This window comes from Zophobas morio, unplaced genomic scaffold (assembly GCF_036711695.1).
Source record: "Zophobas morio isolate AGI-343-1 ecotype UQ-CSIRO unplaced genomic scaffold, CSIRO_AGI_Zmor_V1 ptg000216l, whole genome shotgun sequence".
NCBI lineage: Eukaryota > Metazoa > Arthropoda > Insecta > Coleoptera > Tenebrionidae > Zophobas > Zophobas morio.
In genome coordinates, this window is record NW_026972320.1 from 176,537 (window position 1) to 240,650 (window position 64,114).

At 27.7% G+C, this 64,114-nt stretch overlaps 4 protein-coding genes and 1 long non-coding RNA gene across 5 annotated transcripts in view; 1 reads left to right on the forward strand and 4 right to left on the reverse strand.

Moving 5' to 3' along the window:
• The window catches only part of LOC135146244 (uncharacterized), a 3,996-nt gene extending 2,342 nt beyond the window's left edge, over positions 1-1,654 (reverse strand). The window contains exons 1-6 of the mRNA XM_064078403.1: positions 1,254-1,654; positions 1,032-1,119; positions 854-980; positions 730-791; positions 272-396; positions 19-100 (exon numbers count right to left, since the gene is read on the reverse strand). Coding sequence (XP_063934473.1) covers positions 19-100; positions 272-396; positions 730-791; positions 854-980; positions 1,032-1,119; positions 1,254-1,654 — 885 coding nt within the window. The remainder of the gene's footprint in view (positions 1-18; positions 101-271; positions 397-729; positions 792-853; positions 981-1,031; positions 1,120-1,253) is intronic.
• Positions 1,655-19,250: 17,596 nt separating this feature from the next.
• On the reverse strand, positions 19,251-20,113 carry LOC135146236 (large ribosomal subunit protein uL1-like). Its single transcript, XM_064078398.1, has 2 exons — positions 20,026-20,113; positions 19,251-19,936 (listed from the first exon to the last, which is right to left on the reverse strand). Exons 1-2 carry the CDS (start codon positions 20,081-20,083, stop codon positions 19,341-19,343), a joined length of 654 nt encoding a protein of 217 aa, XP_063934468.1. The 5' UTR covers positions 20,084-20,113; the 3' UTR covers positions 19,251-19,340.
• Positions 20,114-29,922: 9,809 nt separating this feature from the next.
• Positions 29,923-33,444, reverse strand: LOC135146246 (uncharacterized). The gene is made up of 8 exons (XM_064078405.1): positions 33,219-33,444; positions 33,047-33,156; positions 32,909-32,967; positions 32,721-32,844; positions 32,372-32,413; positions 31,368-31,464; positions 31,129-31,241; positions 29,923-30,008 (listed from the first exon to the last, which is right to left on the reverse strand). Exons 1-8 carry the CDS (start codon positions 33,364-33,366, stop codon positions 29,934-29,936), a joined length of 768 nt encoding a protein of 255 aa, XP_063934475.1. The 5' UTR covers positions 33,367-33,444; the 3' UTR covers positions 29,923-29,933.
• A 4,382-nt stretch (positions 33,445-37,826) lies between these two features.
• On the reverse strand, positions 37,827-41,670 carry LOC135146245 (meiotic recombination protein DMC1/LIM15 homolog). The gene is made up of 16 exons (XM_064078404.1): positions 41,584-41,670; positions 41,398-41,490; positions 41,263-41,341; positions 40,494-40,510; positions 40,336-40,432; positions 39,819-39,869; positions 39,672-39,766; positions 39,604-39,611; positions 39,451-39,531; positions 39,302-39,386; positions 39,166-39,226; positions 38,869-38,954; positions 38,353-38,413; positions 38,208-38,290; positions 37,969-38,011; positions 37,827-37,869 (listed from the first exon to the last, which is right to left on the reverse strand). The coding sequence occupies exons 1-16, from the start codon at positions 41,668-41,670 to the stop codon at positions 37,841-37,843; spliced, it is 1,056 nt and encodes a 351-aa protein (XP_063934474.1). The 3' UTR covers positions 37,827-37,840.
• Positions 41,671-43,863: 2,193 nt separating this feature from the next.
• On the forward strand, positions 43,864-44,580 carry LOC135146227 (uncharacterized). The gene is made up of 4 exons (XR_010283749.1): positions 43,864-43,996; positions 44,052-44,172; positions 44,243-44,320; positions 44,517-44,580. It is a non-coding gene; the product is annotated as an uncharacterized LOC135146227 (long non-coding RNA).
• Positions 44,581-64,114: the final 19,534 nt, after the last annotated feature.

Below are 64,114 nucleotides of genomic sequence, written 5' to 3' on the forward strand. Positions count from 1 at the left end.
TCACCATTGCAAGTGTACCAGAACTCCTGAGACAAGAGCAATTTCAAAAGCAGTAGGGACAATGTTGAACAACACCGAATTCAATAAAAACTGTATACCTCTACATAAGCGGCACATAATAAATATATGAGGTTAACGTTGGTAATATGAGTAAACAAAGCGATTATAAGAGCAAATAAACATAACTAACCTTTCTAGCTCAATAATACTAAATCTTACTGACTCAAAGTATATAAGAAAAGGCGAGTATACTTCAAAAAAAAGAGAGCACCTGGTCCCTCGCTCGATTGCACGGGAAACGGAACCCGTCTGGCGGGACAGATGCCACTGCAAGTCGAGAGAATGCAAATGCAGAAAAGCATCCTTCGATAGTCTTCGAACGCTGTTTTGAGCCACCTTTAGTATAGCAAGTAATTTTCTGGTGTATAAAATTAAAAAGTAGACCACAACTATTTAGAGTCTTCACGAGTTAATATACATCTGGATGAAATTTTTAAAACTCACAAAACTTTATTACTTCAAAACTGCAACCATCACAAAGGAACTGCCGCATAAATAAAAATACCTAAAAAACTATAACAACCGTATAGAAAGTAAATGTTCAACTATTTAAGTTGTAAACAATATTAATATTTAATACTGACAGAAGAAACAACTGCAACTAGTTCCAATAACAAAGTATGTATTTTTATACTTTAAAAGTTAGAGAAGTATTATAATAAACTACACCTTAGCAAAGAGCGCATTCCGAAGTTCGTTAAAAAAAGAAGCAAGTACACGAGCAATTCCGTCTATCAAATATACCGTTAGGACAAAAAAGAAAAAAAAAACTTTCCATATAGTTTAAACAAACATCCAAGTAACAAAGTGCCAGCTCCGGTAAAAAGAGAAAGGCCAATTTCCAGATTCGGGGTTTCCTCGGGATGGTTTAAAGCATCCACAGCCTCTTTAAAAAAGATGGGTACTTGAATATTGAGAAGCTGTAGAAGAGTAATAAAATAAAGTTCTTGACAAACACTTTAGTAATTAACCTTGGCCAATATTAAGCAACCTAAAGCAAAGATGATTCTGACCTTTAAAAGTGGCTGCCTTTTAGGCCATAGGTAGCCAAGAATAGAGCTATGGATAAATATAAAGGTAACAAGGTTATAGGAATTACATATTAGAACATAACAATTCGAATAATCTAATAAAAACTTGTGAAGATGAAATATTCTTTAAACAAAAAAAAAGGTATTATAAAAAAAGATAACCGTATTACGTCGAGGTCTTTCCGGCTCTTATTTTGGTCAAGACGATCAGAGTGGGTAATATTCTCTTTAATATCTAAATGGGTAACTGGGTAAAAGTGAGGGCGAGTAACTATATCTCTTCGACAAACTTTTATTGATTTTAGTTCAAGTAAACCGAAATTGTCGATCCTATATATAATGATAGGGTGTACTGCGGAGGAAACTTGCAGGCTACTTATAGAAAGGCTTCTACTTTTTAAGTCTATTTTAATAATTTTAAAGCCACGTTTAGTGTTATAAATACTGGGGTTGTTTATAAAAAATATGTAGGTCCTTTTAATACTTTTAAATTGTAGAGGATTATGTCTCTGTAAAAACTTAATATAAGGAGCCAGATATAAAGTCTTATAATTTACGATCATTGCTATTTAAAAAAATCTAACGACATATAAAACGTCTACACGCTCTAAAATGATAGCAAAGAATAAATATCAAACATGAACGACACACAAGTGGGCTACCAAACTTTAGGGCCACCCACAATGAGCGTACCCTCATTGAAGTCAGCCTAGTGTGTAGTGATATGAAAGAATATATCATGTATGTATTCTTTGTAAATTTGTAGTGTTTTTACATAGTTAAGTAATTTTGTTAAAACTTCTTTTAAATTATTGGAAAATATTGCGTCTATATATTATTGACACTGGAAAAAAAAATTAATCCACAAAAAATTTCAAGCGCTTGCTTTAAGGCTTCTGTAAGAATTTTTTTTTATCAGGGTGCGCTTTTATATAGAACACAAAGTTATAAAGCAACGACATGAAAGAATAAATTCACCAAAAAAGAACGAAGAAAAAAAACTCTATATGTATGAAGTTAAATGAAACAAAGCTACTTAGATACAATTTATTTACTTTAAAAAAGATGTAGAAGCCCTCAAAATTTAAAACTATCTTTTACTTAGAAAACCTTTTCTATCTACCACAAATTATTTTAAGGGATCTAGGGCGAATTAAAAGTATACTAGGACAGTTAACTTCCTTTTTTATGCAACTTTGAAATTTGTTGGTATATATTTTTTTTAGCTTTATTCGTTAGGTTAACTTTGGTGAGATTTTCTATTTTGTCATATTACTCTAAAATTTTCAGGTTAGAGCATCGAAACTTCTCTTATAAGTTAAAGGGACAGTAATCATCCAATATTTGTTACGACTTAAAAGCCGTTAGGGTTCCATGAAGTTTACAAAGCACTCCAAAAAATTCGAAGTATAATAAATGTGTAAAATAGACTATTGAGTACAATTTATAATAAAAGAAATAAAATGTGACAAAGTGAAAGAATTAACCAATAAAATTACCAAAGAAAACCAAAAAAAAAAACAGGTTAAAAAACCCGAACCGACAAAAGGGACGCAAGGCGCGCCTTTCTTTAAAGAGTATGACAAGACAGCAAAGCTCCCCACCGGGAGCAAGCCTTTTATCTAAGAGTTGACTTCAGGGTAGGCGGAATTAGGTGCTCAAGATAATGTGTTTAATCGTAACAATAATGCAATAACGTGTTATAATTATTTAAGATCTATTTTAGTAAGTTATAAGACAGAAAATTTAAAGAATCTAACTGATGAATAGCTATTTCTAGAAACCACCGTCAATTTTATTTTTTATTATATAATATAGGGTCTTATAATTCCGAAAAAAAATAATTAAAAATTATATAAATTAACTGAAAAATTAAACTTACTGTTTAATATAGTAAACTCTTTTCTTAATTATTGAAAATTGCTGAGCTATATACTCTATAATAAAGTATTTAGAGGTATTATTACTTTTGCGGCTGCTCGAAACGCAAGGTAGTTTATTAATTTAAAAATAGCGCTTATGTTATGTAATATAATCTCAAATTCCTTATGTACATCTTGTCTCCAAGAATGTGACAAGTCGCCTAAAACTCCCGTGGCTAACTCTAATATGTCTCCTTTAAAAGAAACCGTACCATTTGTAATTAGTACCAACTCTTCAAGTGAGACGTGTCAGAAGTGATGGAATTTAATCTATTAGTTATCGAAATAATGAAATTTTAGTGACTTAACCTTTGTTACTTTTAAAATAACGAAAATAAACAAAATTCGTGCGTAAATTAAGCACTGTTGGGAAGAAATTTCGTTCAAGCTCAGCAATGGCTTGAATAGCGTTTTAAGGAATCTGCTCCATCGAAAACAACGCTTTGGCGGTGGTTTGCTGAGTTAAAAACGAGTCCTATGAACTCAAATGCTGAACGCTCTGGACGTTTAAATGAGGTAGAAAGCATCAAAAAATACAGAAAATTGTAGTTAATTATCGTAAAGTGAAGTTGCGGAATTAGCTAACATTGCAAAGCTATCAAGGAATGTGCAAACTATAATTTACACCAACAGTTAGGCATGAGAAACCTACGTTCGAATGGATAACCACGGTTGCTTTGAGAGAACCAAAAACAAGCCAATTAACAAGGTTTTTATTATGCGTAGTGACAAGGGTTGAAACCTGGGCCCTTCATCACCTCCAGAGTAAACTCGGCAGTCAGTTGAGTGGGAAGAAAAGGGTAAAACCGCTCAAAGCGAATATAGACGCAACAGCCTGCCTGAAAGGTTTATAGCCTCCTTATTTTAGGATGCGCAAAGTATAATATTCATCGAATACCTTAAAAAAGAAAAAACAATGAATAGCGAATACTACATAGCACTTCTGGTTTGATTGAAGAAGGAAATTACAAACGGCCCTAAATGAAGGAAAAAAAAAATAGTGCTCTTTCATTATACACCGTTCACAAGTCGATAGTTATGATGGCAAGAAATGAAGCTCGGTTTGATTCCGCACTCACACCCTTGGGATTGTCCCCCATTGACTATTATCTCTTTGCAGACTCAAAAAATTGCTCCAGGAAAATAGATTTAAGTTAAATGAAGAGGGTTATCGCCGAAAAAGACCTTTCTAGAAATAGTTCCTTAAGAAAGGTGTAGAATTGCCAGAAAAGCGTTGGGCTAATTGTATCGCTATTGAAGGAGGCTATACTGAATTATAAGGTTAATTTTACAAAAAAGGTTTTGTTTAATTAGCTAGCCTCGGGACTTTTCAGGCGACAGGTTAGTAAAGCACATAAGTTATTACGACTGCGAAGGTAACACGCGCCTTTTAAAGTTTTAAATGCAAGTTAAGATGCTCGGTGTTAGTTGAGGTATATTTCGACTTACCGCGCTTTAAAAAAAAAAATTTGAGTTGTGCGATACTTATGGTTGCCTAGTACGATAGCCCAAGTCATTCGTCTCAGTAACTTTTTATTTTATTTACAGTGCTGCCGCAGTAGTTTTTCAAATGACAGTCTCTAAAGTTGGAGTAGCAAATTAAGATACTTAAGTAGAAATAGTGAAACAAAAGGTGCAATATGATTTATTTATTAAAGATCATGTAATTGGTAGAGAGGATAAAGTATTAAAAGGACAGTTTTAAAATTTTAATACTAGGTTTTTTATTTATTTAATAAAAGGTTTTGCCTTTCCATTTGGAATATTTTACTATCACGAGATGTTTTTTAGGTCAAAATATCGTTATAGCACATATTAAACGACTGTTCAGAAAAAATGGCTAACACCGGATCAAGTAGCTGTTTTCACTGAATTAAGTAAAAATGAATCCTTTCTTCCGTATATATAGTAAAATTACTAAGATTTAGGATATAACTAACCCTGCTAATTAGAAGCAGTATTAATAAGGCATTTAAAGTGAAAAAGATTGTTCAGTTCCCGTTCTTAAAAAGTATTCATAAACTGATAGTTAAAATAAAAAACCTTCTAACACGTAGATTTAAAAAAGAGACCAAGGTATCACAAAAACTATTTTTATATTAAAATGGAATTAAGAATTAAATTCGTATACCACTACGATATGACAAATTTTTTATAATTTTGCCCTCAGCGACGTTTAAAAGCTTTTCCGCAATCCACTAAACTATTAACAGTATAAAATATTAATGTAACAAGCTTTTCATGCATTTCCAATATCTACATCCACTACATAAGGTCTCATTGTTGAAAACCGAAGCTACTCAAATCTCAATGCATAGTTAGATCCCATCTCGTCATGAGTAATTTTACACAATTAATTTTTTTTAAGAACGCGCCCCATGGTATGATCATGTAAATTTCTTCTTCTAGCGGAATGGTAAACGAATCGTCAATATCTAACTAATAAAATTTCCATTCCTAAAGCAACGGTTTATTATAATTTTATACTCCTCCGTCTCTAGCACGAAGTTTAAAATTAAAGCGGTCATTGCCCCCGTGATGCTACTTTTAACTGTGTCCTTCTTCGAGAAGGTTAACTAGAACCTAAGTCTTCTCTCCGTATAGTAGCTAAAATCCTAGTTATTCGCTCGAAGTCAGTCATTTTTATTCACTTTCTAGAGCTTCTTTAAATATGCATGCCGAGGTTATATCTAACGCGTATAAATTAAGGGTATAAAATGTCAAAACTCTATAAACGCATAAGTTACACATTTTAGAACCCCGAACACTCTCTTTGAGATCTCCAGCCGGTTTCCTACATTTTGACAGCTAGAAGCTGAAGCGATCTCTTCATTTTACATGTTTCTTCATCAGCATGTTTACTGTTTTAGTGTGTGTATATGTTTATTCGAGTTGCGGTAGGCTAGGGGCCTAGAGTAATTCGGTTTGAGGTTTTCTTTTAGCTGCCTTAAAGACAACGTTCTCGTCAAAAAAGATCATATCTGCTGTAAGTAACTTAAGATATTGAAAAGACCTTATACCTTATAACAGTATCTAAAAACACCAAAGACAATAAAAACCCAACTAGGAGTAAAAAAAGAACACTTTGCAACCAAATATACGTATAACCTCTATATCAGATTTTTTAGTTAAAAGTTTTTGCGCTATAGTACCAGGGCTGAATTCACCGCATATATATATAATACTAGTAAAAGGCCCTATTCAGTATACCATAGACAAGCAGATCCGAATTTCATGGCGGATCGAATAGCCACAGTACCGATACAAGTTCACACAGCTTTCTGTAACTGTTTTTGCAGCTTCGGAAACAAAGCATAGGTCTTTAGTCATCACTCATTGCATAGTTCTCGCTTCAAACGCTTCCGGTCGCACCTAATTGCTGCTTTAAAGTAGTTTACTGTGCAACTTAGCATGTTTTGCCAAATTTATCATCAGTGTCTCCACATGATCTGCTTGATTACCTCTAAGGGGAGATAACTACTACAGGCGATGCCAGCATTCATCGCGTAAAAAATAGAAAGAGTAGGGAGCTCTTTGTGCTTTACTTTTATTATTAATCTTTTTGACAACCAAATCCATCTTTGAATGTCACGAGTTAAGTCAGTCAACACAAAGGCGCAATGCATAGAGTATTTCGCCTACGATAATGTTGCATCCAAAGATACAGGGAAGTTAGCACCTGCCTCAAGGCTTTAGTCAGTCTCGGTGTATTTACCAAGTTTAAAAGCAGGTTTTTCGATCGGCATCGAAGCACCTATAGCTTTCTGAAGTACAACGTAACCCTCAAAACAGAGCTCTTTCAAGGAGGTACTATAGTCACGTTTGGAGTATGATAATTTCTACGGAGCTGTATAAGCAACATTAGCCTAAGTTCTTTCGAGAACCTGTTCAACAGTAGAGGGAGACATGACCCGAGACAGATATTTTTGCATACACCAAGACGGACGGGAATTATATATTTAGGTCCGACCATTTTCGGACACTTTACAACCTGCACCTAGCGGCAAAAAGCAGCTCTTACTTGCATGAAGAATGTACATTGCTATCGCGAAGGCTCACAAGTTTCAAGCAACTGTCGTACGCACCTAAATGTTTAAGCGGATAATGCTACCATTAATAGAAAAAACCTGCAGAGCAGAGGTATAATGTACCTAACTTTAGATCATGACCTGTGAAATCAGTCTTGATAGCTGTGGTTGCAGCGATATCAAAGATTGCTTACGAGTCTCCGCATAAATGTTAAAGTATAAGTCGCATGCAGGGACAGCTACAAGCATGCAGAGACGCTAATCGCATATCTCTCATACATCATTTTCAAAATACTTAATTATTATAGTTAAATGCACTTTTTTTTTAAATTTAATTTAAAAAGTTCAATAAAATACGTTTCAGAACATCAAAAAATATGTTTAAATTATATTTAAATACGTTTAAATATGCTAAAATAGGTTATGTTAAATTTTATTTTAAATTATGTTTAAAATTATAATAAAAACTATTTAAATAATTACTTGAGCGTCAGTGTGTCAGCTTTTTGATAATTAAATATTGTTTTAGGTTCGCTGCATAACGAAGCTTAACTTAATGATTTCAGTTACGAAGTTTTTATAGTACTTCTTAGTAAAGAATAATTCTGTTGCATAATTTTACATAACGATGACAGAGTACGTCATAATTAATACTAATAGCGCCTTGAATGGATGCAAATAAGACTGTTAGAGGTATTTAAAATGTATATATACAAATAGAAAGCTAAATAGTTTACCACCTTAATGAAGGTGAGTAAGTTAGTGATAACCCTTTAGACCTAAATCGTTCATGCTCCTTAAGAAGCACCAGGTTACTCCAAGTCAGGAGTAGAGCCTAGATTTTAACTATGATGAAAATGAAGAAAAAGTTCTACTTTAGTAGAACAAAATAACTAATTAACTAACAGTCTAGAAATGTTAGTAATTAAATGTTCTACTAAAGGAAAAAGGTAAAGAATAAAGATTAATATATTAGAGAATTGCACTGTAAACTTTGAGCAATCTAGAATCATACAACAGGTCCTCATGGTATTAAAAGCGGTCTAACTGTTTCTTTCATAACCCCATTTCTCTATGAAGTGTGCACTGTCTCCAATTTTGCTCAGCCTTACCACTAGGAATAGGCGCATGTATATATAACATACTGGTAGATAACAGTATTTAGTTTTTGTCCCTTGTCAGAAGTTAGCTACTCTCCCAGCAAAGTACATTTACTAACGCTAGTGAGCCCGATCTCGTTCTCTATAGCCAATACTATTTTTAAGTGTACAAGCCAACAGATGCTATCTGTCATCATTGACGCCATGCCGCAGACATGCTTCACGCTTTGTTAATAGTAATGAAAGGCACCGAAAAACATAGCACTTAGCCAGTCTTGCCCGTGTTTCACGAAAGGCACACAAGGCTCTCTCCTTATACCACGCAACGAGTGTGTATCCTAGTACTTCAGCTAAAAATTAATGAACCTATTCGCTTTCATAATTATAATGCAATAAAAGTCAATCTTAAAGCCGAAAACAGGACACGTTTATAAACACGAAGGCACCAGACATAAGGCATGTTAATAACCATATTGTTTTACTCTAGGATACAGGTAAGATAAAACCTACCACAGGGCTAACGCTATCGACGCCTTTTTGTCTACTTTAAGAGTAGTTCTTTAAAACCGTGCGTCACCCAAATTTGAATCTCTCCTCGGTGTAGACCCACCATAAATTTAGAGCTTAGCTAAGGAAGATGCCATAGTCACCTTTCATTGGGTTTCATAGTTAATTAGCTACTAGTGTCATAAGGGAATCAAATTATTGAAAAGATACCAATCATACCTTTCTTAGATCGCCGAGACAGAGAGCTTCCTGGTACGCCCATGACCCATCCGAAGAGTAGAGGCAACACTTTTAAAGCTAAGATAAATTTACATTGAGCCTACCTTCCATTTGTGGATGGGAACCCTATTGTCAACCTTAGACCGTAGTCAGTGGGAACTCGCCAGGGTTAAGGAGCCGATTGACCGCATTTTATATAGGGTCAATCTTTTTCGACCGCTTTACAATGACAGGCTGGGACAGAGAGCAATCATCGCTTTGTCGAAGAATGTACAACATTGGACGAAAGCTGCAAAATATAGCTAACAATTAAATGCAACACATGCTGCGTAGTGCTCCCACTACGAGCTTTTAACTAGCTAACATGTCTAGACTATTAGTTAGTTAATTATAACTTTTACGAGGTGAAACAACCTGTTTACTAACAGGAAGATACTAGTAATGATATCAAAACTAGGAAGTAATCTTGGTTTTAACCATAGTTAACATCTAGACTTTGCTACTAACTTAACGTATAGTAATCGAGTGCTTGTAGCATTAACGATGGTTAATAGATCTGGACAGGGATCTGTCGCCTTTTTAAAGGTGACCTGAGCCATTGCCTTTTTTAAGGTCTTGAAATGACGGCTGACGCTACATTGCGGTGATCAAAGCCCAATGAAGGGTACTCTCTCGAGTCAAGCTTCGAAGATTCAAATATTAAGGGTATAGGAATGTTGGCACATGCGCGAGCACCGAAGAAAATTGAATTTTTATTCTTTTTCAACGAGGTTTTGAAGTCCTTAATAATTAAAAATTAATCCTTTAGAGGTTAAAAGAGTGTTATTACCTGATAAAAGAACGACACCAGGCTAGATTTGAACTAGCTTTTCTTCTCTAAAATGGTTTCAGCAGTTAAACTACTACACCGAAGAAAAGAATCAAAATTAAATATTTTCATAAAGTTTAAAGTCCCCTAATTGATCAAATTTGTTCATTCTTCAGGCATGGTAGGATAAAAATTTATGTTTAATGATTATAGTACAATCCTGGAACTCAATCGTGGTTATGGTTATCGTGCTGAGATAGTCAAAGAGAATCCCCCTTCTATAAATCAAGGTTAGCCTATCGAATAGTACACGACCGAAATTGTCAGCAAAGTCTGTACATCACCTACTCTTTGAGGTAAGACACGAGACGATGAATCAGTCTCTAATGACAGAGGTTAGAGAAACCTGTCTCAGGACTGAACTCAACAACGATTTTTCACCATTTTTAAATAGTTCTTTCGAACCGAGCGTAAAGCTTTCTATCACTTGCCTAAGCAGCGTTCATCCTTAAATCTAGAGCTTAGCTAAGAAATGCGCCACAATTTCAACCCATCTCATTAAGTACCAATCAATTATATTTCATAATCAGTTTCAGCTAGTATATCAGCATCTGCCGATACCACTGGTATTGTGGAGCATCCTCATCATGTCTGTGTTTCACCTTAAACTTTCAGATCCACTTACTAAATACCAAGTGAAATATACGCCATAACTTAGTAAATCATGCCTATACTGTACCCTAGATCTTCGAACAGCCCTATAGAAAGATACATCATGCTACCAGTTAAAAACTAGTTAAAAAAACAGTCAATGCCAGTATACAACGCGTCAGCTTCTAAGCTCTGAAGCTGAAGGTTATTTAGACTTTTCGCTCCACTAGTCAAAATACAATAGAGTAGGTAATTTTTTTTCTATTTACCTGCTCAGCGAGATCCTCATTGGATTAGTACCAATCTACAGTACTTCATTTAACTTGCTACATTAAGCTTGTTTTATTAAACTTCTTACATTCAATGAGAAGAGAGTAGTATACCACCAATTGTCAGTTAGTTAAGTAGAATACACTGAAAACATAACCATACTGCTCTGAAAAATATTAATAGCATAGAACAGTTACAACTAGTATATCATCATAAATGAGAGGTCCCTCGTAAAGGTAGGCATCTATTTTTTATAAAGCAGTTTTCTCGAAATAGTTAATCTACTTATTATTAACACTAACCCAAAGCTTGAGGAGAGCTCCTTTGCTAAAGATTATAAATTCTAAGTTTATTAGAGAGTTTACTGGTAAATAAATATAAGCGCTGCAAAGTATGATATAGAATCCTACAACGATCCTCAACAATAGTACTAAGAAGTCAGGGCTCATGATAAAACTCTCTTCGTTATTGTACTGTGGTAGCCAACAGGTTTACCCACCTTAGAAGGAGAATTATTTCATAATATTAACTTGATGATGGTTTGCATAAATTATTACAACTAAGGTACTTCAGTAGTCTTCATGTGCCTTCTCTCTTCTTAAAAGCTCTCTTTCTAATCATCCTTTAGTACTGTATAGGTTTAATATTTCTCTTTTTTTTCCTTAGCCAAAAAAAAGTAAAATGATAAACCCTTACTTGGCTGCTAAAATGGTTGAACAGATTATGATCCCTTGTTCTAAACGTAAGAAGCCTAGGACTTCTTCGTTAGTTAAGAAAACCTATTACCACCCTATCGAGTTTTACCCAAAATCAATCCAACCAAGGCACATGGAACCCTGTATCTCTGGCTTCTAACTAGAATTATTCCACTTAGTTATTTTCCTTTTTAGGAGGGTAATGTACTAAAATTGCTAATGTTGACTAGGATTGCACTAGTTTAAAAACCTTCCCTCCATTTAACTACAAACCCTAACGCTATATTTCTACAACACTAGGTTAAAAGTAATTTAGTAGAACAAAACTAATTATTTTACCACTCTAGAAGTGATAGCTAACTAGCTTGTCGTACTAAAGGAGAACGAAAAAAAATTGGAGAAAAGTTATATTTCTCCTTTTTACGACCCTTATTTCTTCAACTACCTGATAGTGTGAGCACCCCAAACAGTATAACCACTAAAACACATGTAAAACACATAGCGTATACATAATCACCAAACGCACGTAGTTTATGAGGGTAACTTTTTCATTTACATTTTTCTTGAAAGCGACCTCTCGCTAACATTATTTATGAACTGAGCTTTTAAAATACAATTGATATATCCTTAGCAACTATTAGCTTATACGCCTATCTTCTGAACGTAAGAAAAGTTAAATCATTACCAATTAAAATTTTCCGTAAAGTATGAGGTAGTTTACCGCTAAAAGGAAAAGCTAAACTATCATGTCCCACCCACAAAATCCCCAACCTGACCTCTTTCTCCAGAATACTGCAACAGCATTTTTTAAATTGAAGGGTATTTGATTAAGACTCATGCGCCGATAACGTTTATATAACAGTCTGGAAGTCCCCTTAAAAAGGTATTTATTGACAATATATTATATTAATTAATGAAATACTAATCATCGATTTATTATTATCTTTACCTATAGTACTAAATAATTACTATTAATTACTATTAACTATATTAAACTATTAATTATTTATATGATTCACTGCCTATAAGTAAGCCATATATCTTTGTGTATCCAGACCTATAGTTTGGGGACCACGGAATAAACAAAATAACAAACAAACGCATGACTGAAGCGAGAAAAAAATCTTTCTGCCATATTTTTTTAGGCACTGATATATTACAGCCAGTCTGCCAATTTTATTACAAAAATTGCATTATTTATACTAAATTAATGTTATGTTTTAAATTAATCCTGAACATTGTTTGATACAATAAATATTTAAAATTTCACTATATGACTAAAAAAAACCTCAAGAATATAAAACAGCTTTTATAGTGGACAATTTACTAATTTTGCGGTTTTGATTTGCTTGCTAAGCATATCGCATGCTGCGAGTGATCGCCCTTAACTCTTATCCTTATCTAATATCGTCTCACTAAAGAAATTGGCATACTGAATACTACCCTATCTATGCTCGGTAAATATCATGAGAACCTGTATAACCATCAAGTTGTAGATATTTTCCAGCTATATTGTACAGACACCATATCGTTTTTGCGTAATGTATCTCCAAGCTTCTGTTCTGTGATAACAACATAGCACGGAGGCTTCGCTTTTAAAGACATGGCTAGTGTATTATGTGCTCTTAATCTTGGTATTTAATGAACAACTGGGTCAGAAAAAACAGGTTCTTTTTCTAGGTAATCCCCACCACAACTCAACTCGAGCTCTAGGGTCAGAAATATAGTTTCAAACTTAAAAATTATCGCCCTCAGCTCATCAAAATTTATTTGTTAATCAGTTATACAAAATGAAAAAAGAGATATAAAAACAATAAAAAAGGGTAGTGGTATGTACACAAAAATAACAAAACGGAATTTATAGGCAGAAAATTTTCTTTTGGGTCACTTGCCTTTCTTGAGTGTGCCATGTGTTTTATGACGCTAAGCCTTGATCAAATAATCGGAATCACCTAAATAATGATATTTATGATAGATACATAGTAACATATTGCGCACTACATTTTTCGCTACAAGTTAATATACGAACTTTTATTATTTTTCAAACTCTATATAATTACTAGTTTTTTAAAGTAACAGAAAATTTGTTTAGGCAATAAAATAGCTATTGCTGTGACCCAATTATTATAAGTTTTACTCATTGTTATTACAAGTATTAGTGCTATCACCCTCACGGCTGTTGATTTTATAACCTACATCATTTTTGTAAAACTGTTAGAATGGGTTTTTAATTATAATAAATTTAATTAATAGCATCGAGTTATTTCGTTCTTATTACCCATATTGTTTCGTCAGTTACGATAACTTAATAGCCGGGTGGTGGCCAATAATATTTAAAATATATTTTGAAAGATAGATTTAAAATCTTATTTCTTCTATTCCCCATTTAAGCTAAAATTTCACTAGAGAGTTAGACTCCAGAGCTAGTTGTTGCACCTTACTTTTTTTAAGCTTTAGCACTTTTTAATGAAAATTTTGTATCAGCTTTTCGAGTTTTAATACATTACTCAAGGGTAATTAATAGTTAGGCACCATCCAAAGATTGTTGTTTTTCCATGATAGTGGTAGTTAATATATACCCTAAAATATCATAAGAATTACAAAACTAGATTTAGTTTGTTTCCGATCCAATTCTGTTTCTTATTTTTTCCTTATCAGCTTTAATTCTAAAGGAGGGGTGAAATGTTAAAAAATTACTCGTAACGTAATAAAAGTAAAAAATTCGAGTATATTAAAGTTATTTTAATCGACATATAAGTATCAAGTAAAATATAGTTTATAGAGTCAATTGGCTAGAGGAAAAATGTAGAGTCGAACTAAAAGGGCTCCCTTCATCACGAGATAATTTAATTTTAAATAAAGTCATAAGTTCCTTGGAATAAATCTACTTCCACTTATTCGAATTAAACTATATACCAGTGTTTACGTAATGAGCCCATATTAGAATAGGCGTTATCTGAATGGGTCATATTTACATGAAGAAATAACAAGGTTATAAGTAAACGCACGAATTAAAACGCTAAGTATTTAATCTAACCTAGATATTTCTAGCACATATACTTCTCAACTTTAACCTAATAGTAACGTTGTTTTTCTCTGCTCTAACCCTTTACTTAGGTTATTTTAGATAATAATAAAACTTAATATACACATATATAATTGGGTTGACATTTATGAAGAGCTGTAAATAAGGGAACAGGTAAGGTTTAACCAACGCATTAATGAATATTAACACTAACTTCTACTTACATAAATGAAATGTAGAATGAAAACTAAATTTCGTTAATGTAAGCTGAATTAAGCCCAGTAGCAACTTATTAAATGGAGCTGAAACACGAAACATACCTGAAGAGTTCCAAGACCTCCTGGAAGACTGAGATTACGGCTAGCCAAAAGCTAACAGCTTTTTCGATAATTTTTATTTGAACTTGTAAGTTATCATTTACTAGCACTTTCCTATCCCACTGAATATACTACTTCTGACTTCTAATATCCTCTTTATGAGCTTACTTTTAAGTGTTACATCCAACCCCTACTTGTCAAAGTCGTATCTATCCGTTTTAAGTTTAAACAATTTTTTATACCTTTAAAGAATACCTTACAGAAGCAAAAGGGAACCATAAAACTTACATAAGACCCGTTGTGACAGATGCGACAACTGTTAGAATATACTCATCGGTTGCGTATGCAAAATTATCAAACTACACAAGTAAATTGAAAAAAAATTCAAGGACTTCATGTTAGAAGTTTAAAAAGTGAATCACTATTAACTTTTTCGCAACCACATAAACGAATTGTAATCAGTCAAGACGTAGTTACACTGTAGCTTTTATACAAAGAACACTATGAGCTTTTTTGAACGGGGTCAGAATGTCGCTTTCTTGATGTATGCAATTTTATGTATTTAACTCCCGACAAACTGGAGCAAGTCGATTAATTAGCGTGTTCTACCAAGTAGAACGAAAAAAAGTAAAAAAAGTAAATAAATTTAAATCCTGTATTCGCTGCTAGGCCAGGGTAAGCCCAGGCGACTACGTCATCCGATTTATACGAACCACGCAGCGCAGATTTCCCATCCATGCGGTTAGTACCTGGACGGCAACGGCGCCCTTCCTGTGTCTTAAACATGCTTACCTACTAAATTGGACCTCAACGAACTAACTTTGGCAAGTACTTCAGCTTGAGAACGAAGTCTTATTTTCTTCCGCACGGTTATAGAGCATCATCCTGGTACGGGCTTAGAATATAAGAATAAAAATCATTGAGAGGTGCCTATTATTGAGGAAAGAAAAATTCAGAGCGAATGGCTGCGAAAGAATGATCTTGTGTAATCCTAATCCAAGTTGGTATCTGTAGGCCTTTATCGAGATCGAGGCGACTCAATTAAAACATGAATATGGAAAACTACTGTGAAGTGCATGTGAAAATAACCCCTCAGAGGATGAAAAGATTATGAACCCTAATACGTAAATATGGCTAAGCTGAGCTCTCTCAGTTTAGCAATAAAATTAGTTATAGTAATCTGTGGCTAACTTTCTTAACTATGTTTATACAACTTAGCTCTTGTATATCAAAAGCAGCAACTAGACATCACAAGGTTAATCTAAGTTCAATTATAATATACTTTATAGTCAAGGTGACGTAACGTATTCACTAAGGTTTTTTTTATTTAGAAAGTTTGTTTAATTCTTCTTTTATAACCGAGTAGTAACATTCTTAGCTTTCGTTTGCAACTATTACCGTAAAGGAGCAATTTTAATAATGTGCTGTTTATTTCGAACCTTATGTACTTTAGTTTTTTGAGGAGTGTTAGCTTTAGATAAATTAAAAAAAACACTAAATACTTCTATGCTAGCTTTCCGTAAAAAAGAGCCGTTGTATTGAATCATCATATGTTAGACTATAGCAGGTATTCTTCTACTTGGCTAATTAAAACTGGGTTTCGGTTATAAAGTTTTCGTTCCAGTAACTTTTAGGATGCTTTACTATAGAAGGATATGTTGAGTAGTGTTATGTATGCTTTAGTAACATTCTTGACTTCAAGGAAATGATCAACCCTTTCCCCACATGAAGAATAAGCAAGTTTGAGTTCCAGGTCGTTCTTGGGTTCCTGGGTCTTAATTTAAATCTAAGAAAGGAGTGATATGCAGACGTCTAGGACGAGTAAACCTGCTAAGTTAATATGATAAGCAGTTATCCAATGCGAGTAACAAAGATCAAAGCAACTGAGAAGATGGGCATACAAATAAGTAATAAAAGGAGCGTTGTGTTCCTTTCCTGTACCACTAGTGCAGTTAGGTTCGAAATAATTGTACACTGGGTTTTGATTGGTGCTGGTAATATAGTCCTGGTGGATATGGCAGGAAGTTGAAAAATGAAAATACAACTCTAGCCTAATACTCTAAAGTATACTAATTTCAAAGTTTTCTTTCGGCGTAGGAGTCGAGCAACTAAACCTCTTTCTAGGATGAGCGAGTTAAACCCAGGCTCCCTATTTTTGACTCAACACTGATTTTGATTGAAGATCGATGAAACTATTAATTTAAACGCTTTAACACCTATGCGGGGCAGCATTTATTATTATAATTATTATCCTAAGAAGCTGGTTATAAACTGCAATATCGTATCCAACACCTTGATGCTTGCCTCTCTCCCCATCCTCACCTTAGGAAGGTATTTATTTTAGTGCTTCTTATCCCTAATTGCAAAACTTTACACTCGCTTATGCTATCTTTATCTGAGTTTAAGCTTTGTTTTTCAATTATTTGAAATTTACTTTTTTCCTATAGGTAAAAGCACTTTTTAAAAATAATTAAGGACTCTGAAAACTATGTATAGTAAAATGGTAATTTAGTTCAAATCGATGCTTTTTATTATTTAGCACGTCCCGTGCGTTTTTTTCCTTTAACATTTATAACATTTATCTTGACTTTGCGCGGGAGGTGCTTGGCACTCTTAAATTAGCTGGGATCGCAGCAGGTAAGACCTTTCGACGCTACTTTAACCGATCGGCAACTGCATAAGTTGGGTTATAAATGGTAGCACTTTGTCAAGCAATTGGCATGACTCTGACCGTTAGCTTTATCTTGTGGCTTTCGTCAAGTTTCGTACACTCTCTAAGGGAGTGAGGGTTGCGTTTTGTCGTAAGCGTTCGGAAAAGATCAACCTTGTACGGTGCGCGTCTCGATCTGTGGTTACTCCACGCGGCCTCTGGTAGGTAGAAATAACAGTGGTTGCCAACAGGTTACGGTTCAGAGAAGGACTAGCGTACGCATGTAGGCTCATCTGCCTTGCGTCATGTCAACCTCTGCTGAGGTTTACTGAAGATTCCGCACTTATGTTGCTCAATTAAGTTCTAAAGTAATACAAAAACTGAAAAACCGTGATTTCGGTACCTTCGTAACTCTAGCAATGGGCTCAGGGTCGTACGTTACTTGGAGAATTACATGAGGTTTCTGAAATATGACTTGATAGCTCTCGGGCAAAAGATGCTCTTAAAATTGGTAAAAACCCAGAAACAGCGTAAGCATAAAGACAACTATCTTCCCTGTATTCGAAAGGTGAAAGCGATCGCTATTCTTGGGCTGGTCCCGCTGAAGTCATAGTACTAGAGGAATGCTTTGTAAGAGGGTTTATGAAGTATTGATTCTTATTTTCGATGCTTACGCGATATACTAGGCATTGCCTTCTGGTTCTGTTTCTTCTTAGACATAGCTGAAGATGAGCTGGTCGAGTCAGTAAATCGAGTCATTCACAAGATTGGCTAAGTTACATCAAATCCTGCATCTTTTAGCCACTAAGTGCGTCTGAAGACCCACGGAGGCAAGGGTGACATAACGAGTGATGGTTTGCTGAGTCCTAAAGCTATCTGTATGGTTGTAATAATAAAAGTAGTTTGACTCATTAACTAAACTATAATAAAGACTGCGGCGCGGGTATGTAATAGTCGTATTCTACTATAAGCCTTACTTGGTATAGTGTACATTGTTATGATTGGAGTTAGTACCGAGTATGTATGCTTTATGCTGGCGGGGGTCCATTCTAGGTACCAACCCAACTAAACGTAGTTCTAAAGTGATAATTACGAAAGTAATTGAGGACACTACATTATATTCGTCTCCATTAGTTACCCTGAATCACTTGGAGCTCCTCCTATGAGACTACGGTAATCCAAGTGTACAAACGACTTCCGCAACAGAAACGAGCTCTTCACGTAATGCACGCACTAACAAGTTTAGTGTGAATCTATTAGACCGAGAACTGAGTCAACGGTGAACAGCAAAGGAATAAATATTGTAAACGTTAAACTTTTGTTTTGTTTTACAATCCCTCCAGTCATAATTCTTCACCCAATTTTTAAGAAACTAAGTTAGGTTTGATAAAAGTAGGGGTTAATGAGAATTTACGTTAACTCTCACAGGCGCCATACCACTTCTACTAGAAAAACGAGTTGTCGTATAACTTTAGAAAACTCTATATCTCTTAGAATCGTAGTTTACTGCAAAATGATAGACTACAGCCAAAAGGGGTTGAGACTCTTAAATCCTTGATTGCTTACCAACTCGATTACAGTACTTTATGAGCTAGAAAGTTGTAAGATATATTTATTAGAATTAACTTTGGGTGAGTCACTGGCCACAACTGTTTTGAAGCTTTAAGCCTTTCTAGCGGAGTTCTCATATTAAGTATACTTTGATACCATAATTATTAAGTCTTATACCTTCTATATTAAGTGTGCGAAGTGGAAAATTTATAAAAAATCAAATCAGATCTTTAGAATTATAAACATTAGTATTAGCTTTTATATGCTGCAGGGAAGTAGCAAATATGTACCAGATATAACAGAATAGATAACGGATAAGAAAAAGTTTAAATAGCTGTTTAACAGAACAAATGAAAATGCAAAAATGTTTTTAATAGTTAGAAAGTTAAATAATAAAAAGGAGCAGAAATAAAAACTGAAATAAAACCCACCGCTGGTATTTATTTTAGTTATGTCTGTGCAAACCGCTTCCAAAATAAGCGATGTATAATATATGAATGACAAGCTTAGAAGAGTTTGAAAGGGGGACCCATCGTACTTTTTATGTAAATAGCCTTGACGTTCTGCCAATTTTTCTTAAGAAGACCTACAAGTGTGTTGACGGCCATAATTAAATTTCTAAGAAGCTCTTCTTTACGCATATTAACGTTGCCAATAGCAACATGCATGCATAATACTTTCTTCATTTGAAATTTGATGGTACCCTTAATTTCTTCAATTTTGGTTAGCAAGTTGTCATTATGGGTCAAAAGTGCGGGAAATTTGTTAGCCTTAGTAAACCAAGGGCCCGCATACCTGGGTAAAATTTTTAAAAGACTTTCTGAAGCTAAAAACGCATCGAACTTTTTAACAAGTTGCATAACAGCCTTTTTGTTTTTGTTAAGCTTCTTTATATCGGAAGAAGTAACGAAAGGGACTTCATGCTTCGTGCACTCAGCAGCGTGCTGCTCATCAGCAATTACGCAAATCTTTAATTGTGGCCTTGGAACATATGGCAACCGCACAGTTCCTGCAAAACGCTTATCACGAGAAGGATCAAAGTTACGCAAGCCAACTTGAAGCTCAATAGTTTCAACAAAATTTCGCTTCTTAATTTCCAAACCTAGATATTTGATGAAATTAAATAGTAAACTAAAACTGTTATAAATGGTAAAGCTATTATAGGGATAAAGCAACTGCCAAAAAACATACTGTGGTGCAGCAAATTAGAAACGTGCTGTTCAGTTTTAGCGCGGTTCAGTTTGGACATGGTAAGGCAGAGCCCAGGTTACCAAACGGAAAAAAGTTCGCAAAAGGAGGAAGTTCGGGTATGTACTCTGGACCTTTTATACGCGTGGTTATGTATTAAGATTTACAAACTCATGTGGTCAGCAGGAAGCCCCTTAACTTTTTCTCCCGTGCGACCCCTCGCCGTCTTTTAATGTCGTTCTCGCAACTCAACTGTTAGCAAAGTGTCCGTCCGCTCATATATTTTTATTAGCATATTTGTAAATACTTGTCCTTCCATTCCTTTTAGTCTCCTTTTTCCAATTTTTTTTATAGTCATTTTATATAGCCTTATTATTGTTACATTGACTTTTACTTAATTTTTATCTTTTTAAGGATTGAAATTAGGAGCTATTGGGTTCATCAAAAATCTGGTCTAAAATTGACCTTTTAAGCTAAATCATTTTTAATCTTAAAATTTAATAATAATTAACACCGACAAAAACACATAGAAACTAAAGAATAAAAGCTTGCTGGTATTATGGGATTAATGAGCACTGACTGATTCAATTTTGATAATTATTTTAGATATTTGTTTACAAAACTGATCTTCGACTTAAACCCTTGAGTAATAGTAATAATAACTTAAGTAAACTCTGCGCTACTGATTAAAATAAGAAGATAATTTATAAAGTTAGCGTTAAAAACAGTACTGGTATCTTTAGCACTGTTTACAACTAAAATTTTTATATATATATAATATAAGATAGGCAAACCACGAAAAAGAATTTTCGTCAGGCGCAACTAATTTTATTAAGAATATTATGGTGTAAGCGTTCACTGCCTAAACTGCCTATATCATAAACTGCTTGTGCTTTCCAAAGTTTTTTTTGGTATGTCAGGCATATTTTTAACTAAAAAAATAAGCAAAAAAGTTTTAAGGTAGCGTAAATTACGAAAATCCAGTCGTCCTGAAGCGGATCGTAAGATTATGCAAAACGGATCTCTCGTTTAACCGAGAAATTCCGGTCATATCAACAAAGCCACACTAAATATTATCACTAGAAAAATTTCATAAATATTTTTACTTTCATTGAGTTTAGCTGGTGAACGACCGCAGTGTTGTGATTTCCTGGCTTGACTTAAATACAGGATTCGACACGGCAAGTAATTAACCAAAAATTGCAATTTTGCAGTGGGAGAACTATTGGGGCACTGCTACTAACCCCTCTAGCGGACAAGTAGGTTACTGTAGTTCGCGATTACATTGACTTTTAAGAGGCACTACGTATTATTCCCCTCGGGTGGCCCTCAGTGGAGTTTAGTTTGGGCTGGACAGCAGAGAATGTCTACACATGGGTTTTGTATCAACAGGAAATTTTAAAGTTCGATGTTGTAGATTTGATCTATCAGATGTGTTTTTTTTGTCTTACATGACCCTTTTTAAAATCTATATATTTCGTTACATGCTACACCTTTTTTTATTCAGAGAGCAGTTTTTTGTCTCCTCAACTAGTATGCAGTCTACAGAAAAATCTGTGAGTTTTTTTAATCTTTAAAAAGGAATATTGCACTACTCGGTTTTATTTTGTTCACGGTCATATCTTTTTATTCTATTAGATAGATCTTTGAGTTGAGTCTAACTTATTTACTTAAGCCGTACAAAGCAAAATTAATTTTAAGCGCATTTTCTTTGTTTTATAGTATTCTTGAAAAGAATTCATGAAAAATAGTTGACTTTATTTATATTAGATTTTGCATCCTAAGTGTGTAAAAACGCTGTAGTTATAACTAAATGGGCTAGTTTTTTAATATTAAAGCTATCAGTAAGTAATCAGATAGCTTCTTGAAATGGACAGGGAAAAACTTAATTTTTATAGTTATTGGAAACCTCTTACAGTCTTGCTTTTATTTGACTATCTAATTAAACTTGAAATCTCCATGCAATTGTAATAATTTTCACATTTTTTAGAAAGTTTGTATAGGGCCAAATAAAGATTCAATTTTAAATAGCTAAATCTCAATAACTATCTTGGTAGCCCGATTGCACACATTATGTTGTAACATGTAAGAACTTTGTGTAATAAAAGTAATAAGTTTTTATTTTTTAAATGCTTGTTAACAATTTTGAAAGTTCTTATTTTGGCACACTTATTTATTTTTTAAAAACATGGTTTGCTTATAGGAGTAGCGCTGAGTAATAATTGCAAAGTTTAAGATCGTCCTAATTTTCGTAAACATTTTAATTTAATCTTAAAGGTACCCTTCTCACAAGGATTATACTTTTTGTTTTATATTTTAAAGGCCCTTTAGGTTTGTTGGAGTATACTTTATGTTAAGTTACCACCTAATTACCATTTTTACCTTTTTTCCTGTGTTTTCCTTTAAGTTTTATCCTTGTTAATTTTAAATTTCTCTTAATAGTATGATCTGGACATACCGTTTATTTAAAAACTATATTAAAAGCGCCTTTTCCGGTGTGGCATTGTGAGTGTATAACTATGGCTTGAGAGGAGTGTTCTTTATTGGTATTATTATTACTACTACTACTATTGTTTCTACTCTTGCGATTATTACAACTATTGTTGTCGATATTTTAGTTAGTTTTATCTATTGTCCCTTTTATAATGTTTCCCTGTAAACTGCTTCCGGTCTAAGTTGAGGAGGTTGCACCTAGTTGTTGTTTCTTCAATGCTATAAAGTTAGGTGCAAGGCGCCATAGTTGTGTCAATAGTAGTACTCGGAAGGTGTTGTGGTGTTGTTTTTAAAATGATATTTCTCCTAATTTTGCGCGACGGATTATAAAAAGATGTCAAATAAGGACAAGCCCGTAAAACATGCTAAGTCTTCTGATCTTACTAATTTTCCTGTCAACACGCTGGGTATTTTTGTACTCATCTTTGGTAGCGTCTTTAGCTTAGAAAAATGGATAATATTAAGTCTAAAAGATGGAAAACTCGAAAATTTTCATTCATCGAATTTTGTTCTTTTTTTTGGCACGTTAGCGCTTCGGAAAGGGCTTCATTACATAATTTTTTTAGAAGTTGAAACTATTTTATGGTATAACTTCTAATATTAGGCAAGGTGAGGATGCTTCTTTCGTTCAGTATATATTGTAGTGTATCTTTCAATAATGATTTGTCGCCTGCGATGTGAAGACCTTGGAATAGTTTGTCATTAATAAATTCAACGCTTCTATCTGTTTAAAGTTCCACGCAATTCTTTGTTTGAACGAATAATTAATAGGCACTCTATAATCAATTTAATTTCCGGGTTTAAGGGGTTTGTACCAACGAGCTACTTCGAAGTGCCCGACTTTTTTTTACCTTAATATTTGCATGTCTCCTTTATGCACAGACTCTGTAATTATACATTTAAAAACTTATAAAGTTTACTTCTTAAAGTTAAACTGTGGGTAACTAAAGGTATAAAAGAATAAAGCAATTAGAGTTGTTCATGACTTTGTGTTAGTATTCGGCTTACAATGATGTATTAAGAACATACTGGTAGTTAAGGTTTCCTTGATAATTGCTATAGTGCTGCTCTAATTAGAACATCTTACTAGAATCCTTCTCTTATCTATGGATACGGGCAAAAAATCTTATGTAGCTTGGTAATTCCTGTATTATCTTAAGTTCCTTTTTGACCTGCGTTGTCCCTCTTTGACTAGAAATGAGGCCCAGACAGACAGTTGGCATATTGTTGGATAACGTCTTTCATTCTTTTGCATGTTACAGAGATTTTTATTTTGAACGCATTCTAAGCTCTGAAGCAGTCACTTAAAACTTCACTTGGTTTAATTCAATGTGGGGACGGTTCATTCCGTTGTATGCCAACAACCCGAAATAATTTCAGACCTGTGGTGCTGTCATGGAGCCTCAAGGTAGTTTAACATATGTTTGTTTAAAACGTCCGATCTTCTCTCTTAGTGTTTAACTATAGGGCCTATAAAAGGTAGCGAACAACAACCAGGATTATAGATATACAACTTTATTGCGTTGCTCGCCCGATATACAAACAAACACGCACTGAATCGACTATCACGCAAAAACGCACCCTCGCGCCAGCTTCAACGCACACGAGATGAGGCTTTTGAGCAGTCTTCCCGGCTAATTATATCTTTACATTAAGGTACATGGTAGGATTAATCACGGACATTCGGGGACTTTTCTACTACACTTTATGGTAAAAAACCTTATGAGTTCACGTTTAGTCTTCAAGGTCAGCTTTTGGGGCTATTGAATAATTCTAACTCGTAGAGCTTATTTCCTAATCTTCGTAAAGCCTTAGAAAACTTGATATCACTAACAGAATCAATCTTCAGCTGGTTCCGGTGTCTAGTCAACGTTTTTCCTTCATGTTCTACCAGGTACAAACCGTTGTCTAGCACCTTAATAATGGTACCGGGGCCCTCCCAATTTTCACCATCTAATTTACTACCAAATATTTCAATAAAACTGTTTGGTCTGACTCTAAACTCTTTCCATTTTTAACCTTCTTATCATATTGTAACTTAATATTCTCTTCCAACTGTTTTTATTTGTGCAATCAGCCTTTTTTTGGGTTCTTTAACTCATCGCTATCGATGTGAGCTTCCTGTAATTTCACGCGCCCTTAGCATCGCAATTAACTTATTAATAAACTTTAGGCGTGCTTGTCCAGTTAAAGCTCGTACTCAGGCTCCAATTAAAACTATAAACAACGGGCTGACGCCTACTATATTTGGTAATCTGTTGAGCTTGTATATGTAGTTCTCTATGATTGAAAGCCACTCAACATTTTCCTAAGCACATGCTTTTAACAAGGAATTTTGGATGATTCTAAGCACCCTTTTAGCCATTCCATTGCTCTGATGATGGTTTGTATTGACAAAATGGGCTTCAAAACCTTTTTCAACCAGAAGTCGAGACAGGGCTTTGCTCACAAAAATTGATTCCCTATCGTATGTTATTTTCTTAGGGACTCGCCACTTGAACACTTCTTTAAGGTAGTTTTTCACCTCCTGCCGTAACCTTTAGAGGGGAAAACGTCCATAAAAACCTTGACTATCTATCCAAAATCGCCAGGACAATGTCCACACCCTTCTGAGTCTTCGGCATTTTCATTATATTGTCCAGATGCTCCATAAGTTCCTCCGCTCTATCGATCAATTTAAGTTTCTTTCTAGGAAGTACATTTCTATTGCTAAAACGTTGGCATACATCACACCTGTTGACAACTTTTTCTATTTAAGTATAGGGTATGTCATTGCCAACCAAGTGTTTCAACTTCTTTATTACCACGTGAAACCAGTTTTCGTGAATTTGCTTAATAACATCAAAATTAGCTTGGTTTTCATTAGTTAAAGTAAACTTTACCTCTTCAACAACTAAATTTTCATCGGCTGGGAGCCTTGAGAGTAAATCTGTAATGATATTTTTACCATGTATGCACTTTAGTGGTTAATATATATTACTCATTATATATTTAAAACCTGTTAATTCTTTTTCCCCTCAGTTTCAGCTTCTTGCTCACTATTAAAAACTCCAAGAAGGTATTTATGGCCTGTTTCAACTATAAATCTCTTTTTCATTTAAATGAATATAGTCTACTCATTGGTTAGTGGGCCAAGCAACAGCGAAGACCTCCCTATTTTTTACGCTATACTTTCTTGGAGCTTCATCTAATTTAGTACTCATAAATGTTATGTAGTGCAAGCGGTCATTGTATCTTTGAGATAAGACACACCCCATCTCTGTAACACTGGCATCTGTCGAAGCAATAAGTCATATTATTTATATACTCGACGCATACTTTCCGATTTTATAACTATAAGGTTTTGCTCCACGAATCTTCTTGCTCATTGCTCCATACAAATTTTACCTTTTAACTATGCACCACGAGATTCCGTGATTACTGCACAATGAGGGGTGTAATTACTCAAGAAATTTAAAGACTAAAAAACTAGTTAAGTTACCTTTTAATTTTGGTTTTGGCATGTTTTTAAACGCTTGAACGCGATCTCCCCCCATTCTGTTTCCCGAGTTGGTGAGTTCTCTCCCCAGCCACCCTACTCGCTTCGAACAAGCTTGCATTTTTCTAACCTTATCTTTACATATAATTTTTCATATCTGGTCATTAGATCACAAAGTGCCTGATAGTGGTTAACTACGTGGACTAAGTATTCTGCAAGCCAGTCCTTGTTACATGCTTTTTTGTATTCGAAGGGTGCACTCACGTAACTAAAAGGCAACACAGCCCACTGGACCCTCCTGCCCGCTAGAAATAGTAAAAGCAAAATACTTTGAATGAACGTCTATCTCTCCTGGTAAAAACCCTTCATGTAATCAGAAGTGTCGAAGAATTTTTAATTCCTTACTGTCATAATAATAACTCATCCACTCGGGCTCTTCTGTATCTCTACTACGCATCTCTCATTAAGAACCTGATGAGCATTGCACATGTGCATATATTTCCGGCTCTTTTTTCACCTCCTCAATGCTTGCTGCTTTTATGTCCTTCAATTAGGTTATCTTGCTGTTCCTTTTAACTAAACAAACACTCAACCCCATTAGAATTACGAGCGTCCGATTTATGTCAGGTAACTAAATAGGAATACCTCTCAAAACTCTTATTATTTCTCTTTACCGTTTTTACAAAAACGAGCATAATGGTTACCATAGCGTTGAAAGCAACCGCAAAGTTACCGGACGAGCTCGTCCAACATGGTGGTCATCCACTTTACCGCTTCAAGCTATTCTTCAGTGGGACTCCTTGGCTTCCCGTTGAGTTTTACAACGACAATCTCCTTGCAATGCTCGTCGACAAACTCGCTGCGTTTAAAGAACCGATCCAAGTGTCTATCATCGATCATCAGTTTAATATTTTTTGCTGTTTCCCACCACACCAGGCTAAATGGCGAGAGCCCGAGTCGATAATTTTCTGATGGCCTCTCAGTCCTTCGAGGAGCGAGCTCATTTACGAGTTATGAGTTTAGACACGTTATCCCTGTCTACTTGATGCGCATTAAACGCTAGTCATTGTTTAGTATTAACACCTGAACGAGAGCTCGAGTATTCAAAGTTTATGACTCTCTTAAATTCAAGAAAAAAAAAACCTTCGTATATAAATTAATAAAACGAAATATTAGGCAATTAGTAAAAAAATTTTAGCCTGTTTTAGTAATGCCTTCCTTTGATATTTAGATATAGGCATAAATAATTATTTTACGCCTTTTAATTTTTAATCTGAAAACTATGTGTATAGTACTATTTAGTTTATCAAATTTTCTTAAAATTTATTTTTTTTGTAACTTTAGTCTTCGTTGTTAAAATAAGTATGAAGGAAAATTTTATTGATTTTGTTTAAAAATCGTAAAAGTTTAAGTAACTACTTAGTACATCTTTTAATATTTTAACGTTATTTTATTTATAAGACTTAGATTAGCGCAAGAAATGTAAGTTTAATACACAAAATTATATATTATACTTGCAAGCTAAAGATATTTGTAAATTACCTTACGAAAAAATTAATTCTAAACTAGTAAACTTAAATAAGAAAGAAATACAAGTTGATAAATAACATGTAAATTTAATAAATATTGGTATGTTATATAAAATAATGTACTAATACCAAGGAACAGATCCACATATACACAACCTAACTTAAAAAACTTTTAAAGCCTTATTCTTACTTATCAATTGTCTTTGCCTCTTTGTTAAATATTTCTCTGCCTTGGCATGTCATTTTTGACAAATTTTTTGTTCAGATTAAATACTTTATTGATTCTACAAAGATGCTATAAATACATCTTTTAAGTATAGCATTCTAATATATGAAAAATTTTATATATTCTCTTTTTGTAGAGAGCACTGTGCTGTCGTTGTGGTGTCCATGAAGCTATAAAAATTGTCTTTCTAGTTAGAGACTGAAGCTATTAACTTTTTGTAAAAGAAACCGATTTGCAGGTAACTTACTGAAATGCAAATGCAACTCCGGCTAACATCAAAATAAAAAAGCAACCTTAAAAGGGAAAAAATTGCCTTTAATTTTTTTATATCCATAGAGTATATAGACTATCTATTCATTTTTATTTATGTACTGGTTATCACAGGTTTGATATATAATCAAATGCTGCTTGTTCTACTTTCCCTCTCTCAATTGAGTGTGCGAGAATATATGACTACCTTAATAAATAGTAACACCATCAACTAGAAAGGATGCGCTTTATCACATCCTTTTCGACAAACCTCATTCCAATGGCATTTTCGGCCTGCTATTTCAGAAAGAACTTTTAAAGTTTTGAATATCCAGCCAACAAGATAATGGAGGAACTGTCAGTTACGAGCGCCCCTAATTAGCATGGGAATTTAATTTTTTCTGATCTTTGTTTCCTGCTTGGAATCTACGCATTTATAGGCACTACAAGGTAGTGCCATTCTAGGAATAACAGAGCCGCAAAAAGTTTATTAACACCAAATTTATGTGGAGACCTAATGGGAGACTTTTAAGCTACAATTATTTTAATTCTTCCTATAATAGAGAGCTCTAAATCCACGACAACAACTTCTAAACTACAAGTTTTAAAAGTAGAGCGCTTGGAAGGTAATATTTCTTTTATTTTTATAAAAAAATTAAAACTTTCAGCAGAAGTATTTAATAATATTTTTTAGTAATTAAAAACTTCTTATTCATAAACTATACATAAAACAAAAACTTTTAAGTAAAAATACTATAAGGTATACGTCCAAGGCTAACCCTCGACACAAACCCGCTTCAACCCAAAAAATATAGTAAATTTGTTCACTTCAACATTGCAGAGTTGCCGAGTTTATATAATAAATCGGATATGTTGTTTAGAATAGTTACTTTTAAATAATATTTTTAATAAATTATTATTTTTTCCAAATTCCATAAAATTATTTAAGATTTAGTGGTTTCTTTATTATATTATTAAATTCCTTTCTATTCTTCCAAGATGTTGGTTATAATTATAAACTAAAAATTCTAAATAAATATACCAGACAAACGACATAAAAACAAAGTAAATATAATATTATCAAAAAATTTTCTAAAATTTTAATTAATCGACTAAAAAAGTAAAATACGAAAAGTTAAAAACTTTTATAATATATAAACAGTTATTAACTATAGACCGCAATTAAAAAAACAAATTTAGTCTTTTCCAATCCTCACAAGACTAATATAAAAAATATAAAATACAAAAATGTATTAAACTTATATAATATTTAAAATATTATTATACTGTAAAAATAAATATAAAAATAAAAAAATTTATAATACAAAATAACGTAAAAGATGTAACATTTTCATAATTAAATAGTAAAAAAAAAAATTAAAAAAAAAATATTAACATATAAACATTTTCTTTAATAACTTTTTTAGAAACTTTTAACAAATAGTAATCACTTACCTAGAAAAATTATAATTTTATATGTAAAAATATTATAGACCTAAAAAAAAATTAGTGATAAAATATAACAGCTATAAGTATAAAAATACTAATAAAACAAACAGACAAATGAAGAGACGGACGGGAATAAAAAATTTAATAAATTTAGTATAAAAAAATTTAAGACTTTTCGTAACAATAATGGATGTAATAATAAATGTATAAAAACTTTATCCCAAAGCAACTATAATTAAATGAATTAAAATAATATTTTGAACTAAAGGAATATTAAAACTTTTCTTTTTATTTAATAATATAATTAATAATAAAGGATAACGTGAAGAAATAAATAAATAGTAGACTTTTATTAATTATTACTTTTATATATATATAATTATAATAATAAAAATAATAACATATGAAAAGCTTTAATAAAAAAACACTAAATTGTCCATATATATTTTTAAAAGCTTTATTATACAGAAAATCGTAAAGTACTAAACTAATGACTAATAAACTTCTTCAGACCTTCTAACCAAAGTAAGTATTCTCGCTTTTCCTTTTCCTCGCGAATAATCTTTAAAAATAATGTTAGCGAAAAAAGTTTTACTTATAGTAACTTAATTATTTTTAATACATTTAAAAAAATTATATTAATCTACTATTAGTATAAATATATGGAAGTAAAAAGATATTAGAAATAAAAATAATATAAGAAAAGTAAAATATTAAGTTTATAGATATATATTTTATAGAAATCAAAATAATTAATATAATTATTATGATAGTGTAAAAGTATATAAAAAATATTATTAAATAGTATAAAGCTTAAGACAAATAATTGAATGCAGAAATAAAATTATTATAACCAAAAAAGAATTATAACAAACTATTATAAAAATATGAGAAAAAGTTGTATAAACATAAGAAATATTTTACAAATAAACTACATCAAGTATAAAATAAATAAAAGCAATGAAGCACAAAAAAAGTAAAAATAATAAAAACTAATAGAAACTGAAAATATAATTTATGATTAATAAAAAATATGATAATAAATAAAACGATAATATAATGAATATAAACGTATTATAATAATAAATAAAAAATAAAAAATAAAAAATAATATTAAAATTTAATAATAAAGATTTTTTGTATATAGGAAAGTCTAAAAAAAACAAAACATAAAAGGTTATTATACGAAAATATAAAAAACATTAATCATATAAGTAACTCTATAAATTATAAAAATAAAAAATAAAATTAATAAAATTTAGTAAAATATATTAGAGCCAAAAAGTTCGAAATATTGAATTTAAAAAAATCTGCAAAAATTTTATTGTGAAATAAATAATTAAGAGTTTAGAAATATACATAAAAAAGTCTGCTTTATAAGAAAAATTATAAAATAATAAACAAATATATTAAACTATCAACAAGATAGAAAAAATATATATAAATATAAATATAAAATTAGAAATAACAATAAATGAACAAAATAATATAATTAATTCAATTTTGAATCCTTAAAATTATATTTAATGTATAAAAAAGTGCCACAAAAACTATTTTCAAAAACAATATAAAAGCTCCCAATAAAATACAAAATACAAATTCTGCAATTAAAGATTTACAAATAAAAACTACTAAAAAAATGATTTCTTTCTTATAAAGGCGTATATTGAAGCAAAGCTTACAGCTATGGCCCCGGCAAGATCAGAGTTAATTCCAAGAAAATTTAAATATTTCACGAGTGCAGAATTTAAACTTTCGTCCAACTCGGTAAGTTTTGGACCCCGATAAGAATTTTCTAATAAATGACAGTAAAAAGTTAATATAAATAAACTTATCAAAATAAATTTTCGTACAATAAAAAATAATGAAAACTATATAAATATATAAGTAAAGAAAAAAATAATACAATATAATAGCAGACCTGAATCTTCTAAATTTTTAACGTACTGGACAGAAAACAATTCAAAATCTTCGCTGTGTATTTCAAGAGAGCATATGAGTATTCCAGCTTCGGGTTTCTTTATATAAATAAAACTTTTAAAAAAAAATGCAAAATAATAAGGCATAAAAAGTTTTTTATAATAATATACTTTATCACTTAAACACTTTTGTAAAATTTAGGAGCGATTTATCAAAAGTTATTAAAAATTTAAAGATGACTTAATGATATTGAAAAAATTTAACAGCAGCTTATAATTTTCACGTAGAAAGTGTAAAAAAAATGGACAAACAAAAAAGAGTCAAATTTTTATTAAAAAACCTATCATACTTATCAAACGAAAAAAGGCGCAAATTATTTATAGCGGGCAATATGATTCCGCAAAATTAGTGCAAAGAATTTTATGAATTTAAAAATATTTTAAGAAAAAGCTGATAAACTTTAATTATATTTCTTGAATAAAAATTGTTGAAAGACATAATTAAGCAAGTAGACTTTTCATTCTTTATTAGTGAATTAGAGGGCAAAAACAATTAAGTTTTTCTATAAAAAAATAGAAATCTCATAAACTTGCATCCAAAAAGTATAACTTATTCGTATAATAAATCTTTATATAATATAAAGAAATCAAAAGTTCTAAGCTAAAAGTTATAATAAACAAAGAGTTGGTTGAACACTTTATAACGATAACTAAAGAAAAATTCTTTCCTTAATTTAAATACTTTAAACAATAATAAAAGAATAAAGTAAAATAGTAAATCTTAATCAGTCACCCTTTAACCTTGCAAAAAAAAATTGATCAACGAAGAAAGTGAAGATGTTGTATTACACATAAACTTTGTAAAAGAAAATTAATAAATTAAGAATTTTTTGTAATAATTTTTCAATAATAGTTGGAAATATAGATATATATACAAAACTCGTATTATATTTCTAGTTTCTCCCTCTATTCTATTATTTATATATAATAAAAGCATGAAACTTACGGAAGGTTTGCTGATGGTAATATCGCAGGAAAAAGAAGAAGTCTAAAAAAATTAAATAAAAAATTTCAGAAATTAAACAGATAATATATTATATAGTAATAAATTTCTGTAAAAATTTTTATATATGACGGAATAATTTTCCAAAATCTTATTGTACATAAAACGAAAAAATATTAAAAATAATAAAAGAATATATTAAGTGGCTGTAAAAAAAATATAAATATTTTAGTTTTACACTATTTTATAAAATGTATCACTTAAAAAAAGTATTATCTGAATTATAAATATATATAATACTATTAAATAATTTATAACAAATAAAAGTATTAATAGATAAATGGTGAATCACCGAATCATCATAATCTTTGAACTGAGCTTCATTCTCGCCTTCGTTTTGTCCCTCCATACCCATATCTTCATTCTCATCAAAAGGTTGAGCATAGTCATCATCTACGACAAACTCGACAACAATCCTAATTATATACAATGAAATGCAAAAGGTAATTAAAAAATAAATTAATTTTATAGTCAGCGCACAAATGATCGTCGACTTTTCGAGTCAACTTGACCGTCTTTTCTCCATAAACATGTTCCACCTATAACACAATGTATATGGATTACAATATTAACTTTGTTGTTTAAATAAATTATTTATTTTAAAAAAGTAGTCCATACAGTATAGTTTAATTTCTTTGCAAACTGTCCAAGATCGGGGAATTTTTCACCTAAGTGTTCATTTTCATGTTTAATTTCGCTTTCAACAGATTTTTTTAGTTTAGCAACAGCTACAGGATAATGATATAAATAATAATTTAATGAGGCAAAACTTTTTAAAAATTTTGACTACCATGAGAATTATAACGAAGAGGCAAGTAGCTTAACTTAGTATTATAAGAACTAAGAATATTAGCGCGAGAGAAAGATAATAAGTTCCGAAAAGGAGACCGGAAAGATTTGCAACCAAGAGAAACTAATCGTGGTAAACGAGCAGCCATCGCTAGAAGCAGTGGACTTAAAAATTGAAGAGTGAAACAGAATTGAAGATATTTGTGAAAAACCTGTTAGAAGTCATGTGAATGAAATAAAATGCACGTGAACTATTTAATGGATAAGGATGCTTCATTTAAAAAGGGGACCCCCACTTTGGCGTGGTAAAAAACTCAAACACCGTTAAGTGCGAGCATTATAAGCATTAATTCAACCAAAAAGGTTTTGTCTTTTTATATTTTAAGGGGTAAAAGATAATATTTAATGAAAAAAAAAGAATGATATATTTTCTTTTAAAAATGGAATCACCTAACAGCCGCCTTTCTGAACTAAAGAATTGCCATTTTCAACCCCTTTTATTATTTTAGTCTAATATTGTAGCTCGCCTCAATCACTTTTAAAAAAATAGCAGCTTAAAATGCATACTGATACATCAACTTAGAAGTATTAATCATACATAATTAATACTGATGGTGCAGTAAAGCAGTAGCAATAAATATACATGAAGTGTACACCAATATATAACACTATTTAAGGTTCATTTCTCTTGTGCTTTATAATAAGTAAAATAACTTTAATTATAATTACAGGACTAGTTTTAAAAAGCAGTTAAGATGATAGAGAAGTGGGATGTTGCAATATCGCGCGCCCTTAATTCATTGCGGGAACTTTAATAGCCAGCAAGTAATTTATATGGAACTGCCGAGGCAACAACTCAGCGGGAAGAGATTTAAAAAATGCAGTCCACCGTGACATGCAAGTGCTTGATCAAATAGGACAATATATATATATGTACATAGCAATTATTTAACAGTAAACCTAGAAAAATTGCGTTCTGGTAGGATGTACCTGTAACCTCCAAGACCAGAAAGTGTGGGCCGCACTGACGGAAATTGAACTCGCCACATTATGTTTGCGAGTTAATGCTCTAACTACTGAGCTACTGTGACAACGCATTCTGCCTGACTTGAATATTTGGTAATTTAATAATTAAAATTTTGATTTTTGAAACACCTTGAAAGACATGATGGGTGTAACACCAGGTTAGGGTTAAGAGCGGGTATCCATATATAATGGGGGCAAGAAACACATAAATTGTCTTGTTATTTGTTAGATCTTAGCGTGAACACTGGATATCAAGTGATTGATAAAAGTATAATAATAGTTTTTAACACTATATATATATCTATTATTAAACCATCCCGGTTTACTTCTACACGCAGAAAAGACTTAGTTCGCACACAACGGGAAACCTACTAGAAAGAAGAAAAAAAGAGAGAAAAAGGGAACAACTGGATTCTCCATGTGACTTATTATTACTATTTTTTACCCTTCACCTTCCGGTAGTTACATCTCCTCGTTTACTATCCGTATAGTAAATTGAATTCATCGCTCTTTAAGTCTAACTTTTAGCGCAAGCTGCGCATCATTCAAAAGACTGCCTAAAGAAATTATTCGTAATTTTTTAGTGTAAAAGTTTGTACTTGATCCAGTAGTACAATTTTGTACTACCCCACCACTTCATCTGTTGGGACTCCGGAAAGCTCTAAACCCTTCCCCCCCAGTTAAAATCTATTCTCTTGTCCATCACAGAAGCTACTTCATGAAGCCATGTACGCCTTTTTACTTTAACATAGTTCAGAAAACTCCTCTTTTTCCTTAACAGGTGTATACTCGGTTAATTAAAGAACTGACCTACATAAAATTTGTTTTCTACGCGTCTTAAAATTCTATAACTTGTAAACCTCGCTAACTTAAACTAGCTATGATGGTAAACTATATCTTGTCCATCCTGTCGGGCCCTATATTTGCCATGAGCAATAGCAATAAGTATAATAGCAGGGGTGCTGCCAGTGGTTATAATCTAATCTATTACCTTTTCTCTATAACAAGGTGCACTGTGTGACCCTCTTTAAGACCTTCAGCTTATTTCTTGTTTAAGTTTGCTACTTCTCCGCCCATTCTTTCTTAAACCCTTTGCCTTTTTCCTACGTAGCCTGGACTTCGCAGTCAAACTATCTTCGTCTTTCGGCCCGCTCCACCATTTTCTTCTTTTTTAGTTTAAGTTAGTTAAAGTAGCACATTCTTTTATCACATCATTCAGTAGGGGCTACACCCAAAAGCTTTCAGAATTTTGTTGTAACAGAAAATTTTGACTTGTAACATATACTGATTTTGTTTTACATCCTCTCAAGAATTGCTTCATCTCGCTGCTATTAAAGAAGCTTCCTTATCCATAATTATCTTGGTAGGCAGACTCAATTTCTATATTTCTTAGTTTTTTGACGACCAGCTCTGCCCGAGCCCGAGCAAATTTAGAATTTTATCGAGTGTAACTTATGCTCTCCCGTTACTCTCAAGCGATTTTGACATTATGAAAATTTGTATAGCGAGATGCTCTAATGGTTCTTAGAGATTTTTTTTCAAATGCATCCGCTCATTAGGTTCGTGAAACCTATTAGCAAACCGAATTCTAATGTCACATCCACGAACCACCTTCTCCGCGAGCGGTATATTTATTTATTTTAAAAATTCGTATCTTTTTTAAATTAACATGAAAAACTTCTATAACTTTTCTACTTCTTTACCGTTCACATCAGTTTCAGTCTTGAACCTGGCCGTTCAACCACTTTCCTTTTTTTTTGCCTCCTCTTTTTTAATCGATTCATATTTAAAACCTCGATCACATTTGCCATTGTAAAAGATAATATAAGTCCCATTATAAAAATTATTAATGATTTGCGGAATCAGTGTATGCGTTTTCTTCTTACCGTTTCGCATTCAAATTAATTTTAGAATAAACCTAACTCGTGTAGTCTGCCTCCACTATAATCCGTGGGCTACGTTAGTTAAATCTATTAGTTTATTCGATTTCCAGCCCCTTAATGTTGGCGTCCACTTTTTGGCATGGTGCAATAGGCATCATAAAATTTTCTATGAACTTTTCCACCATACATTTTAAAAAGAGCCCCCCTCACTTCAAGGTTGCTAGCAGATTGCAGTAGTAAAGGGTAGTTGTAACTGACGAATTCTACAACTATACCTTTTTAGTATATATATACTTCTTACTCCACGCCTGCTACCATTCTCCCTTCAGAATAAACAACTCTCATATAACGAAGCCTATTCAAGGGTACAGGATTATAGTGTTTTGCGGGACATAAGCATCCTAAAAATTTAATGCCTGTATGAAACTCGTAAGCATCTCTTCGTTATCCGGGAGTGGGTGATATACTTAGACATATTAATTATAACACTAGTTATGAGTTATAAAAGCCGAAGATTAGCTAGTTCTCTAGTTAGAGATACATTTCTAAACTAGCATGTATACTAACCCGCTCCTTATCAAGCTAGCGTTATCTCAGCTATAGTTGAACATATCAACCGGTAGCCACCTAGTTGGGCTAGTAGTAACACTAAATGGCCCTAGCAGAGACAATATCGTTATAGCCATTGCTCATTACCCAAACAGGCCTACCGGCTAAACCTTTCAGATAGCTCGAGTCTTTGAAGTTTAACGCTTACGAGTACCAATTTTCGCCATCTACTTATAAGAAAAACTACTGGCGCCCCAAGCATTTGCTATAAGCACTTTATAATTACTATAATTATAATTTTCCATAGTAAGCATATAGCAATATGTATAACACTTGGGTTCATTCAGTAAGATTATAGGCAGAGCACCCTTATAAATAGAAAATATTAAAAGCAATCTTAAACCCTTTGAGTTATGTTATGAATGTCACTATCTTCTTTTATAAAAAAAACTATAACTTAACGACACGCTGAATTGGACATGGTTTTCCTTGTGCAAGCAATAACAATGTTTCTAAGATTTAACATTCGTCGTAGGATCCCCAGAATTCGCAAGTCATTAGTAATATAATAAATCTTGAACGCTTTCGTAGTTGAAAATGTGGCTACGCCTATCGGAGAAGACGACATATTAAAAATTTGTTGACTCGACCGAGCACCATGAGAATTCATTTACAAATGAAATAAAAAAGGCCATTCGTGATTATTTTTTTACTTTAATAGGCGTAACTATCATAGATTAGGTCATCTCTACCACTTTAGTAAAAAGCAACAAATTATCCAGAGACACATACTAATAAAGCACTTAAATTCCTCAGTTTTTTTGCTTTCTTTTGTGGCCTGCGTGTTTTTATTTTTGAGGCGATAGTTTCATGTGTTTATTATTTTTATGTAAAAAGTTAAATCATGTGTAAAAATATTTACAGAAATTAGAGGACTTTAGTATAATATTATTAGAAAATCGGCGAATTGACAAGTTATAGTATATTATTAGTTCAATATTTTTCGTTTCTATAATTAGCTTTCTGATAAAATTTCACACACAATACTAATGAATTATGCCCTTTAATAATGTACTTTACTTTTTCAACTATAACATTAATTTTTTTTTAATAAAATAATAATTTTTGAGAATGAGATTTTCATTGACCCCTTAGTAAGCAACTTTTACTGAGTAGGATCACATATTCCTCCCTCTAGAAAAATAAAATTAGAAAGACTAAAAGGAGATTCGCTGAAAGTTACTTGCTAACTATATAATTATTATTTGGAACAAACTTGAAAAATCTATAAACCTGATATAGAAAACATGCCCTCGCTTTCAGGTAAGTTCGGACTCTTTTACAGATAAATTATAATATAACATAAATGAAACTAAAATTTTTTAATATAATATAATCGATAAGAAAACAATAAGACCTAATATATTATAAATGTCGTTCTTTAAAAAAAATTATTATATATAAAATTGCTTTGGTATCAAGTAGATTTGAAAATAAGTTATTATCTTTCAGATATAAAAATGTAATGATACATCGTATATTTTGCAGATGCGGTTATCTCCTCGACCTTTTCGCAATGAAAGCCTCAAATGTGAAGCATGTGAGAGCACGTGACCTGTTTAAAAAAATTGGAGTTTTATCCAGTAGATTTTTAATAATTAATTTTATAAATTGGACCTCCTACTGGCTTTTTCGGGTCGGCTACGAAGCTCATGCCTGCGCCGGGATCGGCGGTCATCTAAAAACCGGCGTAGAAATTAGAAAAGATAATTATATGGTACATATAAATTTAAATAAAGCGTGTTTATAAAGGTAATTACATATAAATACGAAAGCGATTACAAAATCTTATTAATAAAGTATGTTTTTATATAACAGTTGATAGACTGTGGCTCTATAAATGACCTTTTATATAAACAGGGTTGTAAAAAATGTATAAATATCGTGAAAAAACAAGAATAAAGTATAAATATTATATGATAGTGTAAAATAAAAAATAGAAGCTGAAGAAAAAGTAACAAAAGTGCTTGAGAAATGTGCTCAAAAAAAAAATAAAAATACAAATTATGAAAATGTTTAGATTTTTGTAAAAAAGCATATAAAAAGCAGAAATAACAAAAAATAGCAATGCATTTTTATATTATAGTGGTTTCCTCAGCATATTTACTATATATAAAAAAGGAAGAAGAAAACCTGATTGGTTATAACCACAGCAACATTAAATTGCTCTGCAATTTTAGTCAAGTATGAAAGCATTCTCGCCAGTTTTTGTTGCCTGTCTACCGCATAAAATTTTGATAAAACGCATATGAATAATATTATTTTAAATTTTTTCTACTAGTTTCTTTAGTGTTATCTTTAGTGTTATCAGTTGCTTTCATATCCATTTTCATAACCATTATTTTATAAACTAAACTATTATTTTATCTTTTATATTTCTTATAATAATAGTAAAGAATTATTTTCTAATAATATTTAAAAAAAAATTACCAGCCAATTCTCCTCGGCCGCTGTAATCCACTCTTAAAAGGGCAATTATAGAATCGATGATCTTAACAAAAGTAATTAATCTTATAAATATTTATGATTAAAATATATATAAATAAATAATATAATAATAACAAACCAGTAGTTTAAACAATCCCCGGTCCTCCGCAAATTTTGCAGCGCACAAAGTTATGAGTTCCAGTTGATGATCGCTTGTATATGCTCTTTTTTTTTTAAAAAGAGTTATTATGAACAATAATAACTATTAATAAAAAAAATAATGAATACCTCGCAAACATTGTGTTTTCCAGTACAATATCCGCATCGAGATTGAACCTTCTTGCAATACTAACTAGTCTATCTGGCCGACTGCCAGGAGTGGAGAAGTATTTATTTTAATAGAATAATTTAAAAAAAAGTAGAGGAATAAAAAATTCATACAAAGTCCCCTAAGATTGTTAAATTAAATCATTAGTTATAATAATCATAATAATAAAAGTTGGACTGACTTCAGTGTCAATATAGGCCACTTTTCCTGCGGCGCCACCATCAGACAGAGGAAGCTGACAAGTCACGCAAAGCGTGTGGCAAAGTTGGGTTTTTCCTTATTATTAAAGTATTGCTTTGCTAAAATAAGGAGTTCAACGTTAATTTACCGGTTCTGAATTCCCCAAAAATTTCGGAGATCTGCTGAGTTTCAAAACCTCCTTTAATATTTATATAAACTTTATTACTTAAAAAAACGGCTTCATTTTTAATTTATTATAATTTATTAAGTTAATTTTTTAAAACTTAATAAAAAAATTTTTTTTAAAAAAGTTATAAATATATTCAAGCTTATTATAAATCACAATAAAATCTACTAAAGTTCAATAATATATATTACCTGTAAAATTACAGGAGTTAATATGTAAAAATATATTTTATATTTATAGAAATAAATCACTAAATTATTAATAGTAATAATAATTTCCAGATATTGTGTATTTACTATGATCAATTTTTGGTAAAGTATAAATATGAGCACCGCAATATAAATTATAAATAACAAAAAAGTATTTATCTCTGTATAATTAATATAAAAAAGTTTAAGTATAGTCAAAGAATGAACCTCCAAAAATAATTTCTATAAATTGAAAAAAATCTGTTGATAAACAACAGAAAGCGCTCGACCTTGTAAAAGTTTGTCAAGCTCGGAGCTTCCAGTGGTCATATGAAGTACTGTTCGTCGGCGATGAGAAAACTCAAGAGCAGTAATAAACTGTACATCCTTAAAAATTATTATAAGTTAATTAAAATTTAAAGACAGAATTAGCATATAAACCGTTTACCTTTATTTTTTTGGCGGCTTAAGGCGTGAAAATTAAGAAAATAAGATTTTAAGGTGTAAATATTATATTAATAACAAGAGCTTCACAAAATAATTGGTTTTGATAAAAAGATAGAAAACGAGAAAAATAATTTTTGCGAACTCAACAAAACAGTTGCTATAAATTCATTATATTTGGTACTATTTATACACTTCTAAATCATAAAAGGTTAATATACTTTACCAAAAGTAAACGAGTTGTTAAGATTAATCTTAACCTGTTAAACATATAAATCGAAATATTAAATACGTCTATAATATTTTTTAAAAATTAATGAGTAATTTATGACGACAAAAATTTAACAAGTTGTCCAGGTTAAAAACTTTTAATAAAGAATTCAAAGTTTAGCGAAAAAAATTTTATTTTTTAAAAAAACTAGAAATAGTCACTTGAAGCATTTTTAAAGGTAGATTTCCATATAAAATAATTTTATAAAAAAGTAATAAATTCACTATTATCTATTAGTATATAAATTTACTTTTATAAAGTATATAAGTAAAAGAAATATATACAAAAATCAATATATATAAACTTAATAGTATAACTCAAATAAAAATATAACCAGAATAATAAATTGTAAGCAGTATTAAAGAGTTTATACTTAATAAACAATAATTTCCCAAATTTCTATTTGTTTAAACGGAAACTTAAAAAAATTAAATATTTAACTACACAACTAACTAAAACCCTTTTGATAGTGATTCTTTTATTTTAGTGCAGAATAGAATACCTTCTCTTATCTTTTCAACTTTTGCCTCAGAAAGGCCTTTTATACCGCAAAGAAATTTGGTTGTCTGCATTAATACGCCCTTCCAAAACAAATTCCATATAATTTATGAATTTGTAATAGAGTCTTATTACAGACCTGAACAGTTGAAACGCCGTTGGATTTAAGTTTATTGATATCCGCAGCGTTAATACCAAACTTTTGAAGTTCGTCAATTACTTGAAAGAATTCCTGTTTTTAAAAAGTCGTCTCATCAAGGAAATATCAATTAATTGATTTAACAAAAAATTATATTATAAAAATGATAAACGGTCAGAAGTTTGCCTCCTCTAAAAGGGATTCATCCTCTAAAAGTTCTTGCTCGTTAGCATTTTGTGAGACAAGCAAACTAGCCTCCGTGAGAGTCGACATTATTTAGACGATAAGGTCCTTATAATAATAACAATATATGATTATTTCTTTTAGTAAAAAGCAAATGTTTCATTTGTTCAAAAACACTTCAGTAGTGGATGTTAAAGTAGAGCTTGGAAGACTCTTTTGGCTTGTATATAAGATATATTAAAATTTAAAAGTTGAGTCACAATTTTTTTTGTGAAGTAAAGGAAGACCATACAAAGTTTAGGTCCCCGAAATCAACTTAGTAAAACAAGTTTATTGCCGACACAACAACGATTCAACTTTATCAGCCTCTTTGCAATGCCTAATCTCCCTACTAATATATTAATATCAATACTTGTTTTTATTAAATTTAAATGGGTATTACTTGGTAAAGTGTTAATAGTTGTAGAACCGAGTCACTTTCAAACCATTTCCACTGCTACATTGAAGTAAAACGCGCCACTACCATAGTTTTTTAAGGAGTGCCTTAAGCAGGTAAAGTGTATACGGTTTCACTTTAGTTTTAGAACTAATATAATTTAATAAAGATTCTTTTGGTTTCTTAAAGCAGTTATTCACTTTTTTAAAAAGAAGCTCTTAACCATAAATAAAAGTGTTACAACTTGATGGCCTCAAATAATTTTTGTCCTTTCTTTTAAGACGGCTATCCAAGAGGAGTCCAGCAGTATCTGGACAGCCACGTTTTAGGAGTGCGAGTAGGCGCTGCCCTGTCACCGCAAGACAACTAGCAGCGAATAAATATCTCTTATCACTTCACTTGTTTCTACTCTATCAGGCAGGGGGTGAAGATCTCTATAAGCAAGGCGAGTTTGCTTGAGAAAACGGATATCGCGACAGCGGTAACTTTTAACGGCGGGGTATTTCTATTCCCCCTTGGTAAAGTGCTTAGCACTATAAATGAAGTAAAGTCGTGGTGGTGGCCACATTTGTTCTTACGTAGTGGTGAAGGTTAAAAGAGGCAACCCGGACGTTATATTTCTTGGCATTCAGTGAAGGCCTGTTTATACTATGCTATCGACCGATCATAACATCTGTATCTGCTATATCTACATGACTTGTCAAGTAATAGCCTTCTTGCTGTAAAAGCGACATAACAAACAGCTCGCCAGGGCAAAGTCGGCCGGTATATGTGGAATGATGTTTTGCACAGCCCTCATAGCTAAGGCCTCTGCCTTTGTTCTTTACGATTCAGTAGCTGAACATGTAGTCTTCTTGTCTAAGAACTTAGTTAAAGCTCTTGGCACCAAGAAAACTGTCGCCATATGAGAAACGCGCTCTAAGCAAAGGTTTTTAAAGTTGAGGTGAAATTCGTATTCGAAGTTTTTAACCCATTTAATAGTTCTCACCATTTAACTAGTAATCACGAGGAAAATTTGGAAAAGGAAAATTCCAACGTAATCTTCGCAATCTTTGTCGAATGGACGGGAAAATTAAATAAGACTCAAAAACTACATTAATTGGTGTATATAATAATTTTTCATACAAAACCATCAAAAAGTAAAAATAAATTTGTTTCTCACGTCCATATTAAAAGAAGTTTTGAAAACAACTTTTTTTTTTAGATGAAGGTTGCTTCGCGCTTAAACACCCTTAACTTCGTGTATTATCCAAAAATTTTATATAATTTAGGTAAATAACTTTATTAAACACTTTTAAAAAAAAAAAAAGTAAAACCAAAAAAATAGAAGAGTTCATTTTTCTTCAAGGCAAAACGCTGAAAGTTTTTATAGTTTTTTCGATATTGTAAGAGAGTGTCCTTACCACCACTTAAAAATAGGTAAAGAACATAACAGGGATAATTTTTTGGAATATCCCATTAAGAGGTAATAACTAAAATGAGTTATAGGAGTAAGCAACTGGTACGGGAATATTTGAAAGTGCACGCTAAAATCCAGAAAAGGATACACATATATAAGGCTACATCAACTCGAGGCTTCAGCTCTTTGGTGTTGACGCAAGCTAATATAAAATAAAATGTTTAACTTGCTTTCTCTTTAGTGTTACGTTAGAGACGCTATAGTTAATCACTAACTAGGCGTACTGGAGTTAGAAAAATAGCAATATATAAAAGTTTGTAATTACCTTATTGGTTAAGATGCTTTCAATTAATCTAGTGCAACTGCAGCCCTCCTTTATTTTTTTAGTGAAATAATGTCAAGGGAGGGTACGAGAGCTCTTTTTCAGTTTTAGTTTAAAACATTAAGATGAGTCTCTCCGTTGAAGAGCCTGAACTTTTAGAGCAAAACTTATTATTGGATAAATTGACATTTACTTTTAACAAGCTTATGGGAGATGTGCCGGAAAAAATATCCGTTGACGAGTACATGACTCGTCTCACGTCGACTTAATCTTTTGCTATAAAATTACAACATAGTTATAACTTTTTATAATAGTGAAGTTTATTCTTACTGCTTTACTAAAGAAGATGAAATGGATGTTCGCTCTTCAAGACAGCAGTATCTTTATATTCTTGTAGAACAATATTTTAAAAAAAATGCAGAGAAGCGCTACATGGTTAGAAATATTTGTAAAAGAAAGCGAAATATATATAAAAAATTTATTTAATTTTTTTTTTTTGAAAAAGGTTCTTAAAAATAAACAAAGTTTAGAGTTATTAAGGGAGTATTCTACTACTTGGGTAAGGTATAAAACTGCAGCGAAGGTAAGCATTGTATACATCTTTACTTAAAAAATTCTTAGGAAAGTTTTTTAATATTAATAAATAAAATCTTGTATTTTAAATCATTTCCTTTAAATTTAGTATTATTATTATATTATTTTTTTGTTTGATAAATAAAATTTTTAACTTTTTTTACCTGTTTTTTTTTTAAATTGCTAAATTTTTATTTTGTAAATAGGTTATAAATAGCTTGCTTAATCATCTTAATAGTGCTTATGTGCTTTACGAAGTAAAGCAAGGACAACAGTGTTATCAAATTTATCAACTTGGTAAAATTAAATTTGGAGGATCATTTAATTTTATTGTATTTTTAAAACTTTTTTCATATTTTCAATTTCAAAGAGTAACTACTTATAAACTTTCTTATATATAATTTATTATATATTTTATTAATATTATTGAATTAAACGCTTTCCTTTGTTGTGAGCTAATCCTTGAAAATATTATATTTCAATTTCTCTTTTATTGTTTTATTTTTTAATTAGTAACATTTTAATTGTTTACTATAATATTTCTAAAAAAAATAATATTTGCAACTTTACTATGGCTTATTACTATTACTCATCATAATTTGAATGTATATGACATTTGCTTTTATATTTATTACTATTTTAAAATTTTTTCAAGTTACAATTTATTTTAAAAATTATTATTCTAATAATTTTGACTTAATAGTTTTACTTTACTTTATATAATATTTTACTTTAAATTAAAAAATTTTTTATAAATTTTTATTTTTGAACTGGAAATATTATTAATATTTTGCTTAATTATCAGATCTATTTTATATTTAATGCTCCTTAAAATTTTTATTGTTTTTACAAATTTAAAAGTTTACTTTTTTTACTATAAAAATTACGTTTATTACATTTTTTCCATTTTCTTTTTAAATAGTTTTTAAGACATTTCCAATTGTCTTGCATCTTTCCATTGTTGTTGCCTACTTATAATAATTTCTTTTTAAAAATATTTTTCTTTATATATTTTTATTATATTATCTTTTTCAATATCTTATTACTTTCTTAATGTGTATTTTAATACTAATAATAATATTATATATAGTGTTATAAATATAATTTATAATTTAATCTTTACTGTTATACTATTTCTAAATAATATAGTCCATAAATATAAATTATGCTATATTTTTATTAAGGATTGAATCAGTGGAAACTATTTTTAGTTGAAAATATTAAGTCTACTTTGCTATCTGCTTTGCAAGAAGTATTTAAAAATTTTAATTATCATTTTAAAGTTATAATTAAAAATTTTAATAAATATTAAAATTTGTTTTTTCTATAAATCTATTATGTTAATCAAAATTTAAGTATTTAATAAGTTAAAAAAATTTTCCAAATTATTTCGACTCTTTTAAATTTAATAAATTTTTTGAATATTAATTAATAACTTTTTTAAAGAAATAAGTGTCGATTTAATTCGCAAAGAGGAGTTTAAATAAATGATTTTTTAAAGTTTTATAATATTTTTTCTATAATTCTCTAATAATAAATAATTTTTATTTTTTTTAATTTTAAAAATGATATTTTTTTAATTTTTTTTGTGTAATTAGATTAATACTATAGTATTGAAATTGATTATTAGAATTTTGGTTTTATTGATTTTTAACAATATTTTTAATATTTATTACAATTATAAAATATTCTTTAACTAAGACATTATATATATATATCTTCAGGTCTTTTGTAATTTTGTTAAGTAAGTATCTAGTAATATTAACAGTAATAATTTAAAAACTTTAATTTTTAATATTGTGACCACTTTTACTAAATAATAGCGCGGATATTCTGATTTTGGTGTGTAAAATAATTATATATATGAAATATAAGTTTTTTCTTAAACTATTAAAAAATTTTTTCGAATATTTAAAGTTTTTACTATTTATATATTAAATATATAATCTAATTATTAGATATATTAAAAAATTTATATTAAAATATATAATTCCGTAAGAGATAAAAGATAACACATTTTCAAAAAGTTTTAGAATATCTATAATTCTTTTCAATTTTTATAACTTCTTAAATTTAATAAATTTTCATGAATTCACTATTTTTATAATAATAAAACGTAATTATAGTACGCATTTTGTGCCACGTATCAATAATTTTATAAATGAACAATTTTTAGTAATTTTTTTTATTAAAATATTATGTTTATAACACTTTTATTATAAAAGAATATTAAAAATATTGCTTTTCCAATTATAAACTCTTTACTATGAAAATTTATTTTTATTGGAGATTATTATTGGTTGACTGTTTATTATAAAAATAGAAGTTAACTATCACTAAAGAAAATTTTTTAATTGCTTTTTAAGTTTAACGAATTAACAAATTCGAAATATAAGTTTTCTTTACTTGCTCTATAAAAAAATAGAAAAAGTAATATAGAATAAGTATCCATAAATATTTTTATTTGAAAAACGGCCAAAGTTGTTAAAGTGCATTAATTATAAATAAAAAAGACTTTTAGCTAATTTTATTATAATTATTTAAGTGCTAAAGGTTTTATTAAAAAAAAAAATTTAAAATATTAAACTTAAACCTCTCGCTAAAATAATTTTAAAAAGAGTATATTTAGACAATAGCAAAAAGCCAAAAAGATTTATGGAAAAGAGTGGTATATTTTAGTGCAACGTGGGTAATTGAATGAAGTCTTCCTTCCGCGCGCGCCACGTTTAGCATTATTAATAACTGCGCGAAGTATTATTTGCAAATTTTGTTTCACACTCGAATATAAATAACGTATTTTTATTATTGATTAGAAGTTTTAAACTTAAAGTATTCCTTTTTTCATTTATTATTTATTAAAAGCCTTTTAACTTTTATTATTTCTTTTTTTTACTTGTTAATCATCATTATTAGATTAGATTAATTATATTTTTAAAGATATATATTTATAGTATGATTATTATTATATACAGAAATAAAAATAACTTATATCTTTTTAATATTAACTGGTTTATAGATATATATACATTTTCATTATTAATGAATTTTTTTCCTTTTTTTATTGATAAAAAAATATCAAATTATTTTATAACCAAAAATATAATTTATAAAGTATATTTAATAAGAAATTTTTTTTTTACTTAAACTTTGAGGCAATCACGCTTAACCGTGACGGGCTGGAGAGTTCCTTTACAGACGTAAAGTTGTGCATAGAAAGTTTTGTCTGTTTGGATTCCAATCAAAAGTGAATATTTTTTTTATGATTTCTTTTAAAAACTATTATATACAATAACAGCAAAAGAACTAGTAGATATCAATAATATTATTGCTGCATACTTAAAGTTTTGGCTAATATTTATGACTTTTCATTTCTTCATATAATTGAAAAACTACGCTATAAATATTTTATAAGTATAACTTTTAGTAATTTTTAAGAGTAATAACAGAAAAATAGTATTATAATGTTTACTTAGAGACTTATATATTTGTTTCTACTTTGCCTTAAAATTATTATTATATTTAGCGATACTTATTAATTAGAAGAAATGAAAATATTATATAATCCATATTTTTAAGATAATGATATTCTATATTTAATATTTTTAAAGAAGTTATTACCGGTTTTATAGTAAACTTTAAATGTAATTATCTTTTTAAAGGCTTACAAATAATACAGATGTTGTATATTAACAATAAAATTGTAAAAATCATAAGGAAAAGCTGTAAAAAATAAAAATGTATGGGAAGTAATATTATAAATAAAAATGAATTTTTATTAAAAAATTTATTTTTAAAAAGTTATTAAAATAAATTTAAAATAATAAAAAGAAATGACTAAAAGTATTAAACGTATCAAAGTAAAGTTTTCTTTTTGAAATAATTATAATTCATAGGATTTTTTTTAAGTAGTTAACTTGTTTACGAAAGTTTGTAGTTTAACATAATAATATAAACTTTTTATTTTATTATTGTATTAATAATCATAAACATGAGAAGTAAGAAATAATATAATTTTTCGGATATAAGTAATATTTTGAAGCGACTTTTTTTGCAATAATTCGGATTCAAAAAGCAAATCATATTATTTTTGAAAAAAAAATTTCTAATAGTTTTCTATTTTACTTATGAAAAACGTACATTTTTTTGAAGGTACTACGAAGAAACTTTTGAACGGAAGTTTATTGAATATACAAAAGAATATTATAAGCGCAGAGTGGCCGGTTTTTTAAATGATTTTAAAATGTCCGAGTATTTATCGGCGGTGCGCTTATTACTATCAAAATTATTAAAATAATTAATTATTACTATTATTAATTTCATTAATAATATTGTTACTCTATTACTATTATTACTATTATTTCTAATAAGAATAGTACTATTATCACTATTACGTTTACTAGTATACACTACTATTATTATCAACATTTATTAATACTTTACATCATTATATATATGATTGTTGTTACTTTATTACTATATTATTACTATTAAATATATTTATAATAAAAATTATTACTAAATTATTATTATTACTAATACTTTTATTATCGTTATTGTATTACTATTATTGTATTAATAATTATTTCAATCGTTTTTGTTACTTTTACTATTATCTTACAATGACTATTAATAATGTACTCTTTAGAATACTATTATTATTTTATAACGAATATAGCTATTATTTAGTTTACTATTACATTTTTATTGTTGTTATTTTGGGTTTATTTATTTTAATTATAAATATTAATTATAATTCTGGATGCACACTATTATTACTTTTTTATATATGTTTTTTACAAATATCTTTAATATAATTAAGGTATACATTTATTATTATTATTTTTTTATATATTTTTTATTACATTATTTTTTAATATTATTAGATATATTATATTATTATTTTAGGCAGAAAACTGGTTATTAAAAGAAGAAGCATTGTTTAAAACTTTCTCCCAGCTTCATCAGAAAAAGTATTGTTTGTTTTATATTTTATGTTTTTAAAAAAGTTTATTATAAACTTTATTTTATTTATTATTAATATTTGAAGCGAAATTTAAAAAGTTAAGCGCTTTTCTAATCGTTAATTTTACTATTAATTTGTTTTCTATCATTTATATTTAAAACAAATTTCTATATGATATTTAAAAAGTTATGCACGTTATTTATTTACTTAATAATTATGATAATTCTTATTATTAAGTTAGTTTAGCCTTTCATTACTATTGTTATATTTTTGTTATTCTTGAAAGATTTTACTTTTATCATTTTGTATTAATTTTAATAAATTATATATTTTTTTAAAACTTTTACATAAAAGTATACTTTCTTTAAAAATGTTTATTGTTGTATATACTTAATAACTTTTTATAAACTTTTTTTTATTATTAAAGTTTTATGCAATTATTACATCATACCCATTTTTCATATACATATCACATAAAAGTTTTAATAATTCTTTTATTTCGATTATTATTTTATATTTTATAAATGATATTATATTTATTATTATTTAGTTATGATATTTACTTATTGAAATTATAATAATCTAGAATAAAATTATGTTATTATTTTATATCTTATTTGAAACGATAAGAGAAATTTTACTTACTATAATTATAATGCTTTCTAAAGATGAATATTTTGATTTTATAATTATGTTAATAACTTTTGTTATTAATTGATTTTTTTCTATTAACTTTAAAAATTAAGTACTATTATAGTTAAAAATTATTTAATTTTCTTAAAAACTCTTAAACAAGTTTACTTTTTATTATTATAATTATTTTCAAATACATTAATTATTATTGAATCAAGTTCAACACTTAAATAATTTTGTTTTATTTAAAAAATTTGTTTACTTATTATTATTTGGTTTTGTTCAAAACGATTAAAAATTTGTAATTTTTTTGGAGTAAAGATTTTTTCTCTTTAGTATTATAATTATATAAAATTTTATTATTATTTGTTTTTGTTAAAAAAGTTAAGCATTTTTTATAATAATTTTTTCTTTCTACTAATAGAATGTATTAAAAATTCTATTAATTTTTTTTTGTTTGAAACTTTTAAAAAAGTTGTATTATTTTACTAATTACTTCTTATTACTATTACAATTGTTAGATTTTGTTTGAAACGTTGCATACTGTACTTTTACGAAATCAGTTTGATAAACTTCTTTGCACTTTTGTACTTTTACTCAAACAGTGGAATTTGGTATTACCTACATCCTTCTTATACTCACTAAAAACGAGGAACTTTTTAATCAATTATTATAGTAAATTTAGTTTATAAAAAGATTTTTATAGTATTTTTAAAGTTTTTTTTATAAATGTTGACACGTTTATTATATATTGTTTATACTTTTTAATATTAACTTTTTCGTTATTAATATATATACAAAGTAACTTTTTCTTGAATATAAACCTTTTGTGTTTTTTTTTAAAGTTCCATAAATTCACTATTATTATAAATTTTTATTTAGAATACGAACTTTTACAATACACAGTTGTTATAAATTTTACCGGAACAGTTTTTTAGAAGTTTTAAAAATATATTTTATTAGTAGTTTGTTTAATAAAAGTTTTTTTTTTTATTTTTATTATTATAGCTCACTTCATTCTTTTAGTAAGATTAACTATTGCATGTTATCGATTAAGATGTATTTATGCCAATTATAATAATTTTTTTTTTACTTAACGTTACTATTATTTTTATGAATACTTATTATTTTTTTTAATGATTTACTTTTTATATATTCGAGTGTCATTATTATATTATATATAATATTAAAAAGGAACTTTTTATTAGATATATACTATTAACTTATAATAAAAACATCTTACTTTTAAAATTATCAATCATCATTATTATATCAAATATAATACTAAAAAGGTTTTATAAAAGTTTTATTTAATTATAAAATATCAAATATTATTTTAAAAAACTTCTTTGTATAATTAGTTATTATTATAATTTTCAACTCTAAGGCGGAACTTTTTTATATATTTTGTATCTGCAAAAGTTTCTTTACTCCACTAAAATCTAAAGTTATTATAATTATGTTATACATTCTACTAATATTCTATTTTTTAATAGTTAATATATTTAAACGTTTTTTTTTATATATTTAATATTTATTATTATTAGAGTTATATTAAAATTTTTTCTTTGATGTATTTTAATATAAAGTTATTATAATTATGGTATATATTTTACTTATATTAAATTTATACTACTTAGTATTCATAAAAGTTTATAGAATATATTTAAATATTTTCATTTTTATTATTTATAATATTATTATGAAACTTTTTATATTGTAAATATAAATTTTTTTTAACATATTAATAATTAAACATTAAGTATAACAATAATTATTATATCTATGCTGATGTAAAACTTTTTATATATCTTTTAGTGTTTATACACTCAGTCCTGACTCATTATGCTGTTTATTATAAATGTGAAACTTTTTTATTTTGTATTTATAACACTTTTCTAATATTATTAAGTATTCAGTTATTATTATGTTAATTATTATTATGATATGAAACTTTTGGATTTCATTTCGTAACAGTATTTTATATGAATGTTCAGTTATGATATTGTTTACTATTTTTTTTCCTTGAAACTTTATTTATTTGGTACTTAAAGTTTTAGGATAATATTTTATAATTTTAAGTTGTCAATATATTTTTATTTCATGCTAACATTACACTTTCATGTATACATTGCATATTAAAATAATTATAATAATATAAATATTATTATGTTAATATAACAATTTTTTCTTGGCCAAAGTTATTTTTGAAAAAATAAAATTTCAGATGTTCTTTATTGTATTGTTTAATTTACTAATAATAAACTTTTTTTAATACTATAAAGTATGAATTAGCAATATTGTATCGGTTGCTGAGTCTTATTCCGGCTGGTATTCTATATTTTTTTTTACTGAAAAGTTATAAAAGTTCTTTAATAGTTATGATTATTATACTTTCATAAAAAAAGTCTAAACCGTAATATTTTATAGTAACATACACAAGACAAATTTTTTTTAATATATTTAATATTTCCATTTTCTTATATATATTTATATGTATAAAAATATTTTTATTGCTTTTACATATATTTTTCAATTTATTATTTGTATTTATTTTGCGTAAATATTATAAATAAATGTATTTATTTTTTTTATAATAAAAAATGAAAAGATGAAAAAAATTATAAATTATTATTTACATTTATTATAAACTTTTTCATATTTTATAATTTTATTATATAAAAGTTAAACTTTTTTATTCATATAAATTATATTATAATTTTATATTTTCAGGTTTTTTTAAAAATATTAATTACTAAAACCTTATTATTATTTTTTTATAAAAAAGTATTATCTTCTGATATTTTTATTTATTTATTACAACTTTATTATTATTATCATTATCACCTATTTCTATATTTTTCAGTATAATATTAAAAAATACTGAACTTTACAGTCCCACTTTTTATATTTTTTATTATTTCCTTATTCATAACTATTTTTTTTTTCCTCGTTTTTGACAAATGTTATCGAACTATTATAATACTTCGAGGAAAAAGTAATAAACATACATATGTACATTATTTTTTTTGTTTATTATTATTATTATTAGTATATATATTACTATTTCATACATTCTTTTATATTTATAATATGAGTGCTCCAGTTGTATTCCTTTTTTATTATATTTTTATTATATATTAAAATACTCTTTATATTAATATAATAGTTATTAAAAGAAAATGTTTTTATTATAAAATTTTTTTAATAACATCTTTATTCAGATAATGTTTGTGAAGCAAACTTTTTTAGTTTTTTTATAAAAAGAGTTTATAAAAATAATTAATTCATAATTAAAATATTTTAGTTTCTTTATGTAATAATAACAAAAAGTTTTTTACTTAAAAATACTATTTACTATCATAATTTTTTTTACCACTATTTCTAAAATATATATTAAAAGTTAATTTTTTTTTGTACAGTAAAATATTATATTTATTTATTATTAAAAAGTCTTTTAAAACTTATATTTTTATAATCAATGAATAATATTGTTTCTTCTATATAATATTATTATTTTCATAAATATAAGTAACTTGTAATATATCATTTAAAAGTTAATAAAAGAATATCAAATTATCATTAATGAATGAGGAGAAAAGTGTAGATATAAAAATTTTTTATATGGAGTTAAAAACCTTTTTAGTTGAACGTTTTTAATTTTTTTATTTCTACTTATAAAAGTATTTATATTTGAAGTTATGAAAAATATATATTTAATAAGTATAATGGAATTCACTACTGAATATTACCAACATTATATAATAAAAATTTTAGTGAATTATATTTTTTGAATTTTTTTTCTTTATAAATGTTTATGAAGAAGTAATTAATACTTTCCTACTCGAAACTTTAATGCTTCATTTATCAAAAAAAGTATACAGAATTTATATTTTTATTAAACTGTAATAAAAAATTGTATTGGTTTTTTTAATTATATTGATATGATTTATATATATAAAAAGTTTGTTTGAATTTAATATTTAGTTTAGTCTAAAGTAAATAGTAATGTTAGTTCACTTATAGAATTTCGGTATGAATATTTTATATAATTTATTTTTTAATTATAAGTTTTATAAAAAGTTTTTTCAAATGTTATTATATTTATTTTGGTGATTTTTTTTTTAATAAGTTTAGTTGTTTAAGTTATTAGTGAAGTGCAAGAAAAAATTTGCTTATTAATGTATCTTTATATAAAATATATTTTACTATTATGTATATTATAATATTATTTGTAATTTATAATTATATTATTAAATAAAGTGCTGGCAAAACTCAGCTTATTGGTTTTGATTGGTTTATATATTTTTTATTATTGTTTTTTTATGAAACTGTTTTTTATATAATTGCTATATTTTCATTAACTTCTTTAGTTATTACATTTTTTAAAAAAATATATTTTGTAAACTGCAAAAAAAAACTTTACTTAAAAGTTCATCTTTTTTTTCATTTTACGTAGATTATATATATATTTTATTATTATTATTAGTTTAATGAGTATTTTATAGTATTAACCTTTTTTTTATATAAAAAATATATATTTAGTAAACTACAAGAAAACTTAATAAGTTTATTAATTTTTTAAATAATATTTTACTATTATTCTTTAAGTATACAAATGAATGTTTTTAATATTTTTTTATTATAAAATGTTTTATTAATGAAATATTTTAATATTTGTTTTGTTAGGCATTACTCAATGTTAATCGTAAATGTTTTAATTTAGTGAATCCCATAATTTTTCTATTAAATAATTGCTTAATTTATTTTTATTTTTAATAAATTTAAAAACCCTTTTTATTTGTAGTAAAAAAATTTGTATGTTACGTGTCTTTTTTATAATAAAGATAATTTAGTAAAATTTTCAATAATTTTTTTTTCAGTATATTATAATCTGAAAAAGCGTTATTTAGTTTATTTAGAATGAAAGCAAAAACGTTTTTTTATATTAAGAATAGTTAAACGCATAAACAGTATAAAAAATGTTATTATCCGTTCATTATAATGTTTATATACATGGTATCAAAAAACTTTTTAGTGCATATTATAATTATATTAAATATAAATACTTGGAGTAAAAGTAAATGTATTTTTACAATTCCAAAAAATAATAACTATTGTATAATAATAATTTAAAATGTATTTCTTATAAACTTTTTACAACTTATTTTACTTTTTTATATGTAGAATTTAATATTTAGTAATTCTTATAAAAATTATTTAAAAATTTTAAAATTATTATTTTTACTCAAACTTTTTTTTTAATAAAATAAAAAACTTATAAAAAGTTTTTTGTACAAGTAAATCATTAAAGAATTAACGTTATTTAAGCGTATTTATTATTAAGCTTTTATTCTTTATAATATTTTTATTAATATACTTATATAATACTACTTACATATAAACTTTAAAGATCTATTGAAAATTTGGCCCGCCTACCAAACGTTTACACAGAAAACTTTAGAAAAGGGTTTTTTTTTGAGCTTACTTTATTGCCATTAGTTTTCTTTTATTATAATAATATAAAATTATAAGAACTTTCTTTTTTGCTTTGGAAAACTGAAAAAGAGCCTCATGATTTGTGTAAAAAAGTTGCTATATACTTTTATATATTATCCTTATTATATTATTGTAAGTGATTACTTCATGATATATTAATTATTATATAGTTTTTATATATATAAAATTATTTTATAATATATATAAATTATAATAATACAGTTTAGTTAGTCTTAATATTTCAACCTTTTTTGGCTTAATAATAATATTATTACTTTCATATAATTATATATTTATTTTCATAATCTATTTATATATTTTAATTAATGATATTTTTATTATTACCATTATTCGGTTATGTTCTCATCAGGTTATAATAGCTTTTAAATTTATAAACCTTTTTTTATATAAAATATACGAAACTATTTTTACAATTAATTTATTCATAATAATATTTTTATTAATTCTTTTGTTATTTTCATAATATCATTATAGTTTGATAAAGCACAAACTTTTAATTTTTTTTTACTTTGTAATAATTTTATGTTTACTTTTAATATTTATGATCTTGTTTATGAATAATATAGTTACCACAAATTTATAATTTTTATGTGAAATATTTTTTATTCCTTACATTATTATAACAATTTTATTATTTACTATTATAAAATTTTTATAAACCTTAAACCTAAAAAATATATAAAATGTGTAAGTTTTTTTTATAATATCTTTAGTAATATTACATATACTACTCATTAGTTTTATACTATAATTGTATAACAAAATTTTTAATGTTTTACAACTTTTATTTTTTATTTTTTATAGAAATTAAATGAAACTCCATCTACAATATATATTTTCTAATAAAAAATATTACTTTTATGCATATCTACTAAAGTATGTTGAAGTTTTTATAATTGTGTTGCGCCAACAAAACGAGCTTATTGAAACAAGTTTCAGGTCTACATAACTTTTTTTATAAAACAGTATTATTTTTCAAATATTTTTTTTTATATACATAAAAAAAACATTATATTAAAAAATAATATTTATTAATAATAATAACTGTGTCGATGTCAAGGCAATTTTCTAAAGACCTATTTCCCAGTGAATATTAAAAAGTTTCATTGATTTATTTTTTTGAATAACATTTAAATGTTTATAAGTAGGAAAACTGAAATAATCGTTTCGAGTTATTCTTAATTTTTATTTATATATAAACGTAAAAAATATCTTCAAAAAGAACTAATGCCTGCAGGAAATGGCTATTCAGAGTGAGCATAAATGTTTGCTTAAAAAAAAATTCCGGCTAATAAAAATTATTATGAGATATTTTTTTTTTTTCATTTCTTTTTTGTATGGAAAAAAAATAAAATAAAATTTAATATTTATTACAACTTTTTAGTTTCAAATAATTTTATGCTATTTTATATTTATACATTTTTAATAATAAATTTTTTAACCAATTATTGTCTTTTAATTTTTTCAATTTTTTATTTTTCTTCTTCAGTATATTATAGGTTAACTTTTTGTCCTATTAATTATAGAAATAAACGAAAGTGGTTTATTTATAAATATTAATTTATTGCTTTTTCAAAAATGTGTTCAAATGATATTTCCTTGAGTTTTTTTTTATTCGTTTCTCATAATTTTTTGTAGTGACTTGTTTCATCCAATTGTTGCATTACAAAAAATTGTTATTATTATGGTGAATGTTGTAATTATACTGATATTTCACGTATATCCGATTGGGAATGCCGCAGGAATGACCCCAACGCCGTTAAATACAAAGATATCGCCTTCACAGTAACCCTCAACGAAAACCCCATCACCAATCGGTTCGGATCGAGTCGTAAATCGGCTCAGTTGGTAGCCAAATGTGCTGATCTTCAATTGAAAAGTCGGCAGGTTTACTAATATTTATATATAAAGGTTAAGGTTTGTCCTTACAGAATATTTTTTAGAAGTCTTGAATCTTTTATTAATGATTTATAATAACCGAAAAAATTTATTTTTAATAAAAAAATGAAAATTTTTGTTATAGATTATTTAGTAAATTTCTTATTACTACTTTTTGGTGGTTTAACTATAAATAGTGATGACTTTAGGAATTTAGATGGCGAGAAAAATTTATTAGTAGTATAAATAAAGAAAAAGCAGAACACTTGAATAAAAAAAGAACGAATCTTGGAGCCCCGCTTCACGTGCTTCAAAGCTGCTGTCTTCCTGAACTCGACTTTTTTTCGAGTATCGTTAACAAATGATAGGTTTGTTTAACAAACACGTGGCTAGTGAATGGTGGTTTGCAAGCGAGTCGAGACGGAAATTTAAGAGAAGGGCTGCGCAAATAAGAATAATAAGAATAAATATATTTTTATGCTATAGATTTCTTTTAAAAGAAGTGACATCTTCATTATAACATTTCTATTTATACTTTCTTTTTAATACTTTCTACGTTGCAGTTAACATAATAAAATTTTAATATTTTACGTCCTATTATTAGTTATATTAATTATTATAGAGGAGAAATATATATAAGAGTCTTTATATTTAAGTTTTATCAAATAACATTTTCTTATTTCCGTTCAAACTATAATGAAATAAAACTTTTGTAATATTTTTATTTATATTACAGATCAGCGAGGAGTCTCTTGAAGAAGTGCTGTTGCTCTTCCGTTATTTAGTGGATGGGGATGTTTTTTTGCATTACTATACAAAGTTTCTTTCCTCGAGGGTACTCAAAAATAATAATAATATATATAAATTTTACTTCTAATAGTAGTGGATAACAAATAATAATATTGTATATGACTATTACTTTTAAAAGAGATTAACAGAAAATAATAGTAACAACAATTCTGATAGTAATAAATAAAAAAAATAATATTTGTTAGTTATTATAATAATATTATTGTAAGCGTGAATAAATAAAAGTATATAAAAGGTCGTCATATTAGAATAATTAAAAGTATAAGTAAAATATAAATAGTAGTTTTTACTTAATAACTATATAATAAGAGTTAATTTTTCTTAATAAATGAATATCTAATTGTAAGTGACGATTAAGAAAACTTTTAAAAAAAATAAAGCTATAGCAAATAAATATATTTTTTAAAAAATAATATTAACGGAATGATTAGGAACTTATGAAAAAAAACTATAATAAATATAGATAGTTTATTTTTTAATGTAAAAATTGGTTTAATATAAAAGAATACTTAATAGTTTTTGAAGGGTGTCAGTAATTATATTAATAATGTGAAACAAAAACTTTAAAGGTGATAAAAACTATAATAATGATAAAAACAAGTTTATTCCTTTTAAAGGAATTATAATTCATATTTCAAAAATAAGCAATTTTAGGAGAGCAGAAACAATTATATAAATATTTTTTTTATATTAAAAACAATTAGTACATTTATAATAAGTAATAAAGTATATACGTTATATCATTATCTACTATTATTCATAAATATTAATAATATTAATAATTTATATGTTTAAGCTTCTGGAAGGCGTATTTTCTACACAACTGGAACAAACAATGCTTTCTCGTTTGAGTATTGAGTGCGGCTCAGAGGAGATTAGCAAACTTTATAGGATGTTTCAGGTTTCTTATAATTGTTATATTTACTAAATAAAAAACTTTATAATTTTTTTATATGTTTTCTGTTTTTTTTAATATATAAATTTCTTGTAAAATTTTTTTATCAAGTTTTATATATTTGTATAATTGTTATTTTTTGTACTAAAATTTAAAATTTTTATTTTTTATTATTTTTTTTTTGAAAATATAAATCTTATTTTTTTAATAGCAATTTATTTTATTGGTTATGTTTTACTTATTCTGTAATGATGTTATATTTCTTACATCATTCGGGAGAAAAAAGTATTAGTTTATTATATTAATAAATATATTAAATTTTTTATTTCTAATATTTTTCATATATATAATACCTAAGTTTACTATATACTAATTAATTATTGTTTTAAAGCTTTTTTTATTATTTATTAATTATTTTCCTAAACCACATTTGTCATTTAAAAATTTCACAAGTTTATCGTTTTCTTAAAATAATTATATTTATATATTTTAGTTTTTATATGTTCAACTTTTATTCTACAACAAAAAAAATATTTTATAATAATTTTTTCTAATACACCACAAATAACGGTTATTTTACCTCTAACTAATGGTAATAAAGGACGTGGATATCAGTGGCTCTCTTTTTAATGAATTCCAGAAAACTCTCTCTCCCGTTCGAAGTGGGGCTTTTAGGTTTCTTTATTATAATATAAATCAAAGTACATAAAATTTATGCAAAAAGTTAAAAAAAAAAGGAAGTTAATTATAATAATTATAACTAACTTTAAAGTTTCGTAAAAAAATAATAAATAAAAATACATAAAAAATAAATATATTCAGCTTCGATAAAACAATAGTAGTGAATAATACAATTTTTAATAGTCGATAAATACAGTAATAATACTTTTCTACAGTTTTTGTACGCGCATTCTTGTTCTTCGGTCTGCCCAATGGCCTTTAATGCCTTTGCCCTCCGACTATAATTATCCTTCACAAGTACTGCATTACTTATTTATATTTTACTGAAAATAATATATAAAATATAATAATAATTAATAGTAAATATTCTTATAAACTATTTATTATAATAATGTATTAAATTCTTTATTATTACTTTTGTATACTTTTTTTAAAGCTTTTATATGTATATTTCATTATTAATAATTGTATTTAAGGTTTTTATAATACTTCATCATAATTTTTTTAAAGCCTTTTATCCGTATATTCTCATTAAATTAACCCTCCCCCCCCCCAACAGTCGAATTTTGTATACTCTTTTATAAGTGGACCACTTTCATCTTCCAATTATCTTTTCAATACTAAAATAGTATTTATTTTTAAGCTTTTATATTCATTATTTTTCATGACATGTAACTGTTGAATGGAGCAATAATTTTTCTTTGTACTTTTTTTTCCTACTCATTAATAAACGCGCATTTTTGACTAAATTTAATTGCCGTTCTTTGTATCACTAAAAACATAGACAATATTTTTACCGATCGCTTTTTGATGACTTTTACTTCATTACTTTTATACTTTTTTTAAATTAATATGAATATTATTTGAATTTCCAACAGTTAAAATTCATTAAAATATCTGTTCAAAGACTTGTAGCCTCTTTTAAGTTATTCATGTTCTATAATTTACAAATATATTGTTAATAATATCTTATTAAAATATTATTCTTTTTCCCCAGGATTTGAGTATTTCACTATGATTTGGCCATATAAAAACTCTGAATATACTTTTTGTGATAAGAATAAGTAATATCACTAGTAACAGCTACTATATACAAATTTTAAACCAATAATATCAATTGAACCATAAATAGAACGTTATTATTATGAATAAAACTAATATAAAAAGTAAATAAAGTAATAATGATACTAATATTTCGTTATTAAAGTAAGTCTGTACTTTCCTTAGAGTTTGTACTTAATAATTTAATTATTAACTTTTTTGTTACTGTATTGTGAGTAATAACACATTATTTTTTTATTATTATTAAAAATAAAAGTTTTTTTATTCTTTTGTGAAATTTTACTTAATAAAGTTTTTTTGTGAATATATTTTGCTTTGAACGTTTATTTATTGAAGTAATTTTAGTATAAATGTTATTATTTTTAGAGTTCCTTTCTTTTATTATTTAATAAATATATATTTTTAGTATATTAAAAATATTATCATTTATTTTATTTATTACTATTTTTTTTTGCTTTATTTTTAAAATTATATACTATTCATACTTTTAATGTACTTTCTAATACCTTCTTCCATTATTTTTAATATATTGTCAAATTTAAGTTTATACTTTTAAATAATAATTATACCACAGAAACATTATTAGTTGATTATTTTTTATTAAAAATTCTATTATAAAAAGGAAAATATATTAAATTATTTTTTGCTATATGTTGTAGGCATAATTCTAAATTATTTAAAGCTTTATTCTATTTTGACTCATTTATATTGAATTTTTTTTTATACAAAATATAATAATCTATAAAAAAAGTGAATTATATAATTTTTATTTTAAATATTAATATGTAAATAAAATAAACAATTTAGATAATAGTAAAATTTTCTTCACATAAGAAATCTAAACAAAAAGTCACTTAGAAACTACCAAGTGCAGTCGGTATTATATTTTTACCCAATTTAAAAGAGTATTTATAAAGATGTAAAAGATAACGAATAGTTTATTCTTATCAAAAGATTTTTTAAGAAATAATAATTTATTTATTAAACAGTGGAATAATAAATATATATTTACAGTAAAAAATACTTCTCTATATAAAATGTCAAAATTTTGTTATAAAAAATAACCATTTTCTTAATAATTATTTTTAACAACTTTGTATAAATAATTTCTATTAATATTATATATTTGTATAACAGCGTAATATAAATCATTATTTATGTTCTGTATCATAAATAAAAGCTTTTTCTTTTTATTATTATTATAACTAAAATTTATTTGCTTGGTTAAGAACCATTTTCTGTCGATGTAGTTTCAGTTAAAATTTTTATTTTTTGGAAATAAATTTCTTTTTACTTTGTATATATTTTAAAAAACTTTTACTATACTCTGTTTGTTTATATATCTTGTTAAATAATAATTTTATATTTTTTTTTATCGTCTTTTATTAGATGTTATGATACAAATATGTGACATTATAATTATTATTATTACTATTATTATTATTATTATATTATTATTATATAAACAGCTGAGGGAGTTAATAAATTGCTATACAAACTTTTATTCAGATAACTTTAGAGGTAAAAAGTTTTACATATTCTATGCTTATTTTATACTAAAATAATAATAAAGTTATAATGGTAATAGTTACAGTCTTTACTTTGTGTTAATATTAATACTAATATTATTAATTCCCCTTTTTTTAGTTATAATTCTCTTTTTCCTGTAGTTTTTCACCACGCATATTATTTTTAAGATTTTTATTAAATAGAAACTTATTAATATTATATGTGATACTATAATTAATAAAGGTCGTAAGTTAACTTGGCTTCCTCATTATTCTTTTGGAGTGCTAAGAGCCAACTATATACTGGAAAGGGGATATTTGGATATTCAGGTAAATATTACTATTGTTATATATAACATTTATATATATTTATTTTTTTTGTTATGCTTTTTAATAATTTATTATTAATTTCAAAACTTTATATTTTTTTTAAGCGATAACTAAAGAATTTATTTTATAATAATGAAGAACTAATCATAGTTTCGTTTTAAACTTTTTACTAAGTTGTTTGGCTGTATGTTTATTTAATGACATTAATTATTTTTTTAGTGTACAACCATTCAAATGGCGATTCTTCTGTGCTTTGAAAAAAGTTGGAAACTACGTTTGAAAGAAATACAGAAGGAAACTTTACTAGAAGCTCAATTATTAAAGTACGTAAATAATAATAATAATAATAAAAGTTTTTTAAATTTTTTTTAGTAACAACATGGACATTTTACTTAGTTCCAATCTTCTGTTACTGGAGACAGTCCCGAATATGTAGTTAGCATAATTATTATTATTGCTTTTATAATTATATATTATTATTTAGGAAAAATAATGCATTTAGCAAAAGTAATAATAACAACGAGTTCGGTAATTACCAAGCATTCATATTGTTAATTCTGTCAGTATTATTATTACTATCTCAACTTAAATATTTATATATATATTATTAAAAATTAATTAATAATAAAATACATAGAAAACAACGAGGCTGTTTTGATAATATATCAAATTCATAAAAAATAGAAATAATAAAAACTTTGCATAATACTTTATATCGGCTTACATACTCATTTTTTTTGGTGGGCAATGAATATAAGCTCGCTTGGAATTTACTAGTATGTTATTGGTTATAAATTTCATTGTTATTAAGTGCAGACTTACTATTGGATTATAATTTTATTACTGTGGAATTTTGTCCCTATTACAAAGGAACTACTTTGGCCTATCATGATTTTTTAATAAGTTTACTACTATTATGTTAGCTTTTAATCTTTTTATATTTAGTGTTGAAGTTTTTACTGTCAACTACGGCTAAATTTAATATTTTTTAAAACGTTTATCGCTGTTTATTACAATTAAACATTTTTTTTATGAGTCCATAATAACACTTTTAAATTTTCAAGAACCCACTGAAGGCGAGCATTATATGAAAAACACAACATTCAAGTTTAATTCTGAATCATTGTTTTTACTGAACCTCAACTTTTCTAAGAAAAGCAAAAAAATTAATATAATTCGAGCAGTAATTTTAATTAATGATATAAATTATTAATAATAGTATTATATATATTCAGTAGAACTATACTTTCAACCATAAGTCTTTAATACTATTTATAAATTTTTTTATAATTATAAATTCGTCAGTAAAAAATTGTAATATATTTTTTATTAGTTTCTTTGTATCACAACTCTTTGCAAATATTATTGTATTTCTTTATATTAAAATTCATAATTTGATGATCTATAAAATATAATTATTATATTAATTATGGAAAAGTAATAGCAATACACTTTTTGTAAAGCTATTTAACTTATTTTTGTTAAGATCCAAAAAAACCCAACCAACTCAAAAAAAAAGACGGA

Coding starts and splice junctions, on each gene's coding strand:
- LOC135146245 (XM_064078404.1), bottom strand. CDS start 41,670: ATGTCGACTCTCACGGAGGCTAGTTTGCTTGTCTCACAAAATGCTAAC. Junction 39,870..40,335: donor GCTTGACAAACTTTTACAAG/GTCGAGCGCTTT, acceptor TAAATATTAAAG/GAGGTTTTGAAACTCAGCAG. Junction 38,955..39,165: donor CGGCCGAGGAGAATTGGCTG/GTAATTTTTTTT, acceptor TTTATGCGGTAG/ACAGGCAACAAAAACTGGCG.
- LOC135146246 (XM_064078405.1), bottom strand. CDS start 33,366: ATGGCTGCTCGTTTACCACGATTAGTTTCTCTTGGTTGCAAATCTTTC. Junction 31,465..32,371: donor TTACCATCAGCAAACCTTCC/GTAAGTTTCATG, acceptor ATTTATATAAAG/AAACCCGAAGCTGGAATACT. Junction 31,242..31,367: donor TAAAAATTTAGAAGATTCAG/GTCTGCTATTAT, acceptor GTCATTTATTAG/AAAATTCTTATCGGGGTCCA.
- LOC135146236 (XM_064078398.1), bottom strand. CDS start 20,083: ATGTCCAAACTGAACCGCGCTAAAACTGAACAGCACGTTTCTAATTTG. Junction 19,937..20,025: donor TTCTAATTTGCTGCACCACA/GTATGTTTTTTG, acceptor TCAAATATCTAG/GTTTGGAAATTAAGAAGCGA.